The 72,089-nt window shown below is 38.6% G+C and overlaps 1 protein-coding gene across 2 annotated transcripts; it reads right to left on the bottom strand.

The window, feature by feature from the left end:
- Positions 1 to 24,660: 24,660 nt before the first annotated feature.
- Positions 24,661 to 50,877, bottom strand: LOC143887690 (uncharacterized). 2 transcript variants are annotated; one of them, XM_077391835.1, is made up of 7 exons: positions 50,610 to 50,877; positions 47,478 to 49,418; positions 46,944 to 47,106; positions 25,946 to 26,109; positions 25,446 to 25,704; positions 25,216 to 25,350; positions 24,661 to 25,125 (listed from the first exon to the last, which is right to left on the bottom strand). In XM_077391835.1, exons 2-6 carry the CDS (start codon positions 49,334 to 49,336, stop codon positions 25,243 to 25,245), a joined length of 2,553 nt encoding a protein of 850 aa, XP_077247950.1. In that variant the 5' UTR covers positions 49,337 to 49,418; positions 50,610 to 50,877; the 3' UTR covers positions 24,661 to 25,125; positions 25,216 to 25,242. The 2 variants fall into 2 exon arrangements, with proteins under 2 accessions (XP_077247950.1, XP_077247949.1); XM_077391834.1 differs by having other exon boundaries at positions 24,661 to 25,350.
- Positions 50,878 to 72,089: the final 21,212 nt, after the last annotated feature.

Here is a 72,089-nt window from a genome sequence, read left to right on the forward strand (position 1 = left end):
TTTTCATGATTTTAGGATTCTATTTGGTATATTTTTTTATGTTTTCTTTTGAAACAGCAAGATTTTGTGAGGTTTTGTATTAATATCATATCATATTTAAAATCCTTGAAAACTTTACGGTAGTATTATATTACAAATATCATGTTACTGTAAAAGTTTCAATTGATTTGGAATTTTTTTGCTAGGGGATGCTGTGTAAGTCCATAATCTGATTTGAATGTTTAAAAATCTGAAATTGATAGTCAATCATATTCACAATTCATAAAATTTTCACAGTAGCCTATATTCATTCATATCTTGTTACTTTAGAAATATTAATTTATTTGGAGTTCTATTGCTAAGGTTTTCTTTGTAATTTTAACAATCTGGTCTCAATATTGTTAAATCGGAACTTAATAGTAAATTACCATAAGAATTCATGAACTTCTCTGAGTAAACTATATTCGTCCATATCATATTACTGTAAAAATTTCAACTTGTTTGAAATTCGTTTGCAATGGGTTGCTTTCTAAAATCATCCACTTGGTTTGAAATTGATAAAATCTCTTAAAAATCGAAATTAATTACAAACATTATGAAAACTTCCAGGGAACTCTAATTTTTTGTCATGTATTCATTCCTTAAGCTCCTGAAATGGAAATCTTATGAGTCATAGATTTCCTTTGTAAAATGGCCATGCTAGGATAGTGTAGATGTCGAGACTGCATTCATAATCGTATCTCAATTGCAATTGATCCTTGACAATTTGAGTATTTAAATTATAGTATGTTATTGGCTCCGAGGTCCACTGTCTACGGAAATCCTGAGAAACATGCCAGGCAATAACGTACTATAACTTTAGTATTAAATTGCGCAAGGGGAGAGTGCACGATTCCCTTCCATAGATGCAAGTCAAGGCGGAAACTTGCCAATATTAGAGCCATTGGTATTCCTTAGATTTTAGGATTCAAAAATATTTAAGGACCTGAAAATCATTCAACAAATTGAATTAACTTAATCAAAGTCTTAGGAGCCGTTGGATTGTGGTCTCCTATCGTAGGAACCTTTTAGGGCCCCTTAGGAACGCTTACGTCACGTTGTGTCCTGGGTTTTAGGGAGTCCTAGAGTTAGGAGTCCAGCCTCATCACGGTCGTTTGCTATGGATAGCAACCGTGCCATAGATCTAGTTACACTAGTCACCCAATTTTTTCCTAGGACAAACCTAGTTACCTGGGATGTAGGTTAACCTGCATTAGTCTAAGGGACGACTTACACTTAGATAGGACCATGTAGCATCTTAGATGAAGTCCTAAGATAATAAAAGCTATTCAACTTGAACTAAATAATCTCTCTTAAACTGTTGAAACAGTCCATCCAATCTAGATCAGTGTCCTAGATGAGTTAGGCATAAGTAGCTTAGTTTAGGTGCACCGAACTACGTCGACTCTGATCCCAGTGAGGCTTGGGTACGTAGGCAGCTTGGATGCTTGATGGCATACCAATCACGAGTCGGCCTCACACACAAATGGTGGGGTTTTCTATATTAGTTTTTTTCTAAATTCTTAATTAAATTAACTAAATATATAGGATTTCCCCCAAATTAGAATTTTAGGAGAATATTCACTTAGATTGAATCCAAACAAATCAAGATACACATTAGGGAATACATTGAAATTAGATCTTAAGATGCATGTCACGTAGTTCGTACATTAATATAGACTTAAATGAGCCATTTAAAAGAAATTCAAAAGAGTTAACTTTTAGAATTGAAGACCGATTATCGGGCAGGAATTGTGCATGTGGTGGTAACTCCCCATACCTTTCATTCTCGTAACCAGGTAACGCGTCTAGATTTCTGGTCAATTATGTGTCCTAGATCCCTCATCTAGGTGGCAACTCTGTCACTCTCTTTTGCGTGGAATTCGGATTGCCTTAGTGATCCCAAGTTCACGGAAAAGATGAATTAAATCACACCTTGCTAGGCTCAGCAGCTTACCCCTGCCTTTATGGGTACTGGGTTGCACGTTTGTTTGCACCCTATGGCTTGGTTGCTGCCTGCTTGGTTCGGTAATTAAAATCAATAATAAAAAGCACACGCCAATCGCGTGGGTACAAGATACCAAGAGAGAGTATAGCGCCTCGCGCGCTCGCGACCCTCTCGCATGATCGGGTCCCACAACGGTATTCTTGGGCAAGACTTCAATCACGATGCTCCACTCTCATCTCAGGATCTTGAATTTATGCTCAAGATTCTGCAACTCTCATTAGTCTCCAAATGTTGAAGACAATTCACATGCTCAATCTGTCTCATTGACTCTATCATCTGGGTCTTTGATATTTCTAAGAAGTTGTCTTAGCCTCTTAGGGACACATTCCCTTCTCCTTCTTGTCTTTCTCTCATGCTTTCCTTTCTTTTGAACATAAGAACTGCCCCTACTCTCTGAATACAACGATTTAAAATCCCACCAAGAGGTACAACCCAAATATTCTTCTTGGGGATCAAATCTATGACTTCATTTTCTAAAAGTCTTCTCTCAATACCTTCATCAGCTTCACTTAATGCTTGATGTTCATATCTCTCTCGAATTTTGCCTTTTGAGTAAATGTCTAAAGTTGATGGAGTCTTGCTTTTCATCACAACAGGGCATTCCCCTGCTTTATCCTCATAGGATCAAGCAAGACTACCTTGAACCCTCTCTAAATAGGTTTATCAATTCTTCGCGCTCCTCGAGAGATAAAGTTTTGCCAATCCATCTTTTCTGAGTTTCGAATTTTGATACCACCATCGATAGCTTCGATTTTCTCTTTGAATGGCTATGCTCGACGCCCTTCCTCTCGTTTGACCATTTTTCAGATCTCGAGAGAAATTTCATTTGTATTCTCATCCGAGAAGGGTGTCTTTAGTTTTATTTTAAACATTAAATCTAAGAGTGAATCATAGAACATCGAAGATACAAAATGAACAACTTTAATGAATTGAAGACTCTTAAGTACATCGGTAACTCTCTTTTTTTCAACGTGCCTCAATGGGCTCTACATTGGACTTAACAAAGGACGAAAACAATAGACTCTGAATGAACACAACTGACAAACATGACACATATTTTTTTTTGACATCGACACAATAAGACTTACCAACTTTGAGAGAAGAAAGTTGGTATACACTCAACGAAAGACAAACCTAAAACCCATGACACTTCTTCAATGGTAAATGAACTGGCACTGAAAGGCTATGGGTAGCACTCCTTCCTCCATGACGTCAATAACTGGGGGTTCAGCCCTAGTGTAGATCCTGTTGACCTAGCTTCAACTGATCTTCAATAACTTGCATCAGTAACGATCTCGTTGGCATATAACTACCTCCTGACATTTCTAGCTCTGACATTCCCAAACTTGCAGCCGAAGTACCCCCTAGTTCAAATGTGGGACGAATGATGATGGAGGGATCTTCAAAAGGTTCAGTTGGCGAGATAGCTTTAGCAACAGCTGGAGGAATTGTAACACTTCTAGGCAAAGGATTATGTGTAGCATTAAACCTGGGCCAAATGGGACGGTCCCTATCTATGAGGTCCTGGATTACAAATTAAAGGGAGCGGCAATGATTGGTGACGTGACCAAGGCCTTGGTGATATTCACAGTATTCATCTTTGTTATAGAATCTTGGAAGAACCTTGGGTGGTGGCTTCAGAGCCATAAGTTTCAACTGCCCATCTTTAACAATTTTTCGGAGAATAACTGCTAGAGGCCTCGGTAATGGAGTGAACTTCTTCTTAAGCTCTTCTTAAGCTTGCGTGCTGATTTCTCATCTCCTTGACCAGACTTCTGTACGACAGCTTTAGGTGCTTGATGGGACGACTCAATATCACTGATCTTTTTGGGTCCAACAATTAACTTGTTGTCATTCCTTGGATTCTTATTGCTTTGGTGATTAAGGGTCAATTCTTCAATCTCTTTAACACGTTCATTCACCTTTTATACTAAAGTGGGAGATGTGAGACACTTCTCTTCAACATGTTGCTTGCCATTAGAATTATCAATATGTACTACCATAACCGAGACAGGAACAGGGGTCATTGAAGGGTGATTTTGGAGTACAGAGTCCTCAAAAGTTTTGGGTTTCTAATTAGCTTCGTCTTTCATAGGAGTTTTTTCTTTATTCCAAGAATATATTATTTCTCACATTTCAGTCAGGGATTACTGACTTTTCCACAAAGGTTAAGGATATCCAATAGGTTCAGAAATAAAGGCTCTTTTAGTGTCAACTGCAAGCGAATGGCTAAAACTCCTGTCATGGAAATAACAAACACCAGTTTTAGTAGAAGGCAAACGCACGGTAATGTTATACACAAGTTGAAACAAGAGATAATACGAATACATCTCTCCCTTGGGTAAGAACCAGCAGCATAACAATTGTAAGAAGGGTCGTGGGAAGGTAAACACATGACTTATCAACAATCCTAAAGGATAGCAATCACACTAAAAATGTGTAAGCCCAATGGTTTCCACCTTGGCATTCCCATCTTATTTTGATGATTCCAATACACAAGTGATTTATGATCACTAATGTGTTTGATTGTCTAAGTTGTAGATCACATTGGTGCTAAGACAACATTGCTTGGATTAAGGCCAAGAAGCACTCATTGGACCACTTCATGAAGGCCAAAGATATCAAAATCCAAGACAAATGAAGACTTGAAGAATCCATTGAAGATCAAGTTATATTAGATTGTATTAAAGATCCAATCTTAGTTTTAGATTTGAAAGGCATAATTAAGTAAATAAACACACACCCTAAAAATATAAGTGATTGTATTTGTGGAGTTCCAACACCTTGGAACCCTCATAGCAATCCCATCTTGGTGTTAAGTTGGAAGCCCAAAAACAGAAATGAAAATCTGCTCAGACATAGGCTTCTCGGAACTCCGAGAGTTTTTCTCGGAACTCCGAGAAATGGTCCAGTGACATTTTTTCATCTTCTGTTTGAATTCCCGGAACTCCGAGATTTTTTCTCGGAACTCCGAGAACACTACAACGGTCGGAAAAATGGCCGTTGGGAATTTTGCTGGAATTACCACAATGCCATTGAACGATCATATTTTGGTTTTCCTATATATATGGGCATTCCAAACATTACAATCATCAATCCTAACACTCTAAAAACCTACTTGAACATCCTTAGAGTGAATCAAACTTGTTTATGCCTCTCATCATCTAAGAGTAGGATTCGGATCTATAGGCTATATTTGCACATCTTCTGCAAAGTTGTAAACCCTTGTGAGGGATTTTTGTTCTTTCTTTCTTATTCAAGAAATTATATTCGGGCGAGTGTTCGGAGAAGCGTAGCCCACTCTCCGTGGTGAGGATTGCCACCAAGGTTAAAGGTGATCGGAATTTGTAATCGGCACCGATCTTCGCCGAAGTTAAGAAGATCTCTTAGTGAAGCCATCAACGGGTCTTTGTTGGTGGAGTGGAGTAGGCCTCGCGTTTTGAGGACCGAACCACTTTAAATCTCGGGTGCACTCTCTCTTGAACTCTAGCTCTTTACTTTGCATTGCATCTCTAGATTTAACTTGTGTGCTTGAATTTTATTTTGATCTCTTAATTTCCAATTTAGGTTTGAGTTTTCAAAAGATTAAAACTTGTTAGAAACCTAATTAATTCTCACTCCTCATAGTTGCCGTACTAGGGACCACCCTTGGAATTTCAAAATGTGTTGGGTAAAATTTGGCAGCATGACGGCCCCTCAAAAGGATCGTGATAAGATAAACTCATGGTTTATCAACTAACCTAAAAGGATAGCAATCACACTGAAAATGTGTTAGGTAAAATTTGGCAGCATGACGGCTATATAAAGAGATCCCCACAAGTCATCATAAGGGTATGTCAATAAACTCTGTAGTATAAGGCCCCCAGCAAGGATATTTGTACTCAAATGATGGTGGCAAGATGGGCTCACAATCGATAAAGGGAATATGGTCACTGAAGAAAGGTAATCAAATGAAGAATTGACCATAGATGATAACATTTGGCAATGGGTCGGATTTGCAACCAAAAGACCGAATGATAGATCGTGGCTATGATAATGATGACCTGACAACCCATCGATCTTATCATAATTTTAAAAAAATAAATAGATTTATTGAATTGAATTAGATAAAGAACCCTAACTAAGAGGAGAACCCTAATCTAATATTCAAATAATCTGGTGCTAATCCACAGAATGGATAGATATGAATAATTTATTAGATTAGGAGAGAAAACCTAACTAAGAAGTAGGCCCTAATCTAATAGTGTGGATCCGTGATGAGAAATACGAATCAATCTTATGAACAATAGGTCAAGAAATAGATTATGGATAAAGAGCCAATAATCTAATTAGAATCCATAGAATGGATAAATAGAAAGAATTAATTAGATTAAGAGGGAGAACCTAACTAAGAGGTAAACCCTAATCTAATAATGAATATATAGTATAGGAAACAATGACGTATGATATACTCAGATTTACAATCAACGGATCAGATAATTGATGATGGCCATAAGGGTAGTAAGTAAAAGCCACTGACTAGATCTATATCGGAAAGATGAGTTGATATACTTGATAGATTTAGACAATGAAGCGTCACTGAAAGTAGGTCCTAGTCTAATAATCAATGGACATAAAGAACAAACGTATCATCAATAACTCAAAAGATAGACCATGGCCATGAGGGTGGCAAGTAGAAGCCACTGGCCAGGTCTGAATCTGAAAGATGAACCGACATAACTGATTAGATTAGATAGGGAATCCTCACTAGATAAGAAGGTCCTAATCTAATAATCAATAAATATATATACATATATATATATATGCTAACCAGGGGTACCAGCCCAAATATAACCTAGCGGAGTCAAGACACTTGACTCAAGACTGATATGAGTGTACTAGACAGCGCAGCAGGTAACCACAGCGTGACTTACCCTTCTACACTACATGGGTAGGCCGACTTCTATCCTAGGCTCACATGTGTTTTCATCACACATGTACGTCCTATATGAATACGATATATATATATATATAAACACATGCACCTCCTAATTGGGTTTCACTAAGTTAGCAAATATATTTATGTACATAGTATATATGATGAAAGTATGGCTTCGGACTCAATCTATAGGGCACTATGCATATGACCATACTCTTGCTGTATAACTCAAGTACGCCTATCGTTATTCAGAGTATGTTCATTGCTCACTGACTGCAGTAGACTCAAGTATACCTATCGTCTACGGCTACAGCATTGGTGCATAGCTTAGAATAGATTCAACAATTCCATCAGGGTAATGACATCCCATCTGATACGCGGTGTATCTATCCCGTGGAGCCAATAATAATGAAAATCAATGAAAGAAATAAAAAATATGATGAAATAAAAAATATGATAATGTATGTTATGCAGTGTATGAGTTCCTTGTTTTACGCACATATTTGGTGCCCTTGGATTTCTAACGATTAAGTTCCCATTTAACTTGATTTTGGCCCAAATTTCTTCAAAATTAGTAAAAATTGCAATTTTTATCAGAGTTAGGCAATGTTCAAAGAACTCCCCAGCAGAGTCGCCAGCCTGTGGACTCCGATCCCGAGATCGGAGAGGGGACGAGCCCCCTGCCGGCCTCTGAGATCTCCACACATGAAGGAGAGCTCTACCAAGGAACTCTTGAAATAGTACCCCCACAGCATGGGTGGCGATGTAAAATGAGATACCTCTTGATCCGGAGATAAAAGCCTCAAAACCAAGATGTACTGAAAACAAGGAAGAGTCGTCATCCAGGAAAGTCGGCCCTAGACCCATAATATACTCTGTTGCAACGGATAACCACAGATACAAAAGTCTGTGCCTGGTGACGGATGAGGAAGGTCTGAAGAGCACCTCATCCGCCCAAGTGCAAGTGAAATACACGTGTGACAACCCAAGAGGGGGGTGAATTGGTTAATTAGAAATTTTAGGTTTAATTAGGTGGGAGATTAAAACCTAATCCACTAATTAAGCACTAATTTATTTAACTCATGTTCAAATACAAATATTAATGAAAGCTAGGGTTTAGACATTCTAATCTTGCACATTTGCTAATCCTTGTTCAAATAGATATATAAATGCAATTAGGGTTGATACATTTAATTCAAGTGCATTTACTAACCCTTGTTCCATTAAAATAATAAACAAATTAGGGTTAGAGATTACCAATCACCACACGTGCAAGATAAGGAAAGGAAGAGAGAGAGAGACAATGAACATAAGATTTATAGTGGTTCAGTCTATCACAAGACTTACTCCACTCTTAACGTCCGCGCGTGAGTTCTACTATCTCGATCCTCCTTCAAGGCCAGATTAATGAGCCATTACATGACCAAGCTTTTCCATTCTCAAGGGCCAAAGCGAAGCCCATCTGCACGAAGCCTTCGGCAAGGGGACACACCCTCATATGCCATCTTCACCTTTCTTAACGGGCCGAGGAGGAGATCATCGTCTTCACGATTCTTAACAAGCCGAAGAGAAGACCCTCAATGAAGAACAAAGAAAATAAAAACTCTCATGCCTCTTGATAGGTGGATTACAACTTTGAAAGCTCACAATCACTCCAAGAAAATACAAATGTAAAGCCCTATGGAGTGTCTCTTGATAAGATGTAGAAATGAAAGATCAAATAGGTTTTTAGCTTTTGATTTGAAAAGTTTAAGTTCAAGGAAATGAGATTTGATCTTTCTCAAATGTTCAAAAGCTTGTAGAGATAGGTTTGAATGATGTATATATAGTGTATTTGAAAATATGACCGTTTGGGGTAAAACTGTAAATAACTGGTTTGAAAAAGTCAACCTGAAAACGCCCCAACGGCTAGTTTGCCTGACCGTCGCGGTCGATCCAGCCACTGCAGTCGCCCACCCCTATCGGGCGCCCTTTTTTATTTTCAAATTTCTTACCGTCGGGGTCGACCGGCTCTATGGCGGTCGCCCGACGAGGGCTATCTGTTTGCTTAAAAATTCGGCTCATAAAACCTATCTGCGGTCAACCAACCCACGGCGGTCGCCCGCCCAAACCCATGATGGATTGCTCTGTCTCAAACAGAACATATTCTGCGGTCGCCCGGCTTGACCCAGTCGACTTGCCTGATAAATTTCGAGATGTCTTGGAATTCCAGGTACCATCCCGCGGTTGCCCGGCATAGCCCGGTCGACCAGCCCTGTGTAAAATTCCATTTTTAACGTTAAAATTCAGGGCTTTGGGCCATGGTCTTTGGCCTTTAGTCCTAGGTTTTCAAACACATTTTTGGGTGTGTGTATGGTTTTCAAAGATGTAAAAAGTTAAGTATGAAAACTATTTGAAAACCTTTTGAAAGTGCATTTAACATAAAATCAAAAGAACTCTAAATACATTATAAAAATAAGAACCTTAAGTCTTCTTGAAATGTATCAGCTCCTTTGCACTTCTTTGGACTTCTTTGGCTTGAGAGAACATCTTGAACTCTGTCTTGGCTCTTGTGACTTGTCCTCCAATCTTCAATGCATGTTGAGGTACATGAGGTGTCACCATGTCATGTTCAACTTCAAGCTCCTTCTTGACACTTGATAGGCAACTTGTAGAATCTTCATGATGAGCTTCTTGATTTGAACATCTTCAAATGAGGATGTCATCACTGTAGGTGCAAGCTCTTGGGTCCTTTGCTTCTTGATCCACAAGTTGTGTGTTGTGAAGAGTTGTGTAGTGGCGATAATGACATAAAATTCATGTACACAACACAACACCTCAAAGCAACACATTAGTCGATAAATGTTAATCAATTTAGTTTGCTAGCATCAAAACAAGATGGTAAGGTGAATGATTAACCCATGGGAACCCTTGGGCTTACAACAAGCACTCGGTCTCTTATGCCATTTTTATTAACTTGGAAGAATTTTAGGTGAAAATCACGAGAAATGGGAACAAATATCCGCAAGAAGATGTCTACATAAGCATGCATGTCTCGGGGATGAATAATAAGCACATACAAAGTAAATGAAAGAAGTGTCTCCTAAGTATAGCTAGGTTATAAGTGTCATGCCTAATTGATGTCTGGTGGACACATGCATGCTGCAGCTAAAGGTATAAGATCTGTACAGAAAAGTAAGAAAACACAAACGACTCGACACCACACAAGAAACAACAAACCCTAGACTCTAATGTGAAGTTTGACTCAGACCAGGATGGCCATCCCGGCTGCTCTACGTATCCTGGCCTCGGAAAGAATCAGAGTCAGTTCGGTGACCTATTCTAAACTACGATGCCTAACCATCTAGGACTGCTATCCTAGACTCGATCAACTATACTCGACTAGTTTTAAAGCTTCTTGCGCGATTGCTTAAGTTCACATGAATTGTAACTTTTAGGACTCCCTATATGCCCTAACTAATGCAAGTTAGCCCTAAACTAATGTAGGTGGGCCCTATATCCTTTGTGTAACTAGGTTGTATATCCTTAGGAAAACAACGGTCTAATTAAGTCCATCCTAATCTAGCCATCGGCTCGACTAATTGTCTAACCGACCACGACTCGAGGCATCCTAACTCTAGGGACACTCACACGAGAAGACACACAAAGTATCAACCTATCCAGGACTGACTCCAAACTCTAAGACACCCCAAACATCTAGGACAGACTCCTAACTCTAGGGGAAGATCTTTTCGAAAACAGTTTTTTTTTCTTTTTGAACGCTTGAAATGTTTATTTTGAAAGTTTTGACTAGACTTATTTTTTTGAAAGTTTGATTGGACTTGGGATAAAGATCCCAAGCTGCCTACATACCCCGTGGAAGAGGATCAAGTCAACGTAGTTCGGAACTGACTTTCCTAACTACTCTCCAGTGACTCATGACTTTTCAGATGTTTTAAAAGTTTTTTGGTGTCTTTTATGTTTTTGATGTTTTTGACTCAAGATGACAGATTCCTATCATCATAAGGGTAGGACAGACTCCTGTATCTTGCAAAGGTTGGACAGAATCCTATGATTTGGTGAAATGCAGGATAAAATCCTAACTCTGCAAGGGTTGGACAGAATCCTATACCTTGCAGGGGCTGGACAGAATCCCATGACTTTATGAAAGGTTGGACAGAATCCTAGTTCCCTATGACGGTAGGACAGACTCTTGAAAGACTGACTCTCTAACTAAGGACAGACTCCTATGCTAATTAAAATTGCAAGGGTGGTCCCTAGTACGACAACTAATGAGGAGTGAATGTTAATTAGGTTTCTAACAAGTTTTAGTCTTTTAAAAACTTCAACCTAAATTTAGAAGATTAAGAGATCAAGATAAAATTCAAGCACACAAGTTAAATCTAAAGGTGCAATGCAAAATAAAGAGCTAGAGTTCAAGAGAGAGTGCACCCGAGATTTAAAGTGGTTCGGTCCTCAAAATGCGAGGCCTACTCCACTCCACCAACCAAACCCGTTGATGGCTTCACTAGTGATCTTCTTAACTTCGGCGAAGATCAATGCCGATTACAATTCCAAGCGCCTTTAACCTTGGTGGCGATCTTCACCACGGAGAGTGGGCTACGCTTCTCCGAACACTCGCCCAATACAAAGTTCTTGAAAATCCGATATAGGGGGTCCCAAGTTATAATAGAAATGGCAACTATGAGGAGGGAGAATACGGTTGTTTAAGAAAACTAGAATTTACCAATTTGAAAAACTTAAACCGATTAAGAGATCAAAAACAATATTTTAAGCATACAAGTTAAATCTAATGGTGCAATGCAAATGAAAGAGCAAAGAGATAGAAAGAGTGCACCCGAGATTTAAAGTGGTTCGGTCCTCAAACTCGAGGCCTACTCCACTCCACCAACCAAACCCGTTGATGGCTTCACTATTTGATCTTCTTAACCTTGGCGAAGATCGGTGCCAATTACAAGTGCTTTAACCTTGGTGGCAATCCTCACCACGGAGAAAAAGGGCTCCGCTTCTCCGAATACTCGCCCGAATACAAATCTTGAAAGATGAAAGAAAGAACTAAAAGATCCCTTCACAAGGGTTACAAAAGATGTACAATTGAGAGCCTATGATCCAAATCCTAGAGTTGGTGATGAGAGGCACAATTGAAGCTTGATTCACTCTTGGGTATTCAAATGAAGTTTAAGAGTGTTAGGATTGATTGTTTGTATTTTTAGAACACTCATATTTATAGGAAAACCAAAATATGACCGTTCAATGGCATTGAGGTAATTACAGCAAAATTCCAAACGGCTCTTTTTCAGACCGTTGGAGTGTTCTCGGAGTTCCGAGAATAATTCTCGGAGTTCCGAGAATTCTCGGAGTTCCGAGAAAAAATCTCGGAGTTCCGAGAAGCCTCACAGAAATTGGAAAAAGTCTACTGGACCATTTCTCGGAGTTCCGAGAATAATTCTCGGAGTTCCGAGAAAACCTCTCGGAGTTCCGAGAAGCCTATGCAGAGCAGATTTTCAATTCTGTTTTTTTGGGCTTCCAGTTCTCAACCAAGATGGGATTGCTATGAGGGTTCCAAGGTGTTGGAACTCCACAAGTACAATCACTTGTTTATTTAGGGTGTGTGAGATTACTTTAATTATGCCTCTAAAAACCTAATCTAGGTTTGGATCAATTACATTAAAAAAATGGTCTTCAATATTAATTTCTTCATGTCTTCAAGTCTTCATGACTTCTTGCTTGATGACTTTGGCCTTCCAATTAGTGGTCCAATGTGGGCTTCTTGGCCTTCAATCCAAGCATCCTTGATCTTACTTTATCAAGATCTACAACTTAGATAAACAAACACATTAGTAATAAATGATCACTTGTGTATTGGAATCATCAAAACAAGATGGGAATGCCAAGGTAAAAACCATTGGGCTTACAATCTCCCCATTTTTGATGATGACAAGCACAAGAGATTTACAAATCAAAGCATATACTCTTTTCACATTTTTCTTACACTAGAGACTTTACTCTAGATTCTTCTCCCCCTTTGTCATCAACAAAAAGAAGGGGTAAGAAAAACAAGGGTTTAAAATTTACAATTTTAAAGCTCCCCCTTTTTCAAAGAAAAATTCAATTTTAACTCCCCCTAGTTAAAATAATTTTACAATACAAGAGGGGTTATCAAACAAAACATACAAATGAAATATATTCAATTTTAAGTTCAAAAACCCCTAATCTACACAATATGAATATCATCATATGGGGGTTTTGGGAACCCAAGATTTCTTGGTCCCACATCTAGCCCTACTCTTGGATGCACATTGGAATTGGTAATGACCATTCATTCCACAAAAATGGCATCTAACAAGAGGGTTAGATATACTAGTCCTATCATGATAAGCATGTTGAGGTCTAAGACTAGTTTTACTTAGGATTATGTCAATTATTTTATTTCCATTTAGAAATCCATGTAAACATAATCTAAGTCTTTCATTTTCATTATGAAGATGGGATGTTTGAACTAAAAGCTCATTTCTTTCATCTTCATAAGAGTTGGAGGAGCTTGCCATATTTTGAAATTTTAAAAGTTGGCAAGTTTTCTCATCCAAGCTACCCTTAAGGGTATTAATCTCAAGTTTATGATTTTCAAGTGTAACTTGTTCTTGAGATATGGAAGAAGATAAATCATTTTTCAAAAATTCAAGTTCTTTTTCTAACTTTAAAGTGGATTTTTTAAGAACTTTGTTTTTGGAAATTTGGGTATGCAAGGTTTCACATAATTCATCATAAGGTATACTATCACTTTTACTACTAGATGAAGAATATGAGGGGTTAGAGTTTACCTCAACTTCATGGGTGATTGTCATGAAGCAAAGATCATCTTTTTTATTTTCTTCCCCTTCACTTGAGCTTTTGCCCGATGTGCTTAACGCATCCCAACCGGCGGCAAGAGCCTTATGCTTCTTCCAATCCTTCTTACCCTTGTACTTAGAGGAAGTTGATTTTAGAAGTGGACAATCCGGTCTTTTGTGTCCAATCTTCTTGCAATTGAAGCATCTTAAGGCTCTTTCAACATCACTTTCTTCTTTCTTCTTCTTATCTTTCTTATGCTTCTTTCTCCACAAGCTCTTGAATCTTCGTAAAGCTTCTTCTTCGTCACTATCCGCTTCACTTGATGAGTCTTCCTTGGAAGCCTTGAGTGCTAGGGATCTAAATTCCCTCTCCTTCTCCTTTGGCTTCTTTTCCTCTTGTCGGCTAGTAAGGAGCATCTCATGGGTGATGAGAGATCCTACAAGCTCCTCTATGGTTAGCGTCTTGAGATTTTTTGACTCTTGAATCGCGGTCACCTTTGGATCCCAATGGGGAGGAAGAGACCTAAGTAACTTACTCACAAGCTCATCGTTAGGATAAGATTTACCAAGATTAGCTAGTTCGTTAGAAATAATAGAAAAACGAGTATACATTTCCGAAATACTTTCGTTTGGACTCATTCTAAACATTTCATACTTGCTCTTTAACAAGTTTATTTTGGAATCCTTGACTTGTGATGTTCCCTCATGGGTAGTTGCAAGGGTATCCCAAATAGTCTTGGCGGAATCAAAAAGAGCAACTCTATTAAACTCCTCGGTAGCTAAGGCACAAAACAAGGAATTTATTGCTTTGTAGTTCAAATTTGCTTGCCTTTTTTCTACCACATTCCATTCTTCAAAAGGTATGGAAGGTACATTGTATCCATTTTCAACAATGTACCAAAGTTCCACATCTATCGAAAGAAGATAGATGCGCATCCTTGTTTTCCAATGTCCATAGTTTGACCCATTGAAGAAAGGAGGTCTAGTTGTGGAATGGCCTTCCGGAAGTCCGGTTCCAATTTGATGTGCCATTTCACAATTAGAAGTTGCCAAATAAAATCTTTCCCTAGTTAGATTTTGAAATAACTTTCACAAAAATTTTTAAAATCTTTTAAGAGCCAAGGCTCTGATACCAAGTGAAAATCCGATATAGGGGGTCCCAAGTTATAATAGAAATGGCAACTATGAGGAGGGAGAATACGGTTGTTTAAGAAAACTAGAATTTACCAATTTGAAAAACTTAAACCGATTAAGAGATCAAAAACAATATTTTAAGCATACAAGTTAAATCTAATGGTGCAATGCAAATGAAAGAGCAAAGAGATAGAAAGAGTGCACCCGAGATTTAAAGTGGTTCGGTCCTCAAACTCGAGGCCTACTCCACTCCACCAACCAAACCCGTTGATGGCTTCACTATTTGATCTTCTTAACCTTGGCGAAGATCGGTGCCAATTACAAGTGCTTTAACCTTGGTGGCAATCCTCACCACGGAGAAAAAGGGCTCCGCTTCTCCGAATACTCGCCCGAATACAAATCTTGAAAGATGAAAGAAAGAACTAAAAGATCCCTTCACAAGGGTTACAAAAGATGTACAATTGAGAGCCTATGATCCAAATCCTAGAGTTGGTGATGAGAGGCACAATTGAAGCTTGATTCACTCTTGGGTATTCAAATGAAGTTTAAGAGTGTTAGGATTGATTGTTTGTATTTTTAGAACACTCATATTTATAGGAAAACCAAAATATGACCGTTCAATGGCATTGAGGTAATTACAGCAAAATTCCAAACGGCTCTTTTTCAGACCGTTGGAGTGTTCTCGGAGTTCCGAGAATAATTCTCGGAGTTCCGAGAATTCTCGGAGTTCCGAGAAAAAATCTCGGAGTTCCGAGAAGCCTCACAGAAATTGGAAAAAGTCTACTGGACCATTTCTCGGAGTTCCGAGAATAATTCTCGGAGTTCCGAGAATTCTCGGAGTTCCGAGAAAACCTCTCGGAGTTCCGAGAAGCCTATGCAGAGCAGATTTTCAATTCTGTTTTTTTGGGCTTCCAGTTCTCAACCAAGATGGGATTGCTATGAGGGTTCCAAGGTGTTGGAACTCCACAAGTACAATCACTTGTTTATTTAGGGTGTGTGAGATTACTTTAATTATGCCTCTAAAAACCTAATCTAGGTTTGGATCAATTACATTAAAAAAATGGTCTTCAATATTAATTTCTTCATGTCTTCAAGTCTTCATGACTTCTTGCTTGATGACTTTGGCCTTCCAATTAGTGGTCCAATGTGGGCTTCTTGGCCTTCAATCCAAGCATCCTTGATCTTACTTTATCAAGATCTACAACTTAGATAAACAAACACATTAGTGATAAATGATCACTTGTGTATTGGAATCATCAAAACAAGATGGGAATGCCAAGGTAAAAACCATTGGGCTTACAGTTCTTGAATAAGAAAGAAAGAACAAAAAAAATCCCTCACAAGGGTTTACAAAATGTAGAAGATGTACAAATTGAGCCTATGATCCAAATCCTAATCTTTAGAGGATGAGAGGCATAAGCAAGCTTTGATTCACTCTTTGAATGTTCAAGTGGAGTTTAAGAGTGTTAGGATTGATTGTCTTGAAGTTTAGAATGCCCATATATATAGGAAAACCAAAATATGACCGTTCAGTGGTATTGTGGTAATTCTTGGAAAATTCCCAACGGCTAAAAATCTTACCGTTATAGTGTTCTCGGAGTTTCGAGAAATTCTCGGAGTTCCGAGAAGCCTATGTCAAGCAGTTTTTCAATTCTTGTTTTTTGGCTTCCAACTTTACATCAAGTTTGTATTGTTATGAGGGTTCCACATTGTTGGAACACCACAAGGACAATCTTTTATACATTTAGGGTGTGTGTTTATTTACTTAGTTATGCCTTTCAAAATCCTAAACTAGGATTGGATCTTAATACAATCTAATATAACTTTGATCTTCAATGGATTCTTCAAGTCTTCATTTGTCTTGGACTTCGATGTCTTTGGCCTTCATGATGTGGTCCAATGAGATCTTCTAAGCCTCAATCCAAGCAATGTTGTCTTAGCACCAATGTGATCTACAACTTAGACAATCAAACACATTAGTGATCATAAAACACTTGTGTATTGGAATCATCAAAACAAGATGGGAATGCCAAGGTGGAAACCATTGGGCTTACACTAATGGACTAACTCCTAAACTGGTAATTCTAAGAAGGGTGCTAATGAAACTGGGCAAGTCTCCTAGATAATGAGGAAACAACTAGGGCAAATAAGACAAAGCCTGTCTCCTATGAGGGAAACAACTAACTCTGGTGAGACACTGAATGTCTCCTATGGAGGGTTCCAAGTAACCTTATCACTACCCTTGCAATGATAAATAGGAATAGACAACTAAAAGACTAAGTTAGTCTTTAACTTAGATGGGATGCAATTACTTGTGAGACTTGGATAGTCTCCAATATGTGACTCGCTAATGAGATAAAAGTGTGTCTCCAAAGGTGCGACTTTTTCTACATGAGACATAGCTTGTCTCTCTAAACGGCTCTAAATGATTCTTTCATCACCCTTGTAATGAAAAAGGGGACCCAAGGTTCAAGGGTACCTATAAGGCTTAGCACTCTCTACCTAAAGAAAGGGGAAGAAGAAAAGAGGGTATTACCATGATCCGGTATGTCCCTCTAAGGATGGGCTTGGGCTAATGCCTTCATCGCCCTTTCGCAATGAGAAAGGGCTACTAATGTCAAAAGGCCTAAGCAAATCTCTACCTAAAGAGGAGGGAGGAAAAACAAATAGGGTACTACCATGACATGGTAAGTCCCTCCAAGGATGGGCTTGGGCTAACACCTTTATCGCTCTTTGCAATGAATGAAGGATTCTATGGTTTAAACACGTCTTAAAGACTTAACAAGTCTTCTAAATGAGAGAGGGGAGAGCTAAACAAGTCCCCTAAGGATGACTTGGGCTAATGCCTTCAAAACCTACTATGCTAAACATGAATCAAGCATCAAAAGCACGCATTTGCATTCTACATGCAAGCTGAAAATTTGTATTTAACATTACAATATCCAAATGGCAAAACTAGGAAACGTGATACACATCAAAGTTGTAGAGAACACATTAGGGAACATTTGATTAGTTATGCACTTCGGCCAGTCCTCACAGTAAGTGGCCGGACAACGGCCATCTTTGGGCTGATTTCATATTTTATTTATGCAGTTTTGTTTTGAAATGTTCCAATTTTATTTTGCAAAACAGAGCAACCAAAACACATTTTTAGGAAAATTTTTCAAGACCAAAGGTTCCGAAAATTCATTGAAAAAAACTTTCCGAGTTGACAACTCCAGTTGGATCAGGCCGGAAGTGTCCGAAAAACGGCCATCTCCGATCAAGTCGCAAGCTGGAAATAAGGTGTTTTTTCTGAAATCTTAAAAATGTCATAACTTTTTCATTTCTTGGCCAAATTAGGTTCGTGATATGTCAAATTGAAGGTATTGATAAGATATACAACTTTTATGTCTATCCCTTTTGTGAATTCTAATTGAAATTTAGCACAAAAGCATAAATACAAATTTGGACAACATGTATTTTTGAAGTTTTCAACATCTTACAAGAGCATTTCATATCAGAATCCTAGATCTATCATGGATTTTACTAGATATTTACATCACATATTAACATCAGATCTAAAGATTTTCACAAAAATCATCCAAGAATCCACCATTTTAACCTAAATTTTCAACTGAATCTTAAAATTGGCATAACTTTTTCGTTTCTTTGCTCATTTTTTGCCATTATATGCCAAATCGAATATCTCAACGAGCTCTACACCTCTAGGCAAGAAATTTTTGAGAATTCCAATAAAAAATTGATGAAAATGGTAAAAATGAGGCTGGACAACACCTAGTTTTGCTATTTTCACATCGAAATTCAACTAGAACTCAAAATCTGAGGTGAATTGCTTTAGATCTTCATATGAGACATGTTTTTAAACATATTTTGGTAGATTTTAGCCCTAGTTTGCTAGATCTAACCATTTTTAAGCAATTTCCACATAGATTTCTCATTTTAGGTTAGATTTTCAAAGAAAACTCAAAATCCACCAACCTTGTGTGAGAAACTTCAAATTCTAGCATCTCTTGAACTATTCTCTTGGATCCTATTTGAAAGCTTCTTCTCCTCCTTCTTTCTCTCTCTAGATCTCCTTTCTCTAGAATTCTCTCTCTCTAGAAAGCTTTCTCTCTCTAGAATCTTCTCTCTTAGAAAGCTTTCTCTCTCTAGAATCTTCTCTCTTAGAAAGCTCTCTTTCTAGAATCTCCTCTCTCTCTAGAATCTCCTCTCTCTCTCTCTAGAATCTTCTCTCTCTCTCAAAAGCTCTCTCTCTTCCTCTCTCTAAAATTAGATTAAGAACCCTAATTTTTTTTAAATGAGAGCCAAGACCCTCTATTTATGGATTTTATGAAGAATTTTTTACCCCTTTAAGTTTACAAAACACACCCTTTTATACATATTTTGTATTTTAACTAAAAAAATAGGTAATTTCAAGTAAAACTTTTCATGGGCGACATTACAGGGATAATGCACCCCCCTTTCTGCTCTAGTGTAAAAACTAGCTGGCTTATAGGATATTTCATTCTCCTTTCTATTTACACTACCATTCTAACTCAGCTCGTCTATTTGGCTATTCTTATCGGATTTCGACAAAATTTTGCAGGGACCTAGCTGGGACCCTAACCTATCCTAGGGTAAAATGTGGGGCCCTAGATCACTGATTTGGTGGGGTCTTGCTCAAACTAGGTATAAAAGGGGTTCGGTCAAAATGGAGTGCCTACATAGGGAGAAAATGATGTCTGGTCCAGGATACTAAAGTCATGGCTAGGCATTAGGGAAGAAAATGTCTGTTCGAGAATTTTTTAACCGTCGGCCTGTATACCCCCTGTCGGGCTTGGATAACTTTGCAGACCTTTGCGTTTGTGGTTCCAGCCTTGACTGGGTCGCCCCAACCTTTCTAGATCTTGTAGAAAGTGGATATTCAGCTCAGGAGGCTTTTTATACTGTAGGAATCTTTTAAAGTTGTTGCCGGAGATCCTTGATCTTCATAAGCCAAGGGGGAGTAGAGAGAGATCATCATGGTTTGCCCCCACATCCTTTCATCTGTCACTAAGAAGCCAGGAGGACTTGGGCATGATGACAAGGAGGTTATATTTCAGAAATGGTATGGCTCGGGGAAGGAGGATTGTTCCAAACCAGAGTGAAAGCGACTGGAAATGTTTGAAGTGTAACTACAACAATTTTGGCTCATGAAGTAGCTGTAGAAAATGTTTGGGGCAGAAGAACAACAAAAAGGTAGACGTGGTTGAAATGTAGGTTCCTAAGGCGGACCCCAAGGAGAATGTTACACTTAGAGTGGATGAGACCCTTTTGATCACTATCCCAATAGACTTGATTAACTACAGGAAGAAAACTCTAAAAAGCTGCTTGATATACACTTTGAGAAACAGGTCCCTGCTAGAAGAAGTTTGGACTTGGGTGAGGAGACAATGGGCCCTTCCGCTTCTTAGCAAACCGTTTTGTATTAGCCCCTCAATGGGGCTTTTCTGTTTTGAATCTCAGGATGAGGCTACATCCATTCTACGGCGGGGTGGTGATGTTTTGGGAGGTTATCTTGTTTCCCTTCAATCGTGGTCTCTTGCTCTAGATACTGGTGCAAGAACAGTGAGGCTTAGGTTCTTTAATATTCCACTTCATGCCTAGTCTCTTTCCACGGTGGAGGTTTTGGGTCAGCACTTTGGATAAGTTTTAGAATCACAATGTCTGGTAGTCGTAACCATTGTCTGGAATATGCATCTGTTAAGGTATTAACATCGATGTGGAACTATCTACCATCCTTTATAAACCTTATGGTAGATTCCACTATTTATTCAGTTGGAGTTAAGATGGTGGATGAGGCATTTATGTCATTTAAGGATCGTTCGGCGAAGGGGGCCTCCTCCCCTTGAGCCCCTGTCTTAGAAGCCTCTGTTGACACATCGCCGATGGTTGACCCCCCTGTGGATGGGCCTCTCCCGGTAGTTTCTGGGGGTAAATCTATCATTTCTACGGTAAAAGAGCCGTTGGACAAGTCTGCCCCAGCTTTTGAATTATCCTCTTCATCGGGAATGGAAAAACCGTCAGATAAATCAAAAAGGTTAGCCCCATCATTGAAAGGAAAATTTGTCAGGGTTGGGAAAGGGGCATGTCAGCAACCTTTAAAAGCTAAATCTTGTATCAGCTCCGGAAAAGCTTTTAGAAAAGATATCTCCGACTGTCTCAATCTACAACCGATGTCACTAGAAAAGGCGGTAAAAATTAAAAAATGCTTTTTTTAGAAGCAAAAAGAATAAGAGAGGTTCAAGAATTATGAATGATAGCATCAGTCACATCAAAGGGTTTCGTGTCAACTCTTCCTGAAAAGGTACACCGATTCAAAGAGAAAAAGTAGGACAGAAGGGTCGAGGTGCGCGTCTCGAAAATCATATATTAGCTACTAAAGAGGGACTCCCTCTCTCTCTAAAAGAAATCTCTTGGGCTTTCGGAGAAAAGAAGAACCAAGTAAGAATTATTTAGCCTCCAAGTTTAGCCTCCTCCTGAAGGATTTTGATAAACCTTTCTTCCCTATAATGTCGTTTGGTTCTGGTCCCTCCTCTAGGAAGAGGAAGGCGGTTTCTTTTGAGGTAGATGACCTTCAGTTCCTTAAAGACCTGGAATACGATGAAAAAATGGCGGCAGAAGAGTACCCTACACCAAGGAAAATTTCCATGGAAATCTGGAAGAGGCAATGGAAACAATTCAAGAGGGATGCCATGGCTAACAATGATTGTCTTCTAAAAGTCTCGGGGAAGACCGACCTAAAGAGGCTTTCGTCCGAATCTATAAACTTCCTTACTTTAAGGAAGCCTTGGAAGAGGAGCGAATGGGTCGCCGTCTCAAGGCAACGGAGATCGAGAGATTGGAAAAATTGGTGGCTATCTCAATAAATAAAACCCAAGAGTTAAGGGATTCTTTAGACGGGGAAGTCAGTATGGAGGTTCGGGTCCGGATGGGTTTGGAGGTGGAAGATCAAAGTGAGGGTGCAAGGTCTGAGGATCTTCTGGAGTCAGGAGAAAGTAATATTCTTCCTTCTGAGGAAATGAATGAACGAGTTGCTAGCTATAGGAGATGTCTTTGTGATAGGTTTTGACGATGATCTAGAAGCCACTAAGAATCTGTTTCGATCAACGGCAATCAGAGATTTAAAAGAAATAAGGGAGGTCTGTTCGGAGAAGGACGTTGAAGAGAAGGGGGACGAGGGTTGAAACCCTAAATGAAAGGCCTTCCGGCCCCGGCAGCTGGTTGGTTAAAAAAAGAGAAGAAGGAAGAAAAAGAAAAAAGAAAAAGAAATTTTACACACAAAGAGAAAAAACGAAAGAAGAAAAATGAAGAATGGCTTATAGAGTTGTGAGGAACAGGGTAGGAGATGGTTGTTTTGGGGTTGTTTCATTGAAAGTGTCTTCATTGGTGGGAAGTTGATTCCCCTAGGCTTGAGAATCCTCAGTGTTTCTCGTTTACAATTGACTCCTTCGTCCTGCGCCAGATGGTGGTAGTGTTTTTCTTAATTAATCTGGAGGTTTTAGTCGTTCATATGGAGTTTCAGGATTTTGGTTGTAGGTTGTTAGATGGCAAATTTTCTTGATGATCATCCAAGATAACTATCGTTTGAATAGCATTGTGAATTACATGTTGATATCCAGAAATACTCAATCATCATCAATCTTGGCTTGAAAGACTCTGTCTTTCTCTTAGGCTTTCCTTTTTTTATACTCTAGCTTTGCTATATCTTCTTAGAGTATTACGTTAGATCCAGAGTATTAGAGTTTCAGAGTGCAAGTTTGGTATTTTCAGAAGAATCAGTCTATCCGCAGTTTCAGAGGTATTTGTTAGGTGAACCAGTATTATCTGCAATTTCAGAAGGGTACAGATGAAAGATTTGAAAGAATGCAATGGAATTTGTAAAGAAGGCATGTGTTTGAATATAAGAAAGGAGTAGTTTATCCTTTTACTTCTACTTATTTTGGTTCATTTTAAATTGGTTTCGGGTCTGCCCAGGCCAGTAGTACTTAATATTTTGTATTGCAGGCTGAGACTCCTAGTCCCGAATGATATCTTAGTATTAATGAAATATGTCAACTTTAAAAAAATAAAAAACCAAGCCCCATTAGGGAACTTGGAAGTCCCCAAGATAAACATGGTAACCGACTCCTTAGGGAAGTCGACCAATAAGGAAAGACTCCAAAACACGTAGGTATTCTAAACTGCCTAGGACTCCCATTCTATGAAAGGACCCCCTACGCTCAAAGGTACGTACCTAATTTCTGAGATCTCTGGTTCTGCTATTCGGATTTCTCCTGTTGTACCGATTTCTGACTTGAGCGTCCGAGGGTCTTCTCAGAGTCCAAATTCTGGGACCTCTAACGTGTGTTCTTTAGCATAGGAAGCGCCAAGATCAAGGTTCAACTCAAGCTTGTCCTACCGGTGCTGATTTCAGCACCAACACTGTTGTCATATTTTCTAGCATCCAAGCCATAGGGTGATTAGATCAACGGTTAATACAGTAGCCACGTTTCACTCAAGTCCATGACTTTAGACCAGAAAGTCACTTGGCATCTAATATCTTGGGTATTGGGTTGAAGTTGGTCATTTTGATCTACACATGCAAATAGAAGCTATGAGCTATATTCCTCTCCTCATAATGCATCGATACTTATATTAACTGTTGGATTTGGGTTTTTAATCTACTATGGCCTGTCCATAAATTGTCAGATTCTAGAGAACCCTCTACCCATATAGATTTAAGAGATTTGTAGGCAAACATATCTCTAATCAGCATAGAAGGCCTTCTCGTTATCGTTTTAGCATCACCTCTTTCCTTGACGAGAGTGGTAGATACTACCAGTCATTTTATGATTTAACACATGTCGAACCATATCTTGTTGGATATGTTCTAATATAAGCCCAATAGATAATGGACCATGTGTAGTGGGCCCATACGGGTTGGAGCCTATTAACCTCATTTTAAAACCCTTTAATATTTAACTCGTTAAATAGGGGCTGGGGGCAGCGATCTTGGTATTCCAAACTAGATACCTTAGGTGTAATGCTTCGAGCAGCCTCTTGCTTCACCTAATTCCTCAACCAATCTTTAGTTTTATGGTTTCATCTCTTGGTAGCCTCCTCAACTCCCACAACAAGGATACGTCTGCCTCTCACGAAAGGAAAAACGTCCGTTCCTCTCTTTACACGTATCCCAACTTGCAGCCCTCTCTCCTCGAATAGATTTGGGCGTCGGCTGAATTGCATCGTTCTCTTTGGGTTTGGGTTGCCTCTGTCGGAACTTATGCAGCAAGCTTTCCTTGCCCACGATTACTACTCGTTGGGTTTTGTCTCTCATCTCATGCTCTGTTTTTATGCAAAGCTTTTCACATCTCAGAAAAGAAATCCCAATCGGATTACACACACACAGGAATTCTGAGAAAATCTTGGGCGTGGGTATAATCCCAATTGGAGTACACCACAAAGACTTTTGCCTCTTTGTTGGGTTGTCAATTTTTTTTTTTAAACGTGGGTTCAAGATGCAGCTAAGGAGAAGGAATTTGTTCATTGTATTTGACCCACATGTTCTGAACCGTTCTAACATATCTAACATTATTGCCTCCAATTAAACCATGTCTAACATGGTTTGATCGCCATGTTCACTTCATTAAGTGAGGGCAATTATCTTGAAAGCATACATGTCTTGTGAAGATAAATATCACCTTTTGGCACGTCTGAGAGAGAGTACAAACACTATAAATTAAGAGAGATAAAGAAAGTGGACAGTACAAACACTATAAATTAAACAAAAGTTGTAAGAATCAGAGAATACCGGATGATATAAACATTACAAATCCAACACCAAAGGGACTTTGGGGTGAAAACCAGAAAACCAAAGACCATTTATCATGCTGCACTGATCAATCTAGAGCCTCATAATAGGTAGGAATTTACATTTCCATAGAATCTCAAGCCCTCTACATCATCAACCCGTTTATTTTATTAGTCCTAAATAACTATAAGGCCTACTCGCAAGTGGATCAGACCTTGTGCAATAATGTTTTCCAAGCAAAGGAAAAATAGATACAAAATTCGCCTTGATATTGCCAACAAGAAGGCTGTACAGTGCAGCTGGGATTTTCTTATGTTCCACCTCCTGAACTCAAAAGTCCAACTCTCCATTGCTGTAAGTTATGCTTTTCTACTTATTACAAAGTTTACATGATACCTCTGAACTGCCAAAATCAAGTGTTAAAAACCTTTAGCTGCACTGGGAAAGAAATTTTTCAAACACCCAAGCAATTGTTCAGGAAAAAAGTGGTTACCAATTTGCAAAGCTCTAGTGTTTTAAGCTACTTCTTTAGACTGTTGCTGGAAAGGACTTTCTTCCCATAAGGGCTGCTCCGAAGCACTGGAATATGGGGTCTGATAGCCTCAACAAAAGCATTATGAAGAGCTCCCTGCTCAACAGGAATATGAAGGGAATTTACCATCAGAGAAAAAATCCACAAAGGTCGAACATTAGAATATTATCGAAATGGTGTTGGAACTGAACCTTGGATTGAGTGAGTGCGCATTGAATAACATAATTGCCAAATGGGTCCTGTAAAATTTGTTCGAATCGAGAATTGTTCATCAGGTCTTGAATGATAGGAACCCGCTGATGCTCCTCAACAGTTTTCAGGCATCTTTCGACCACATTGCTGCCATATTTCTGAACAGATAGGTACCCATAGTTACCCTTTAGTTGGTCCAATACATTTTCTGTAGCCCATGGAACCTGTAGCTCAATCACATACTGCACAACGTAATTCCTGCATGATGAAGTGGATTTCAGTTCAGCACTCAAATTGCAAATGTGTCGAAAGGAGAAAAAATTCAACAGTAGTGCTCATTCTATGTTTCGACAAACAGGACATACAAAGGAGATTATAAACAGATGCACATGTGTGAGTTCAGGACTATCTCCACACAAGTACACCTGGGAGTTTGAAAAAATAAAATAAAATAGAAAATCTAACTAGAAAATGTCGAACCAAGGCAAGATGGATGTACCCGAATGGATCTTGAGATAGGATAAGAACATTAGAAATGATCTCAGACATCAAGCGGTGCTTCCAGTCACCATCTGAATTTCGAAGGCACTTTTGCATCACACAGCAGCCATGACGGTCTGTTGCGAGCTCAACACAGTGAGCAGTTGCAGCATCAAAAAGAAACTGCAAAAGAATATGATGTCACTCTCAATATCGATAAAAAAACACCGAACTTTTTTGAAGTTGAACTCTAAAACAAGTTATATTCATTAATAGCAGCTCTATCTGATATTTCCTTCAAAGAGGTAAGGAAAATGGTGGGGTTGTGTTTAAGCATCTTCGTAATCTGAGTCACATTGGATATACCGTAAAGCCCAATTTATCCGCCAATCGTAGTGTCTGAGTGTCACTCACAAGGGTTCTCCAAACGCAAACATAATTTCAGGATGGCAATAATTATAAGTAGTTAATGATATTTGCACACTGGGGATGAATGTGATTTAGTGGTTATTCTGGATAGAACTGACTAGTAAAAAAATGTGAAGAAAATTGTTTCGTGGTCAAGATGACCATCGCAATTTGGCTTGATGAGCATTGAAAGTTTAAAACTCTTGATCTAACATAATAACATGATGCATACAGTAAGAGGAATTAGAAACAAGGTCACGTTAAGAGATCATGAAGAGTATTATTATTACAAAATAGTAAATCTGAACAAAATTTTTAGAATGCACAAGATTTTGTATAATTATTCAACAAGCATTTATTACATATGTTTACCTCAGCCATTCACATTACATCCAGCAACGATGGAAACCCACTAGAGCCCTGATAGCATTCAATTCTTGCAAATCATTCATATCTTGTCTAATTCATAGACATGAAATGTGGAAAAGGTTGTATCCACCGCACTAACAATCATGGTTAACATTTAGTTTTTTGTTTCACCCATTTTTTTAAAAAAAATCCCAATCATAGTAATACATTTTGTCACCCAAGACTTGGTTTTGGCAGTGTAGATAGTAGTGCTCCAAAATTTACTGACCCCATGCTTACAGAAGTAAAAGTTAATAAATTTTAAATTTTACTAATCTATTTTAAATTTTAAATTTTACAGAAGAAAATATTCACTATTGAGTTTTCAGATTTCACATATTGTACATACTGACAGAAGTAAAGCAAATAAAATAGTAACACTGTAAATGCATTTATACTCATAAACTCCAACTCCACTGTCTGACTACTTCATGTAAATCTGAATTTGTTTAGGTCTCTTTTATCACTTGCCCAACTGTCAATATGACAAATAGGACAAGACGATTTCATCTTTCGTTTTCCTTGCTGGTACTTTTTAAATACTTTTTACAAAGATTTAGTTCACTACTATTTTTCTGGATAAGCTTTTGTATCTTTTGTAGTTATATGAGATAAAAATAATTCTATTATACTATAAAAACATACCACTGTGATGGATTTTCCAGGATTGCCACTCTTGGCACCTCAAATCAGTGTGTGAGACACCGGCACACATGCCGTCACGAATTCATAGGAATCATGCACACATGAGTGTGACTGTATGCTCAGCTGATAGGAACCAAATGAGACTGCAGCCCAAATCATAACTCTCAATGCAACATTGTACAAAACGTTACCTAGTACACATAAATACATGCCACAAGCATTCTGTGAAGCATAACAGCATATGGGCATTATACCTCTACTGTTAGAACTAATCGATTATGTAAAAGGGTATCTTAGTCATTTCCCACGATGTACACTCACACATGTATCAGCCCTGGTGTATATCATTTGTATTGTCAAATCAAACGAATGAAACTGAGTTCATATTCCTTCCGATGAATTACATTCTCTCTCTTTTTCTTCTATTCTAATCTCATTTTTAACATGTTATCAAAGCCCCAAGATCAAGGACACAAAGCAAGGATCTAATCCTCATCTAGAAAAAGGTACAATTAAGCTCTCATGTCCTTTCATCTCCACCCCTGTTTTCTATTTCATCAAAAGCCTTTTTCAAAACAAAATCTAAAATCTCACTCTACCTTTTCTCTCTTCCAGAGTAGAGTATCTAGGGTTTTTAATCCCAAAAACCTCCTGATTCAAGACAACCCGGAGAGAGGGGGGTGATTGGATAAGCAAAGGGAATGGGACTGGTGTAAGGCTGATCCATAGTCACAAATATTTGTCCTGGGAATTTCCCAAGAAGGGTGTACTAGGGATATTTAATGTTTTTTTTTTGTTATTTTAGGGTTTATATCGAGAAAAAATAGAAAAATAAAATATTTAAAATTTATCAAAATATAAATATAAGAACAAATTGGGAGAGCAAATAATATTTATGAATTTCTTGTTATATTTTCATGATATTTTTGCAGTAAAAAATAAAATATGAAGATATCTTGAAAAACTTTCAGAATCTCAGAAAATTTTTGGAATTTTGTCATTTTATCCAAAAATTGCAAAATATCGTGATATTTTCGAAAATATCTGAGATAATTGTGACTATGGGCAGATCTATGGTTCAAAATTCTTTAGGGATCAATACCAACAGTGTTGAAACTAGAATGGTAGAACTTGATCCAAAATTAGAATTTCAACCCCCAAATTCAAGAAGAAGAAAAATGGGGTTTGAGAATAGAAGTAGAAGAAAAAACAGATGATAAAAAACGGATAATAAAGAGACAAATATGATCCTGCCTTAGATAAGGACAGACACCATCACACCATTAGTTGTCAGGAAATCAATCTAAAGTTGGATCGAGAGCATCACACTCACGATCAAGAGGGGAGGAAATCACTTCCAGCCACACAGTTTTAGTTTTTTTTTTTTAATTAGTTAAAGTGGGCATATAGGAAGAGATTTTTTTTGTTGTTGTTGTTGTTGTTTTGTAGGAACTTGAACTTGACACGCCTTCAAAGGGGGAAATTCCAAAGACATTACTTCCTCGGATGGAAAACCGATTCATGTTGAGACTAAGGATACTGTCATTTCCATATGCGCTTGTGGCAAATTTAGGGATAGTACTCGCATTTGTTATATGTAAACCATCAAGAAAGAAGCTTGTGAAGAAACCATCATTACGCTGACGTGGATTCAAAAAAAAACTGCCTGGGGTGCAGAATACCCAACTCCCATCAAAGGGGGAGTAAGATGGATGTTGTCTAATGGGAAGAGGATGAAGATGGGTTCTTCCAATGGAGGTCCCTAGGGAGCCAAACCCTAGGGCTCTAATACCATGTTAGAAATAGAAAAGAGAATGAGTAAGTCGGAGTCTAGCCCCCCTCACTTATGTATTTATATTTAGACAGCGAAAGTAAAAAGACCATAATGCCCTTAGGCATGTACACGCCTTCTGACACAAGTCTTGAGAGTTAAGTCAGTAAGGCTAGTCCTTGATTTTTATTTGTTAAATCATCCAACAGTTCTGGTTTTCCTGTGAGTTCTTGGTTTTTCTCTATAGAGTTTTGCGTCGAGATTGAGTAGGAACAAGTTTCTTCAGTTTTTGTTTTGGAAGTTCTATTAGAATTCAGTTTCCTAATTTGATTGTAACAATCAGTCAACCCATTCTATAAAATATGGCTGCTGTTTTGAATGAAATGTGTTTAGATTTGGAATCAATCTCTTCTCAGTTTGCACAAGATTGTGCGTGATATTTTTCTGTTGAATTACACGGAGAAACAGAACAAAGTTTCTGTTTTCTGTTTCTCATTCTTCTTTCCATCACTTGTCTTGCGCAAGGTGACACAGTGGATTGATCATCATCAATAGCCACCCTACAAGGATCTAAGTCGATATTCCCGGCCTGCCAATCCACAATCACAGCAACCAGGTGTAATTTCTGAAATTTTCAAGTCGTTTGATGAACAACTGGGACAAACTCCAAGAACTTACGGTTTTCCCTCAATGCTTGCTGATATCAACAAACATTGCGGGTTTTTCTTCAGACCTTGCGGAATCCAATCATTCTTCCACTCATAGCAATTTTGGAATTCGAGCAGGTGCTGAATCTTCGACTCCAGTGGAACTCAGGTTCAACGCATTTTTAGCTGCACGTCGCTCACTGAACTGGCTCCTAGCATGAACCGTCAACCTTTCCACCTCCATCCCAGCAAACCGTCCAGTTCATCCCAGTGCTAATTTCCATCAACAGCAGTCCCACATGCAACCCTCACAAGTCGCACCTGCAATTTGTCACAGTCCCATCAGCAACCTTGCAACATCCATACCCACAACCTCTTTAGTGCGTTCGACCTTCCAACCTCACTACCAGTCCTAATTGTCACCATAACCACCATCTCCCCCCCCCCCCCCCCTCCCCCCTACCACCACCACTACCACACACACACCTTTTCCCTTCCTGATAATCTTCTCAACCTAGCTACGTTCCCGAACCTCCCTCCCTTGAGAATTCCTCATCGAAACCCATTCCTCTCGCCAACCAAAACTCTTTTCTATTTACCCGACGGTTTCCTCACCACCGTCACCTCAACTTCGCCCCAGATTCCATCTTCCCAGTGTCACCAATACCAACCCCTTCTACCCTTGGCTTCCGTGCATCAGAGATTACATGTGTTCAAAATAATGAAACTCTATTTATGTTTCGGCGATAACTTTTGAGCTTTAATTTATAGAGATGTTTTCGGCGATAACTTTTGAGCTTTAATTCATAGAGATGTGTCACTCTTTTCTTGCTTGGTACTGTGACTCCATTGAGAACCAATCTAGATGAAATACTATTCTAGTTGCTATTTGACATAAGCTAGGTTACGACGATTATGCAAGACAGAAGGATCTCTGAGGAAAAAATGAATCATTGTTCGAAGATACATAGAAGATGAATTAGATTTCCCGATTCGAAGTGGTTTTTATTTTTATTTAATTTATTGTATTTAATTAAGTCTTTATAAGCTTGTATTAATGTGTTCTCAGTGTCAATTCTCATTAAAGGGGAGCAACCAAATAGCTATACCCATCTCTCCTCTTCTCATGCCATGTGTCACCCACACATCTCTCTCTTTCCCTTAAAAGAGGATTCTTTGCATATATTTTGGCAATGAACAAATGATGCATGAAAAAATCTTTTGAAAACTATTTTCTGCAATAACTTGCAGCTCCTTCTCAAGTGTGATGCCTTGTTTGTAGGTGTGAAGACTAGAACATACTAGAGTGATTCTAGTATATTTATCTCTTGTGATTCTTTGATTAAGGTATATTTTTACTACAACTTTTTGTGAGATTCATTGATCAACCGCGCTTTTCTTCTCGCGATTCTTGTTTTAAGAAAAGCCCCCTCCCCAATCCGAAACCAACCATAATCCCTCATACAAGTCTCTTCCCTTTGTTCCTTATTTTTTTCCCCAAGCCATCCTACATCACCTCCCAAGTCCTCACTTCAATCTCAACCATGGCAACCACCAACAGTTTTCTTTCCTATATACTCCATCGTAGAATGTAGTTTCCAATCGAAAGAATCAACATCTCACTTAGGCAGGCTTATCCATGTTTCCTCTGCGGCATGGAAGCATCTGTGGACTGAGGCTTTCCTCACAATCGTACATATTTTGTTCCACCATGATTGGTTAGGCCTCTCCTACTCAAGTATTCACTAGCACAGACCCAGTAATTAGTTCAGTCAATCATGAGGATGTATTCTGTTATATGCATGTTCCTCTACTCAGAAGAAATTCTTTCCCAGAGCAAGACAGTGATAACCACAAGGGTCGTCGGTGTTACTATCATCTCACAAAATTCCAATTTTACATCATGTTTCTATGATGAGTCCCAATGGACATGAGATAAAGGAGGAGATATCTCTTGATGTGGCATTTGTGTCAGATTCTACAGTTACTAAAACCAAATTATCCCAGCCTCATAAGTTTGTTTCTTTATTTCTTTACTTTATTTCAATTTCACTCAAATGGTGAGTTCGCCAGATTTCACAAAATGAATCTGATTGACGAGTCATAAGACAATTAAGAAGTATTTTATTCGCCAAAAGCACAAGCTCTTACAAATCAAGTTCTTGAGCTTATAAATGAGCTACTGATGTTCAGTGTACCAGCATCTAATGAAAGGCAGATAGATGATATGTAAGAAGAAATGGGGGAGGGGGGCTTTACGGCAGCAACATGTGGGAAGTAGTAGCTAACCTGCAAGAAAAATGTGGTACGCTACAAGTGGGTTTTCAAGAAAAAGCAAAATTTTGACGGTGGGTTGGTAACTAAGGGATTTAAAAGACATACATGAATATGATGAGACATTCAGTTAAGTGATCAAGAGCATGACAATGACTTATGTTTCCTAGTCTAGCCAATATTCTTGGCTGGAAACTTAGCCAAATGGATGTGAACGCTTTTCCTCATGGATCTCAGAAAGAGGAAGCCTATATAGTGCAACCAAAATTATTTGACACTATGTACAGAGATCATTTTGTTTAATAACCTAAAAAGATGATACAAGGGTTGAAACAGGGTATTAGGGCATGGTTCAGCCAATTACATCAGCTCTTATTTACAATGGCTTTAAAAAAAAAAGTCCAAACTTATTTTGACTATACAGACAGATATCATTTTGACACTATGTACAGTGGCTATAGAAAAAGGGGAAGCCTTTATAGAGCAACCAAACTATATGACCAATTACATCAGGCCTTAAGTTCAGAATGATATATGTACAGAGTTTTCGGACTTAGGGAGAGAGATCAAAAGAAGAGATGTATCAATCTCAAAAGAAATACGTGTGACACACATTAAAGTTGTCACTTGTCATTGCAGTTTGCACTGTATAACAAAAAGAACAATGGTAAAGGGGAAATGGACAGAGATCCTCATACTTAGGAAAAATGGTAGGGGCACACGAGTGCCTCACATACACTAGGCGTAACGACAACGAAGCACCACGAGCGGGAACACCAGCTAAGCAGCACAGCGCCAATAGAAGAGAACCACCGATGGGGAAACCATCGGAGACATGGTCGACAGGGAAACCGTCACCTAGAGATAAGAAGAAAAGGAGAAAGATAACCAACAACAATAGGAAACCATCGTCTGGAGACAAGGTCGACGGAATGAACATCGTCGCCTGAAGAGAAGTCGACGAGGAAACTGTCGCCTGAAGAGAGCCAACCAACGATGGAGACACCATCGTATGGAAAGAAGGCCGACGGCATGAACATCGTCGCCTGAATATGGAAAAGAATAACCAACGAATGATGGGGACACCATCGTCTGGAGACAAGGTTGACGGCATGAACATCGTCGCCTGAAAGGGAACCGACTAATGATGGAGACATCATCGCCCTGAAAATGAGGTCGACGGGAAAAGACCATCACCTGTAAGAGAGCCAATCAACGATGGATATGGAAGCTATCGCCCGGAAAAGAGGGGATAAGGCATAAAGCCGAGAAGACAAAGACCGACTAGGGAGCACAACAACACTCCCCCTCAGGCGAGACTACATGAGCCCAGACAAAACAAGAAAAGACAACAGGAAGACGATAACAATCACAAAGGGGACAGGCAAATAACATAAAGAGAAGACGATAACACTCTCCCTCGAGAAAAGACAACATAACAACACTCCCCCAAGAAGACAAGACTAAGAAAAAGACAACACTCACCCTAAAGAAAAGACACCAAGATCTACATGATAACATTCCCTCGTAAGTTGCAGGTCAAATACCTTTAACTTGCAACGAAGAACAAGACAAGCAAGCCACCACACCTCTCTCGGACATTTCATCGAACACTTAGTGTGCGCCTTGAAGAAGACAAAGAAATGAAGAGAAACAAGGCACTACATAAAAGACATAAAAAACAATACATAGAAGACAATGTAAAGAAAGAGATGTAAAGAAAGAGATGATGTCAACAAAAAACAATAAGTGAACCACAGGAAACAATACAAGACAACAAAAAAAACAATACAAGGCAACACTCCCCCTCAAGTTGAGGCCGAAAGCCTTCAACTTGAAATGAAAAGAAGACTTTCAAGGCATGAAACCCCTTTGAGACATTTTATCAAACACTTTGTGGGCGTATTGGAGAGGAAGACAAAAGACATGAAACACAACAAATATAGATGGAGAAAAACAAAGATGAGGATGAAGGACAAGAAGACAACAATCCATACAACAACCCAAACGAGAGAAATAGAGAATAAATACGGCCAAGGAAAATGGGTTTGCCGAAAGATAAACGACGACACAGAAAATACCGAGAGAGATTTTTGGGGTTTGAAACAAAAACGGAGAAACACGAGAGAGCGAGTAGGGGAGAGAGATCTTAGGGAAGATTTGAGGAGAAACTATAGGGAAATAAAGAGAGGAAAACGGGATATGAGAGACATACGAGAGAGAGATGATGGCGTGGAGGGAGATAGACTCTTCTTCTTTCCTTCTTGAAGGATCAGCCCATTGGCTTTGATCCCATGTTAGAAATGAGATTAGGGTCAGATGAGAGGAAGAAGAAGAGTGAAGGATGGAGAGTCTCCACTGGGGAGCTCCTCATGGATATGTTGTATATATAGGCCCGTATATGGCAAGTGATGTGCAATGACAATAATACCCTCTAACATACACCTAATGACTAAACTATCTAATACATTACTCAACAGATACGAATCAACATTTTCAAAATTCTATAACATGGATAAGGATACAGGGGTCCCACATACCATGAGATACGACAAGACATAAATAAAATATCATAAAACATCAATAGATTTATCGTAGAAGATGGAAATAATAGGAAATTTAAAATATACAAGACTCTAATAATCAAAATTATTATTTCAAACATGTGACACTAACAAACAAAAAGCATAGTTAATTCGAAGAGCGGCATGTTTCATACATTGCAATTATATTGACCAATAGAAATATCCATGAAATATATGAGTATGAGTGTCGCAGTGTGTCGGACATGGTATGTTGGGCTTACGCAAGTATTCGAGTATCATAGTACATATATCTTCAGAGATTGATTATGAGCACAGTCCTGCTCGAGTTGGGTAGAAGTCATCATCAATTTTTCATCGGTAAATTCATCAAAAATATGGACATTAATTCTTCGAAGTTCATCTTCCATCACCCGAAGATTATCAATAGGAGGTTGTCCCTTCCATTGGAATGACAATAGCTTGTCCTCTAAACCTTGTAACCTTCTTGTCAAGCACATGTGAAATTTTCTCTTCCGGCCACTTAAGAATGGGGACCTGCACCTTGGCACGATTGGTTAGAATCTTCACCTTGGAATTTGTAAAGATCGACAATGTAAAATATCAGGGATATGTCTAGCAGCAGCACCATATTAGATTTTTAATTCGTTGGAATGTGACAATGAACAATCTTCATTTCTTGAGTTTATGTGAGGTACCTAACGAAAATCTCTCTTGTCAAATGTACACCCTAACTAGATCTCTAACATTGACCAATAATCTCAAAATTCTGTACAGCCGATGCTGGGCAGAATTTTATAAATCTGTAATAAGTCTGTAATTAACCATCAGTCTGAAAACTGAATCTTCAGCAGAGAAAATCTGTGACGATCTTTGAAAGACTATAGATGAAGATCCAACCCAATCCTGGATCTCATCAAAGTAGCAGTCGAATCTCCAAGGATGATGATTGGAACCATTAATCCAACGGATAACATTAAGGGGCCGTTTGGATACGCGGATTTCAGAATCCAGGATTTCTTCAAAATTGTAGCTAAGAGACAAGACATGAAGCGGACCAACCGTCGTTTTTGACTCATTTTTTACTTCTCGCCCTTCTTTCCGTCAGCAAGCGATTAGCAGATCCTCCCATATTTCCAGGTTTTAGAAATCTTAGGATGCATGAGAGATTTTTAAAACCTGAATTTCTCACTTAAAATCCAAAAAGCGCTGCCAGGACAGTGGCAGCAGCTTGATCATGAACCCTCTTTTTACACTGTTTTCAAACTAAAAACTTGGATTCTAAAATCCGTGTACCCAAACGGCCCTTTGTAAGCCCAAGGGTTCCCATGGGTTCAATCATTCACCTTACCTTCTTGTTTTGATGCTAGCAAACACAAATTAATTAGCATTGTCAGACTAATGTGTTGCTTTGAAATGTTGTGCTCTACACAGGAATTTGATATGTTATATGGCCTTTACACAACTCAACACAACACATGGCTTGTGGATCCACACTCACATTGATCAACAGCTTGCACCTACAATTGAGATATCCTCATTTGAAGTGTTAAGAAGAAGCTTGGAGATGAACATGCCTTGATGACTCCTCATGCACCTCTCAACATGATTTGAAGATTGGAGGAAGTCACAAGAGCCATGACAAAGTTCAAGATGTTCACTCACGCGGAAAAAGTCCAAGGAAGTGCAAAGGAGCCAAGACATTCCAAGAAGACTCAATGGTATACACTATTAGAATGTATTTGGAGTCCTCTTGATTTTATGTTTAAACGCACTCTCAAAAGGTTTTCAAAATGGTTTTCATACTTAACATTTTACATCTTTGAAAACCATCAACACACACCTAGAAATGTGTTTGAAAACCTTGGACTTAAGCCCAAAGACCATAGCCCAAAAGCCCCTGGTTTTTAAAGTTAAAAATGAAATTTTACTCAGAGCCGGTCGACCGGGCTATGCCGAGCGACCGCGGGATGCTAACTGGAATTCCAGGGCATCTCGAAATTTATCGGGCCAGTCGACAGGGGTAAGCCGGGCGACCGTGGATACGTTTCTGTTTTAGAAAGAAACAATCCAGAATGGTGTGGGCGGTCGACCTCCATGAGTCCGGTCGATCGCGATAGTGTTTTTTAGCCGAATTTTTATTCAAACAGATTGCCCTCGCCGGGCGACCGCCATAAGGCCGGTCGACCACGTCGATATGAAATTTGAAACTGAAATTGAGAGCCCGATAAGGGCGGGCGACAGCCGTGCCTCGGTCGACCGCCGCGACAACGAAATAGATCCGTTGGGGCTTTCGCAGGTTGACTTTTTCAACCCTATAATTTACAGATTTATCCCCAAACGGTTATATTTCCTTGTGGTCTATATATACACTATCTAAACCTTTCTAAACAAATTTTTGCAAGATCAAATCACATCTTCTTGAATATAAACTTTTATATGAAAGGTTAAACCTCTTTGAACTTATATTTTTACATTTTATCAAGAGGATCTCCATAGGCTTTACATTTGTATCTATTCCTTTGAGAGTTGTGAGCTTTAAAAGTTGTAATCAGCCTATCAAGAGGCATTGAGAGTTCTTTCTTTTTATTTCTTCATTCTATAATTGAGGGTCTCCGATTTAGCCCGAAAAGAAAGGTAAATCATTTGTAAGAGGAAGGTGTCATCGGAAAGGCTTCGTGCGAAAGGGTGTGATCCCTTGGAAGTTGAAGGAGTTGGTGTACGGCTTTACGATTCGCCCGTTGAAGAATCTTATTGATCCCAAGGAGAAAAACTTGGTAGAGTGGAGTAGGTCAAGTCGTAACCGAACCACTATAAATCTTGTGCCTTGTGGATGCTTTCTCTTCTCCTTCTCTTTGCACTTGGGTGTTTGGTAATCTTTCCCTTTACTTATGTTTATGCTTGATTGAACAAGGGTTAAAGTATATATGCAGAAAGTAAAATATAATCTCTAGCATACATTATTTTTATTGATTAATTAACGGTTAGACTTGTTTAGGTTTAATTGGTAAATCGATTTTAATAATCCACTCAATTAAGCCCCAAAATTTTAATTAGCCAATTCACCCCCCTCTTGGGTTGTCACCTTGTATTTCATTTGGTATCAGAGCATAGGCTCCTAAAGAGATTTTTAAATTTAAAATCTACAAGAGATAAAGATCTGTGACAATCCAATGGATTTTGAGCTAGGCCAATCCGCTATAATTCCTCCATTTTTTTATGGAACAAATTATAGAACTTGGAAAGTAAAAATGTTTGCCTATCTCAAATCCATAGACATTGACATCTTAGATGTCATTGAAAGGGAATTTTTTATTCCAAGGAAATGCATCAAAAATGATGCAAAATTATTTTCATTAAATTCAAAAGCTATTATTATAATATGTTGTGGACTATGGCCTAATGCTTTTGATAAAATATCATCATGTACAAATGCAAAAGATATTTGGACTAATCTTGAAAAACAAATTGAGAAAAATGATAATCTCTCTTCAAAAGATAAAAATATTATTTTTGAACAGAAAAAGACTTTACAAAAATCTTTCTTTCAAACATTCAAGTTTCGATTTAGAAAAACAAATTGAAATTTTGAAATCAAAAGTTAATGAATGTTTGACAAGAAATGAAAAATTAAGTCATTTGAGCAAAATCTTAATAAACAAAAATGATGACTTAATTAAACAATGCACTATCCTTGGAAAAGAAAAGGAAAGCCTTGATAACACAAACAATGATTTAAATGAAAAATATAAACTTGTTTGTGAGAATGAAGAAAAACTAAAAGCTAATTTATCTCAACAAACAAATTGCTTTGAAAGTCAATTAAATGAGATTAAATTAGTTAATAAAGAACTCTCTATAAAGAACCAAAGAATACAAGAAGAAAAAGACAAATATGTTTGTCATCGGATGTATTCTTGTGGTTCTAGTTGCTCTTCATCTACCTATGCTTATTCATGTTCATATTGTGGTAGATTAGATCATCACCAATCTATGTGTAAGCTTAGATTTGTGAAATCAAGCAAGTTTGTTTGGGTAAAGAAAAAATACACTCCCGCAAACAAACTTGGTTGGAACCAAAGTAATTTGGGTTCCAGGATTCCCCATTAAAGTTATTTATTGAAAATATGAGTATAATGGGTTGTGCTTAATTGCCATATCATTTGATTTCTCTCTAGATAATATATTTCAAACATTGAACCTCTTGTATCTAGATAACATGGACTTAAATAATATATCATTTCGATTCATGAACTTGGATACCTATACTTGTACTAGTTTACTAAAGGTTGTATCCATGCTCTTATGTGCTTAATGATAACATCATATACATGCTATAGTCTAAAAGCAAATAACTTTTGTATTCATATTAGACTATATTTTGTGCTATATTGAAAATCTTTTGAAAATCCATCTAAGTGCAAGAACACACACACATATGCACTTAACATCCACATTGAGCTTCACTGAAAACATAAATCCATTTATTCTAGTTGAGCTAAAATGTTAGAAAAATAGAAATGAATTTTAGATGTCCTCATAACCCCTATGGATCAAGTTTACATGTTTATTAAAATCCCATAAGTGCGAGAAAATTGATTTGTCCACAAAATCCCTTGAAAAATATCAAGAAATTGAAAACAGGGGTGTCTCGGTCGACCGAGCCTTTGCGGGCGACTGCAATTGGCAAATAGGGGAAAAATAAATTAAAACAGGTTAGTCGCAGCGGACGACCGCATGAACCCGGTCGACCGCGGATGGTCGAAATGACAAAAATAAAAAGAGTCAGTCGTGTCACGGCGGGCGACCGCGATGATCGAAAACTGCTTTTTAAAGGACTTTCGCGACTCATTTTCTACTTCCACCATTTCGTTCTTCTCCTAGGGTTTTCTCTCCCCTTTGCTCCCAAGCATTTTTGGTTCAAGATTTTGAAGATTAAGGGCTATTAGGTAGGCTTAATCCATCCCTCTTCCTCCATTTCCAATTTTCTCTCTTCCTTCTACATTTCTCTCCATTAAAACACCCCATTGCTCATTCTCTCCACATTTCTCCTCATATCTTCCACAACTCCCTTGTTTTCTTTTTGTTTCCATTCTCTTCTTACATCCTCCATCATCCTTTACCTAATCCCTCATCCTTCAACTCGTTTTCTCTCAAAACCCTAGAATCTAAAATGTCAAGGAAAACCATCGCACATAAAGGCAAGCGAGCGAGAACCGAACCCGAAGAAGAAGTGTTCCCCACCGAGCGCTTCTTCAATAAAAAGGTAATGGACCGCTACGAAGAATACTCAAAGCGTGTCCTCATCTCGGGTAGAAAAGTGATGTTCAAGGACTTCGAAAAATTCGAACTTAGGCCGCTTTTCGCACATCAAGGTTGGCCATTCTTCCTCGAATATGATGCTATAATTTATTCTGAATTGATCAAATACTTCTATGCTAATCTTGATATTTCACAAAACGGTGTTGTGATGAACACATATCTTCAAAAAGAGGTTGGGCTAAACATAGCTTAATTCTGTAGAATTATTGAGGTGCCCAATGATGGTAAAAGAATTTTCTTCTGGTGTAAGAATGAGATCGACAAGCACTTCACTATGATGGATGTCTATAAAACCTTAGGAACTGTTCCTCCTCCTGGAGAAAAGCTAAACATCACTGCCAGCTCCATGAATGATACTGCTAGATTGATTCACAAAATAATATCCTACAATATCGCTCCCAGGGCTGGAAATTTTGATGCCGTGAAGCCTTTTGAAGCCCTAGTAATCCACTGAATCATGAACAAAATTAAATTGAATTTGGGGTATATTATTTTTGGATACATGGATGAGGCTGTCAAGAGAGGACAGGGAGGTCTACCCTTTGGGATGCTCATTACTAAGCTTGTAAGGCATTGGAAAATTAATATAACAAATGAGCCCTACAAGAACCCTGATCCCGTGCTCAACCATACCGCCATTACACTTATGAAAATTCCTATCCCTGGTGGAGCTGGTCCTAGTGGGGTTGCAGACGATGAGGTTGATGAGGCTATGAGAGAAGCAGAAGAGGTGGCTCAAATGCAGGGCGTAGAGCACATGAGTAGGGACAGGCTCAGCAACGTCAACCTCCCACCACTAGCTCGTATGAGGATTTTTTGCAGGGACATTGCCTCATTGAAGACTGGGCTAGGCACTGTCACCTCCAGACTTGACACCCTCACGACTGGATTTGATACCCTTTCTACTGCTCTTACGACTGCAGAGAGTCAGAGAGCCTCTGATCATGAGAAACTTATGGAGCTTATGGCAAGGCAGCATAGGGAGATGATGCAAACTTATCAGATGAGTCAGTCCACCAGTTATTACATCTCCCGATCCCCATCTCGTGAGCATCAGCCTCCTCCTTCTCAGGGCTGATAGATAGACAGCACCTTCTTCACAGCAGACACAAACGATCACATTTTGCTGCTAATTATCATGTTTTGTTTAGCTTTCTTCTCGCCCAGTTTGCGTTTTTGGACATTGTATTTTCATTTTCTTCATGGATGATGTTTATGCCCGATGTGGGCTTTTATTTTGGTCTGTACGTGCCCTGTATGTGCTCTTATGACAGTGTGGATCTTGCCCTAGATGGGCTTGTGGATATTATGGCTAGATGCCCAGTGTGGGCTTGATATGTTGGTTGATAGATGGTTGTATATAGATGTGGATGGATATGCCTTGTTTGGCATGATTATGGATGTACAGAATGGTTGCCCAGAGGGTCATTATGCTTTATGGTTTATTTTGTTTTTCATGTTCAGAGATTATGTGATTTTACCCATTGTAGTGGTGATGAGCTCTTGTTCCTCACACCCATTATTTGTGTATCTTTGTCATGTAGTTTCGATGTGAAGAGGGTATGTCTCTTCCATCATTTATTCATGTATGTGGGATCTCTTCTTGTCTCATCTTTATATATACATGAGTTCTTCTTTTTTGCCATGGATGTGCACTTCTGTTGACTACCAGTGTTTTCTATAATCCTATGTCTAATAATCATCCATTCTAATTCAAAGTGTACTTCTCAATTGAATAGAACAAAAATTGGAATAGTTAAGATAATTAAAATCAAGGACTTGTGTGCTTGAACTACTACAGTTAGACTAGATGCCAATAGTTAAGTGGAGCTTTCACTTGTAAATGTATAATTACTTAGGGTCAAACAACTTAAACTCAAAAGTTATTTTATAGCTCTGAGCATGTTCAAGCTCAGGAAGAGACTTGTCTGCTTCATGATTGAAAATGTAACTCAAGTATTAAAATCACTCACCCTTCCACCATTATACCTTGTCATGCCCTACAACATAGGTTTCACCTAGGGCCAATGACAAATTCATAGGGGGAGCGCTCAATGGTTATATATTCATGATTATCTAGACCAATATGATATGCTCATATGGTTTATTACCCCTATTCTTATGCTTAACTTGCGAATCATTCGATCAAATATTTAAAAAAAAAAAAAAAAAACTGCTTATAATGCATTATACTTAATTTTTCTTATTATTTCTTTTTTATAAGCATTCTAAGAGCTTAAATGTATTATCATGTACAAGGCACATAGCTTAGCAAAGCTATTATTCAACTTGACACCCCACTTGCACTTTCACTTATTTATCTCTACCTTTTTGCTGTGGCCAAAAGGGGGAGAATTTTGGGAATTGATTAGGTAGTCCAATTGTATATGCACCATATGTTTTACGGTCATTAATTATATTTGTGCATATAATGAGGAGAAGCTATGCTCTATTGTGTATATCATATCATATTTATTCATCTATTGGTTGATATCTCCTTCCTCCCTAATCAATTTGTTTGCCATCATCAAAAAGGAGGAGAATGTAAGCCCAAGGGTTCCCATGGGTTCAATCATTCACCTTACTTTCTTGTTTTGATGCTAGCAAACACAAATTGATTAGCATTGTCAGACTAATGTGTTGCTTTGAGATGTTGTGCTCTACACAGGAATTTGATATGTTATATCGCCATTACACAACACATGGCTTGTGGATCCACACTCACATTGATCAAGAGCTTGCACCTACAATTGAGACATCCTTATTTGAAGATGTTCAAGTCATGAAGCTCATTATGAAAATCCTACAAGTTCCCAACAAGTGTTAAGAAGAAGCTTGGAGATGAATATGCCTTTGATGACTCCTCATGCACCTCTCAACATGATTTGAAGATTGGAGAAAGTCACAAGAGCCATGACAAAGTTCAAGATATTCACTCAAGCGGAAGAAGTCCAAGGAAGTGCAAAGGAGCCAAGACATTCCAAGAAGACTCAATGGTATACACTATTAGAATGTATTTGGAGTCCTCTTGATTTTATGTTTAAATGCACTCTCAAAAGGTTTTCAAAATGGTTTTCATACTTAACATTTTACATCTTTGAAGACCATCAACACACACCTAGAAATGTGAAAACCTTGGACTTAAGCCCAAAAGCCCCTGGTTTTTAAAGTTAAAAATTAAATTTTACTCAGGGCCGGTCGACCGGGCTATGCCGGGCTACCGCGGGATGCTAACTGGAATTCCAGGGCATCTCAAAATTTATCGGGCCGGTCGACCGGGGTAAGCCTGGCGACCGCGGATACGTTTCTATTTTAGAAAGAAACAATCAAATATGGTGTGGGCGGTCAACCTCCATAGGTCCGGTTGAACGCTATAGTGTTTTTTAGCCGAATTTTTATTCAAACAGATTGCCCTCGTCGGGTAACCGCCATAGGGCCGGTCGACCGCGTCGGTATGAAATTTAAAATTCAAATTGAGAGCCCGATAAGGGCGGGCGACCGTCGTGCCTCGGTCGACCGCCACGACAACGAAATAGATTCGTTGGGGCTTTCGCAAGTTGACTTTTTCAACCCTGTAATTTATAGTTTTACCCCCAAACGGTCATATTCCTTGTGGGCTATATATACACTATCTAAACCTTTCTAAACAACCTTTTGCAAGATCAAATCACATCTTCTTGAATATAAACTTTTATATGAAAAGTTAAACCTCTTCGAACTCGTATTTTTACATTTTATCAAGAGGATCTCCATAGGCTTTACATTTGTATCTATTCCTTGGAGAGTTTGTGAGCTTTAAAAGTTGTAATCAGCCTATCAAGAAGCATTGAGAGTTCTTTCTTTTTATTTCTTCATTCTATAATTGAGGGTCTCCGATTTAGCCCGGAAAGAAAGGTAAATCATTTGTAAGAGAAAGGTGTCATCGGAAAGGCTTCGTGCGGAAGGGTGTGATCCCTTGGAAGTTGAAGGAGTTGGTGTACGGCTTTAAGATTCGCCCGTTGAAGAATCTTATTGGTTAGTGAAGTATCCCAAGGAGGAAAACTTAGAAGAGTGGAGTAGGTCAAGTCGTAACCGAACCACTATAAATCTTGTGCCTTGTGGATGCTTTCTCTTCTCCTTCTCTTTGAACTTGGGTGTTTGGTAATCTTTCCCTTTACTTATGTTTATGCTTGATTGAACAAGGGTTAAAGTATATATGCATAAAGTAAAATCTAATCTCTAGCATATATTATTTTTATTGATTGATTAAGGGTTAGACTTGTTTAGGCTTAATTGGTAAATTGATTTTAATAATCCACTCAATTAAGCCCCAAATTTTTAATTAGCCAATTCACCCCCCCCCCCCCCCCCCCCCCCCCTCTTGGGTTGTCTCCTTGTATTTCACCCCTAAAGGAATCCCCTTCAACCACAACTTTATCCATCCTTTCTTTATCAAGCATCTTTATACCTTGATGCACTAAACGCACCTCCGCCTCACTCGCGTTGGCAATGCCAATTGGGCCTGTAAACACCCAATCCGAGCCCTGGGAGATAATAACCATTCATTGGCTATGGATGGATGGAAAAACCATACAACTGCTTACATCAATCATAAGATCAGAAGAAGAAACTCAATATCCCAAGGAGTCTTAGTCTTCGCTCTAATTTCAAGTTGAAAGAATAGCTCAAGGAAAGGGATATGGTAGAGAAGAGAAGAAGAGAGAAAGCGAATGAACAACAAGAGAGTTGGGGCGAAAGAAAAATGTGAGAGAGAGAGAGTTCCCCATGATCCCTAATGATGCATTTGCTATAATAAGACATAAAAAAATTCCTTAATAAATTGGGCTTATTAAATCTCAAACATTTCTTTGTACCAGTAATTTTCGCTTTTTCCCCCTTCAACTTCCCAAAGTACGTTCTACCTTTTTCATCCCAATAACAATGGCTGATGGAGAACCAATCTCTTCTAAGCACTCAGTTGGATGCAATGATTATTTACACCAACTGCACCTAGACACACGTAAGCTACCTCCTTTAGCCAGTAGAATTTCTCTCGTGCCCACCTGCCAAACCATATTAAACACTTTTTTCTACCCGACCATGCACCTTCCACATCATCCCTTCTAGCCCCTAGACACACTGAAGCTACCTCCATTACCCAACTGCCACTAGGACCCATGGAAGCAACCTCCTCTAACCTCTAACCAGCTGACTTTCTCTTACAAGCCACTTATCAAACCTTATCGCACCATTTATCTCCCCACCATCCAACTTCCACATCATCCCCAATACTTTCTTCTGAAATAATCCCATCCTCTGTCAACTTTATTTTCACACACACACACACAAACACACGTGCCCTTTGAAGCTCTAATTCAAAAGCCTTTGTCTTCAATACTTCTTTCAAAGTGATAGTTCACCTCTAAACTCTTTTGAGTTTCACTTTAACAACATGGGAGAAGCTATAATTCATCACATCTTATTTTACAAAGTGATTTTCCCTAATGTCCACCTCATAAATAGACCTTCACTATCATCTCTATCATTTACAGAATTTTTCATTTGACTAATAGTGACCTAAACTCATAATCATGGCAATCACAATAGAGGCTTAATGCCCACTTACAAGGGAGATTCAATATAGGATCCAATGGATAAAATTGTAGCACTATGTTAGGCACGCAGCAAAATATTGAAGATTCAATACCACACTATCATACAACCTGAAGGGTAGACTAGATCCAGAGAGTGAGTGATAATAGTGATCCTCACAGGTAATCCGGGCCAAGCTGGGGTTGGGAGTGTTCAGAGATGGCAATGAAAACGCCTTGTAATTCTCCAGACCTATTGACAGGGAGATAGAGTGGACTCCAACAAGGCAGAAATCAGGGCTCTCCTAACTGGGATAAGGATATTTAAGGACCGGTTTAACATCCCGCTCATATTAGAAGGTGAATCATTGAATGCTATCTTATGGACGGAAATCGAGGCTCTCCAGCCCTATTGATGGGATGGTGGATTGTTCTAAGGGTATTGGGGTTTAGATTTCTTCTGTTCCTTGACCGGCCAATGAAGTTGTTGATCTGCTAGAAAAATCAAGCATTCAAAGAGATGCAATGTACGAGGGGCAACCCCTGTCCCTTTGTAGCTCTTTTTTATTTTCATATATGCCTATCTTTTTAGAAAAAAAAAATAGTAATCCTCCAAGAAATGTTTTACTACTAATTATATGTTGGATGTCTCCAAAATGCCTGATTAAGAACAGCAAAATTATTTTGCAATATCTATTTAGCCTTGCTGATAGATACAAGGAAAAAATCGCCCCACAAGAGATGACTTTAGAAATGCTATACTTACCATCGCAACCACCATACAGGTACCACAATCACCAAGCATGTCTTACGTTCTTCAGACCATCAATTCACCCTATCTACTTTAATCATTAACTACTAACACTCACAATCACTTTTTACTGTTAAACCTCCTTTCTCTGCTCCACAATTGCCACGCTACCTGACCATTTCAAGCAATATTTGATTTTGCATCCACATTCAAAACCCCTTCGCCCCCTGAATCATATTGAGACCTGCCTCCTACCTCTTCACACTTACCAGTTCTGTTCTTCTTGCCCACAAGGATCTGCTACTAATCAGTTTGCTTTCCCTCCTTGCCCGACTCAACTACTACAGTCCTTCAGGACTCAATTGAGAAAGATGGGGGAGAATTTCTCTCGTAAGGCCTCCATTTAGGAATTAACAATGGAAACAAAACTTCTGAATATCGACAATCATTTTCTCGACTCTGATTCTCGACTTGTGAGGTGCCATACAATGCCCAACATGCGTGCGTGCGTGATTAATGAGGCAAGGGATATTTCTCAATTCTGTTTTTGTATGTCCACACAGAAAAAATTTTCAAGAAATACAATCTCTATTTGAATAATTGACAGATATGTAACAAATATAGATTAAAAATTCTGATTCACAGTCAAGTAAATCACAAAGAGTAATTATCCCTTACCTCACTGTATTCAGGCAGTAGGTATTGCAAGCAACATTGTGCAACATGATTGCCATTAATGTCTTTAATCAGCATCAATATATCCATCTTCAGAGAGGAAACAACAATGAAAATTTGCTCGGGAGTTTTAAGAGTTTCAATCACCTTCTGTATAGCTCGAGTCCTGTGTTTGAAACGCCGAACAGCAAAGAAGAAGAGTGAGTAGCATACAATGTGTTACAGCATAAAAGATTAAATAATGCCATCTCCAATGGCTTAAGCTTTTGGAGTAATTGGTTGTTTCACATGGTATTAGGGCAAAGGTCCTTAGTTCAAAACTCCTTTATATTAAAAATCCACATGTAATGGCCAACCCAAAAGAGGGGTCACATGTGCCACGTGTAGGCCAAACCTAAAAAAAGAGGGGCCACATGTGAGGGGGAGTGTTAAAGCATAAAAGATTAAATAACGCCATCTCCAACGGCTTAAGCTTCTGGAGTAAATGGTTGTTTCACACCATGCAATAAAAGCATCAACATTCAAGAAAACACATACCCATGCATATCACATGAGATTCTCAAAAGGTCGCTTTCCTTTTCTGTAACAGCATTTAATATCTGCATTCTCTGATCCTCATTGCATACTTCAAGCAGCTTTTGGACAAGATAGTTACCAAAAGGATCAGTCATGAGTTCGACGATGTGACCAATGATCTCTACAAAGATCTTGTGCACATCTTCTGAAGTACCATCGGCGAATTTCCTTTGCAAGAAACGGCAACCATGCTGGTCCTTCGCCATTAGATAGACTCTTCCCACAATATCATCAACAGAGTTATATTTCTGCTGCTGTGAACTTGAATTATGTCTGAAATCTCCATTATCATGCGAAGAACCCTTGTCAAGAACTAAAGGTTGTTGGAAGTGATCATTTGAAAAAACCCTTCCATTGGAGTTAACACAGTTAAGGGATTCATGACATCCATTTGAGCCAGTTTTGATAGCTTTAAGTGAGTTCAAGCCATGTGATCTAGTCAATATCTTTTCAGGAAAATTTGGTCTCAACTCCTTAGCCAAAGTTTGAACTCCTGGAGAATCTTTAACAGATATAGCATGAGGACATGCTAAATTATGTCCATGTGCAAATGGGCAGCTCTCTCCCCTTCCACAGAACCCCTGAGCATAGTCATGGCAGAAGCCACTTTCCATTATTGTAAGATTTGGCTGGTTAAATCCCCTTGGAACTGCATTGTTATTCCAATATAAGTTTTGATTAGCCAGCTCAAGATTGTGGGAGATAGGCATCTCGAAATATGGTTCTCTAGAGTTCCTAGTCAGAGACCCAATGGCTGCATTGGCACTTGCTTGAATTGGATAAATTTCGGATCCCTGATTATGTAACTGCTGCAAGTAAAAGAAATTCTGACGCATGCAAAAATTCCTTTCTTCCTCCATACGCTTCCAGGCCATGTGGGACCGGCTCAAGTGTTGTGCTTGCATGTAAGGAGAAGATTGTGCGTCCAAATAGTACTGCTGCTGAAATGCCGCAAGGGAGAAATCTACTCCCGGGACGGGAACATTTGAAAGCACCTGAAAAGTTCGCAATTCGGGTGCTAAAGGCATAGCTCCGGAGTACATAGGAGGGCCCCCTTGTTGCTGCACAAAATCACCAGGAAAATGTTCAAGTGGCTGCAAAGATACCGGTTTCGGCTTCTTTAGCTCGCGAACATTGAATCTCCGAAACTTCATGCTTTCTTGACCATTAATTTGCCCATTCAATTTATCAAGCTCATTTATGCTTCTTAGAGATGAATATGGTTCTGACGAGGGGTTCACTAAATTCATGCCATTTAGGGTATTGGTTGATGGAGGAATAATGGTGCCCACTGACTCTAAACTAGGAAGAGATTTCTCTAAAAATGTGCAATTAGGTAAAGGTTTATACTTGGTTGGTTCCATTGCCACGGCCTCCTTGAAGCTCAATTCGGCAAATGCAGATGTCAAGGATTGATCATCTGGCAAGTTCGAGTCCTCTCGATTGACACTTGGAACAGATGTTTGACAGTCGCTCTTCGTGATGATCTTTCCTCCATCCAAATTCCTGCCACTTTGAAGTGTTTGGCTGAAAGGTCCTCTAGAAGAATTCATGGAAACTGATCTTTCAAAGGTAACACCACCATATAAGGTTGCTTTGCTACTGTGCTTTGATGCTTGTGAAGAATGATATAAATTAGTAAAAGCACCAGAAAGAGAGGACTTTCTGTTTTCCCCTTCTAGAGAGATCACTCCCATATCCGGCGAGGAGACTACAGGGAGAGATTCTCCGGGACGAGGGTTCCCAGAAGTCGCATTTGGGATCTCACCTAGAAGCATCTCAAATTCATCGTAGTCCTGCTCAGTTGCTCCTTGTTCCATTTCCCAAATGGCAAGTTTGGAACTGTCCAAGACTGCCGAATAGAGCCTGCCCAACTCGGCAATGCAGATCAGTAGAGAAGCCCTGCAATGAAACCAGACTATACCTAGGTGAGGAATAGTGTCGCGGAGTGAAAATTCAGTACATAAATAAAAAAAATATAAATTTTAATATGAGTAATGCTAGCAACAGCGAGAGTAAGACCAAGTAGGGGACCAAACAAATGGGTTCTCGCCACAACAGCACAATTGATGTAATCCTGCCCTTAGGTTTGGGAAAATCAACAAAAAGTAGATTTTTTTAACACATGATTCACATTGTTGGGCTCTCCCATCGGTCTTCCTCTCGGTTACGATATCATTTTCCTTTGAATAATGATGAAAGCACAACCATCCAAACAAATCATCAAATTCTTGCAAATCGCATACTACATTACTTCTATGAGAATTGATATTTTCTGATAGATCAAGCCACACAATTTCTTCTTTTTTTTTTAGGAAAAAAAGTAATCTAAATGAAGCCCATTAGTCCAAACCTACCCAATGCTTGCTAGCTTACATCCTATTGCCCTGATAAAGAGCAACAATTGTTGAATGGATGAAAATATATATAGCATTTAATTCATGATTTAACCTAATGAAATCCCATAAATCGAAACCCACAATACAATGTTGCTAAATTACAAGATCCATTGCTTTGATGACAACTCATATTGTAGAAGACTAAAAAAATTGCTTTTTGCCATGACATACAATCTACATAAAATCCAACTATCCAAACCCATCATCAAATCTTCCAAAACTACGTCATCATCACAAACACCAATGTAGTCCTCCAGTTATGAGTTATGACCAAGAAATTCTACTCGAGAAAAAGAGGAAAAAGCAATCACTCCTCAACAATCAGTTCTCACAGAAAAACACAACAAAACTTCCTAACCACGATCATCATCAGATCATTTCCAAGAGATTAAAATTCAATTTCTATCCGCGAAAAAAGAAGGACGAAAAAGACAAATCAGTTCAGCCCAATAACCCAAAAAATACAACTCAATTTCAATCCCCCCCATCAAATGTAACCAAACTGCAAAACCCCTAAAACCCTGATCATCAAATACAAACCCCCCAAAAATAACAATAAATAAATAAACCCAAAAAAAAAAAAAAAACACATTTTAATCACATAAATGACACAAAAAAAAACCCATAAAATAAAGAAAACAAAGGGAAAAAGTCCAAGTAAAATCGAAAAGTACGTAAAAGGAAAGAGACATACCAAAGAGAGAAGAAACAGAGGCAGCATTAGAAATAAGAGTCCATGTTCTTGTTAATGGTATGCTTTATAGGAGAGAAGATTGAGGGGCGTTTTGGTAAATTGAACGAAATGCGAAGAGGATGAACGAATGAGAGTGATGTTGGTAAGGTCATGAAGAGAGAAGGTGAAGGAGAGGTTTTCAAAGGTCAGAAGGAGCATACAACAAAGAGCACATACCATGTAACATATAGCATGCATGGATTCTTCTCTTTCTTGGCTTTTTGGTATGTTTTGGTTTTTGTTTCGGTTGTTTCTAATATTATTTCTACATTTTTATATCCGGGGTCTATTGTTTTAGTAATGGCACTCCTTGCTTTATTTAGTTTATTACTTTTTTTTTAATAGGCTATTAGATGCAATTACGAGTTAGAGATAAAGACGGACTATACATAACTCACTTCCTGATCAATCGGAGATTTATATGGTGTAAGTCCTTATAGTCCCGTATTTTTCAAAAAAGTAATGTACGAATTACACTACAGGATGATCTAAACCGTCCATGTGATGGGGTCATATCTTAAATAGGTTGTGCACAAAAAATCATTTCCATATGATGATCTCCACCCTCGATCTATAGAGGAACTGCATATTATGGAAAACTTTGAAGATCGGAGGGCTAGGATCACCCTATGGAAATGATTTTGGGGGAACAACCTATTTACGTTGTGTTGCATCGTATGGACGGTTTAGATCATCCTATGATGTTCCGTACAGTACTTTATGAAAAATACGGGACTGTAAGGGCTTACACCATATAATTTCTCGTGAAATCAAGACCGTTGATCTTGTTGAACATCATGAGGTAATCCGCATGGTCCTTATCGAATCCCGAAAACAGATATCACATGAACAAGATAAATGACTATGAAAATCAACGGTTTTAGATTTTCTTGATGGAACCCTAAATAAATAGATCAAGGGCCTAGATCATCTGACCAAGGTGTTTTGTACCGTATTTGGCTAGAATTATGGTTCCGCCAACAGATCCAATTACATACACGAGGCAAAACTGGGAGAGGAGTTGGGCCCACAAATGGGTGAACGAAGAAAGTCGGTCAAATAAAAAAACAAAAAAAGTAGTGCCATTATCAAAATAAACAAAGTAGTGCAGATAACAAAATAAGACTCATCGTATAGTGCAACTTCTTTTTAAGGATGCACATTTTACATAGTGGCCACAAATTTGGATAATCTGGACCATCCATCTCATTAGCCCTAAGTTTGATCTCCAGTTAAACAAAAAGCACGCCAATCGGGCAATCCTAGCATCCAATTAATTGTATTTTTGGTCATCCGATATTTATGATTGTCGGATTGGCATTCCTAGTTAAGGCTTCTTAGATGGACGGTCCAGATCAGGGGCAGAGGCACATATAGCATGACGGGGCCATGCCCCCCCCCCCCCCCCCCCCCCCCCCCCAAATGACCATTGCAAGTAAGTGTAAATTAGTCTGGCCCTCCTAAGTATAAATTCCTGGCTCTGCCCCTGGTCCAGATCAACCATGGGTGGTACCAAATATCTAGTAGTGAATGGGACTCGTTTTGTTACAATGCGGTCATGCCTATTACAGCATTACAATGCATACAAAAAGTCCCTTGTTACAACTTTATACATCTAAAGAGTTCGGATTGGCATTTTGGGGTCAAACACCAGATGTGTGTGTAAGCAGGACTGTTGATCTTGTAGAACATCAAGAGCGATCCAGATGGTCACATCCCATGCTGCATGGGCATCCAATCGATCAGATAAAGGGCTAAAAATCAATCTTTTCACCTCCTTGATGCATCTTGAGGCTAGGATCATCCTATCAATGTGATTTCGATGGCAATGGGCTAGATCTCCGGTCACCAGCCAGTTCAACGGACCGGATCGCATCCACGTAGGTGGGACCAAAAGGTGGCTAGTGGCAGTGGGAAAGAGTATAACAGAAGGTGTATTTAAAGCAGTTTTCATACGTAAAATGTTGTTATAATTGGTAAGTTATGATGTCCATAAGTATGCCATAATTTTCTTTTATTAAAATTTTAGCCATCTTTATGCCATAACAGTGCCTGTTACATTGTTTTGGTCGTTTTAGACTAATCTGTCACTCGTTTGGCAACGGCTTAAATAAAAAGGTCCCCATGTATCAGTTATGGGGACCTTTGTTTTGTCAACAACCCATTACAAACAATTATAACTAATACAGGATGTCTATATTGAAGGGTGCCCTTGCATAAATAAGGTGAAAGGGTGTTTAAATGCACTTTCAACCAATGGGGGCGCTCTTTCACCTTATTTATGCAAGGGCGCCCTTCAGTTTAGACTACCTCATACAAATAATAAGAAATTTAATTATATTACTAAGGTGTTTTTGTTAAAGAAGTCTTGTTCTTCTTTTGCAAAAAACAATCTTGAGTCTTTTTCTAGTTTGACAATTTGCAGACAGAGTCATCACGTTTGGATGAATTTTGCAAACCAGGTCATGCCATCAATTTGTGACCTAACTACCTATGGTGGACCTTTTTGACTGGTTAAGGACGAAAATGTCCTTACGTGTGAAAAGATCCTAAAACGACCAAAATACCCATTATGCTCCCTGATATGTTTTGACAGGGTGAGTCCCACCAATTCAATACCCATGCATCTGTTGAGGCCCACCATTTTACCTCTTGTTTTGATAGGGTAGGTCCCATGACGTCCATGTATATCGTGGGGTCATGACTTTACGCTTTTGATAGGGTGGACCCATTTTTTACACCCATGCATAAGAATGCTAGACCCATTCAAAACTTATATTTGACCGTCATGAGTCTTTTGGTCTATTAACAAGGTAATTTTTGTCTTCTCACTTATAGACATTTTGGAGTTTTTCAACGAGTATTTGGGTCACAAATTGATGCCATGACCTGATTTGCAAAATCAATCAAAGGTGATGACTCAATTTGCAAATGGTCAAAGTAGAAGTGATGCAAGACCGAACTCTCAATCACAAAATTGAGTTTCTTGCAGCTTTCCTTGTCTTAAAGAGAAAAATTCTAAAAAGGGCACAAGGGAAGGAGCATAAAGTTTTCTTTTTCACATTTTCCAATTGATATTCTTGTACTGTAGGTTTCTTTTTTAAGGAAAATCCTTACTATACTAAAAGCGGGAATCCTTTCTTTCCAGCTATTGCCTTATGAGTCCTGCCTTAATTCCCCTCAAACACCCACGTATGTCCTTTTTCATTGCTTCTTTTTCGTCATTTCCGCTTCTCATATGCCCTTGCACATAAGTTAAAAAAAAAGGCCAGCTGTCTCTTTTTTATGCCTTTTTATCCATAGTTGTCATAATTCTTGAATTTTGTTTTGTACTTTTTCCCGTAATTGTCATATTTTACTACATTCTTTTCATTTTTTTTTTGGTAATTTCTCTACTCTGCTTCCATTTTCCGGTAATTTTTCATTTCAAACTTAGTACCCGCATGATTATTTTTTATTGCTATTGCTAGCCACCTTTCCACAAATCGTACTTCTGCCCGATCTTTGCACAAAGGATGTGCAACAAGCCGAGAAGTAGCCTCGTAGAAGGTGGCTAGCAAATCTCTGCACACAAAAAAATCTTAACAAAAACCATGGTTTTAAATTTTGACCAAAATCCGAAATTTCGGATTTCAGTGGAGACCGACACCGATATGAGTAAAAACCGAAACGGTCATTTATTTCGACCGAATTTCGGAATTTCGGTCGAAATTTCGCTTTTTCCGAAATTTGACCCAAAAAATCTTTTTTTTTAATATTAATTTAATATTTCACCGAAATTTCGGTAATTTCGGCCGAAATTTAATATTGAATAAAATATTAGTTTCGGGTTTTGTACCAGATTTCGAAATTTCGAAATTTCAAGGTCCGAAACCGGTACTGAAACCAAAATTTTAAACCTTGACAAAAACGTCAAAAATCCTAGTGACCCGCGGGTCGACCCAGTCCGCACGGGCAGGGTGTGCATCCAAGCCCAATGACCCGTGAAATTTCACGGGTCATTTGCACCCCGCCCGTTTGACCCGGACCCGTCTTCTCTTTTATATTTAAAGGGAAATGACATTAGCACCACACTAATTTAATCATTATGGAATTTGTACAGACCGGACGGTTGGAATGATCCTAGGGAAATGATTTTTGCGGCACAACCTATGTACATGGTGGCCCATGCAGCCCCACAAAAACAGTGGCGCCTACATTGTTTGGGTGATCTAAACCGTTCATTTGTTGGGCCCTGGAGTAAATAGGTTGTGCCTTGAAAATCTTCTCCATAGGCTGATCCTCACCCTCCGATCTGCTAACGTGTAATTCCTCTTATAAAAAATGCCACGTACATTTCTATCTTATTGAATACATTTGCAGGGAAGAGTGGTTGACATTTTATCTTTTAGGATAATATAAGATCGTGGGCAGAGATATTCCCCCCCCCCCCCCTTCTCAGCATTACCAACCCCTTTTATTTGTTTTTTTCCTGGGTGCGGGTCCAAGCCCGATGACCCATAAAATTTCTCGGGTGATTTTGACCCGGCCCGTTTGACCCGTTTCCCCATGATTTAAGGGGGAAATGATGTGATTATGAGAGTTTTTATATAGTGTAAGTCATGATAGTGAGTATTTTTTTTCAAAAACTACTGTATGGCTTACATCGTAGGATGATCCAAGCCGTCCATTTCATGGGCCACAATGTAAGTAGGTTGTGTGCCAAAATTCATTTCCATAGGATAATTACAACCCTCCAACCAATAAATATTTCCTAAATATGTCGTTCCTCTATAGACTGCAGGGCTAGGATCATCTCATGGAAATGTGTATTTTGGGAACACCCTATGTACGATGTGGCCCATCAATTGGACAGTTTGGATAATCCTATGGTGTAAGTTATACAGTACTGTTTTTTTTTTTTTAATAGGGAGAGTAAGAAATATGTTTTTGGTTTGAAGGCTTTGTCACAAAATTCTTCTTAGAACATATATGGTGTAAGCCCATGTACTGAACTATTTTTTAATAAGCCGGTAGGGGTCCCCACAAAACCCCAACTTACATATAAAAAAGAAAATATTGTACTGAATATTTTACGGCCTACACCATAGGATGATCCAAACCGTCCATTTAATGGTCCAAACCGTCCATTTTCGGGTGATTTTTAGGCCCGTTTGACCCATTTCCCCATGATTTAGAGGGAAATGATGTGATTATGAGAGTTTTTATATAGTGTAAGTCCTGATAGTGAGTATTTTTTTTTGAAAAAGTATTGTATGGCTTACATCGTAGAATGATCCAAACCATCCATTTCATGGGCCACAATGTAAGTAGGTTGTGTGCCAAAATTCATTTCCATAGCATAATTACAACCCTCCAACCAATAAATGTTTCCTAAATATGTCGTTCCTCTATAGACTGCAGGGCTAGGATCATTGCATGGAAATGTTTTTTTTTGGAACACCCTATTTACGGTGTGGCCCATCAATTGGACGGTTTGGATCATCATATGGTGTAAGTTGTACAGTACTGTTTTTTTTAATAGAGAGTGTAAGAAATATGTTTTTCATTTACAGGCTTTGTTCACGCACGTGCAATGCACGTGCGTTTTTACTAGTGTTTAAAAAAAAGGAATGTTTACAGTCCTTCCTAAAGAAGATTTTATACTGTGAGTGCGTGTGTACTTTGCCAAAAGTACAGTGGGCCCACGTCAAAATAAGATCCAAACGGTTCATTTGTTGGGTTACAATGTAAATAGGCTGTACTCCTTAAATCATCTCCATTGGATGATCCTAGCCCTCCGATCTACTGAGGGACTGCACATTATAGAAACCTCTATAGAACGGAAGGTTAGGATCATCTTATGGAGATGATTAAGGATACAGCCTATTTACGGTGTGGCCCACCAAATGAACGGTTTGGGTCATCCTTTGAAGTGGAGTACTTTTGAAACAATATAATTTATAGGGAAGTGATATATCTGCCCCTTTTGATCACCAAGAACACCCCCTATCACAATATAATTTATAGGGAACTGATATATCTGCCCCTTTTGATCACCAAGAACACCCCTGTTAGTGTATCAATGACTAAAGAGGGGTTGTTGTACTTATGTCAGAAGAATTCAATGCCCCTGATTGCGACAAACACTGACAGGGGGTGTTCCTGGTGATCAAAAGGGGCGGATATATCACTTCCCAATTTATATCCTAAATTATACTTAATTGGGCCCCACTTCTACCTATGAATGTAATCAGAACTTTTGACCCGAGAAGGCTTTGATCAGATGATCTTAGGCCCTAGATCCATCAAGCCTATCGAAACAACACTTGAATGTACTAGTAGTTGTTCCTATCCCAATAGTTAGCAAAGAAAAGTGTAGAGAGACAAAGATATCTCCACATCTACTAGACATCGAAGATGAGTGTACTAAAGATCAAATATAACTGCGAAGTATGTATTGATTGAAAACCAAGTCAATCAAGGAGCTATAAGATCATATGTGACAGTTCAACACTAATTTCTTTGCATCTCATACAAAACAATAATAATTGGGTCGGAAATCCAACCGTTGAACCGTTCAAACAAAAATCCAATCGTGGATTCTCAAAGATCATTTACTTCTATTTTTCTTTGTTTTTGCAAGGAAATAAAAAAGTACCATTAAAACCTAGTCAAGCATTCAAGTACAAAGTAACTGTTGAGAAAATCTGCCGGGCAAATCCAATCCAATCATCCACAAATTAAACAGAAAAGTAAAACAATAAAACAAGCCAATGAACACCAAGATTTTACGTGGCTCGACCAAGCCTATGTCCAAGGGTGAGAAACACAATCTTCTACTATGAGAAAAACAATACACAAGGATTACAACGTATTTAGCCCAAAACCCACAACCAGCAACCCTTTCCTTCCTTCTCAACCCAAGACCGTACAAGAGAGTAGCGCAAGAAAAAACCTCAAAAAATGTCCCAAGAAGAAAACCCACAAGAAGAACCTAAGAAGAAACCCTCTCCTATCTCCTGTCTCATTCTCTCTCTCTCTTCCCTTCTCTCGTTTTGCCGCACGAGAAATCACGTCCCTCCTTTTTATAGCCTATGTGTTTCCTAAAACCCAAAAGGAGACTTTTTTTTGCTTTTTTGCTTTCCCCGACAAGCTAGGGAAATAAGGCAACTTTCCCAACAGTCTCTACCTTGGCTTATTTCCCAACTACCTGAAGATATTCTGTTGATGGTGTCATCAATCCGCTATCACCGCAAACCACCATTGGCCTTTCGAAGTACCAACTACACACCCTCGAATCATCCTAGTTCTGACTTCTTCCGATTCGATCAACACAGCTAATGCACATGTGCAACTACCAACCCTTTGACTCACCTAGTCAACCCTAGAGAGCAATCTCGATATATCCTCCCTAACGCAGCTACTGTCATCCTCTCACCATTGTCTGCAACTTGAAAATCCGTCTCTGTGCCAACTGCGAAAGAGACATATGCGGGCACGTCATTACCCTGTTTCAACCTAGCCATCGAGATCTTAGGAACACTACTTACCATGTCCCCTAGTAGCCTATAATATCCTTGTATTGTAATATTAGCCCTCCTCAAAGGGCATTATTGTCATGTAAATATTCAGATTAATATAAATAGCAACTAGAGTCATAACTGACTCAGAGTTGTAGATTCATTCAAATCTCAAATCTCTTCATGGTATCAAATTCCGGATAGATCTATCTACTCATATTCTTCCACTTTCTCATACTCTTCTTTTTTCGTTGATTTTTCCTACTGTTTGTTTCAAAATTCCTCATATTATGGCTTCTCCAACAAACAACAATACTCCGACCCTTGATCAAAATCCTCCTCCTTCTCAGACATTCTCTGCATCTTCTTCTCGAGTTTCGTCTCACCCTGTGTTCGAAATTACTAATATCAAGTCACTTGTTAACATCAATCTTGATCAAGAAAATTTCATTCTTTGGCAAACCATTTTTATTCCAATTCGAAACAGTCATGATGCCTTCAACATGTTGATGGCGCTTCTTTGCCTCCTCCTTCTACACTTTCACTGAATCAGGCCAAACAGTTGCTAACCCAGATTTTCTTCTTTGAAAAAAGGATTGATAATCGAATTGTATCTTGGTTGAACGCAAATCTCTCCACTGGTGTGCTTAAACACATCTCGATTCCTTATCAATCCCTTACAACCTGACAAACTTGGACTACAATTGAAAAGCATTTTCATGATCAAGCTAACGCTTGCTACCTCCAATTAAAAATGGAGTTCGATGATCTTAAGAAAGAGAACAAGACTATGGATGTCTTTCTTCAAGAAATAAAAAATATTTCTGATTCTCTGACGGCTAAAGGCCACCTCTTAGACGATGATGATCTCGTTATGCAAGAATTGAGCGGCTTACCCTCAGAGTATGATAGTTTTGCTGAAAGAGTAACTGCTCACCCCCCCTTTTCCAAAATTTGATCAGATACGACCAGTTCTACTTGCCTAAGAAAATCGCAAGATACAACATCATCATTCCTCCCCATTAATTGACGAAGTATTTTTTGCTAATCGTGGTCGTGGAGGATGTGGTGGACGTGGTCGTGGTTGACGAGGTAACCAAAATTCTACTTTATTTTATCGAGAATTCAACCACTCACGGAATTTCACTCGTTCGAATCCTGCAACTTTGACTAATAGTATACTTGGCCGTCCTCATATTCCACCTCCTAATAGAGATATCTGCCAAATCTGTAATAAACCTAACCATGTTGCATTATACTGTAAAAATTGTTACAATCAAGCTTACACAGCACATCAACTACCTAAATCTTTTGCTGCTATGAATTTCAATGACAATTCCAATCAACCTTGGTATCCTGACACAGGAGCGACATCTCATATGACTCCTTCGGAAGGTATCCTTTCAACTAAAACTCCATATAATGGTCCTGACCGAATTTATGTGGGTAATGGTCAACTTCTTCCCATTTCCCCCATATAGGAAATTCGACTTTGAAAACTAATAATTGTCATTTTAAAATGAGGGAAAAAATATAGATACACCTGCTCAACTTTCTAACATTTTCAACGACACCCCTGACTTTTCAAAGTCATCAATGACACCCCTGACCTTTTACCGTCTATGAAGTAGACCCCCTGACTTTTCACCCTATAGTTCAAAATTCATCAAAGACACCTCCTGAGATTTTCTTCGTTCATGTCCACTCCGTCACGTGACAAGCATTATTGAAAACTAAGAGGGTGTCTTTGATGACTTCGAAAAGTCAAGGTTATTGTTGAAAATGTCAGAAAGTTGAGGGGGTGTATTTGTATTTTTCCCTAAAATGAATGATGTGTCAGTTGTTCCAAATCTAAAAAAGAACCTTCTTTCCATTAAAAATTTTGCATCTGATAATAATGTTTCTTTCGAATTCAACTCCTTTGGTTTCTGTGTTAAAGATTTGGCGGCGAAGAAGCCCCTCCTTCATTGTAGTAATCGTGGATCCTTATATCCTCTTTCTCCTCGCTAGCTCATGTCGAACCTGCAAAGGAAGAAGCCCTCTCCGCTACTCGTATTTCAAAGACCATTTGGCATAATCGACTTTGCCATCCTGGCCAACCTTCTCTCCAACATATGTTGTATTCTGTTATTATGGATCATTGTACAAAATGTATGAACAATATTTGTAATGCTTGTGAAATTTGTAAAAGTACACGATTGTCTTTTTCAGTGTCTCTTTCTCGTTCTTCAACTCCTTTAGAAATAATTCACTCAGATGTTTGGATGTCGCATGTACCGTCTTTTTCAGGTTTTAAATATTATGTCTTTATTTTTAGATGATTATTCTCATGGGTTTTTCCTTTAAAAAAATCTAAAATTTTTACAATTTTAAGCTTTTCAAGGCTAAAGTTGAAAATCTTTTCCAATACAAAATCAAATTTTTACAATGTGATGGGGGAGGTGAATATCTGAATTCTAATTTTTAAGAGTTTTTAGATGCAACTGGGATTCAAACACGCATTTCTTCACCATATACTTTGCAACAAAATGGAGCATCGAAACGAAAACATCATATTCTACTCAATATGGTTCGTTCCATGTTATTTCAAGCAAATTTTCCATCATCTTTTTGGGCTGAGGCACTACTCACAGTTGTTCATGTAAACATGTTACCTTCCACAACTTTGGATTTTTAAATTCCATATTTTTTACTCTTTCGAAAACTACCTAATTAATTTTTGGCTGTCTCTATTACCCAAATCAAACTTCTACAGCCGCAAATAAACTTTCTCCTCGTTCCTCTAAATGTATTTTAATTGGATACATCCAAAATTATCAGGCTTATCGTTGCCTTGATCTCCAAACGAATAAAGTCCTAATTTCAAGGAATGTTAAATTTTATGAAAACAAGTTTCCCTGTGTTGAAAATTCACACTGTTGAGCAACAACTCCTTTTCAAATTCTAATTTCAAAAATCCGGTAGAGATTCTGTTGCCTAATTTCACACATTCATTAACGCAAATCCCATTTCTCCTACTTTTTCTCCACAATCTTTATCTATTCCACCCACTTCTACTTCATCTCCAACTTCCAATACCTTTTTGAATTCAAATAGAAGTCGTACAACTGATACACGACCTCTACATGTTTCTAATTCTCCTACTTTATCTCATTTCCAACTGCCAGTTACCGCAAGTCCAATACCAAATTCAAACTCGTTTCAAACTTCCACACGGTTTCCAAAAATTTTGGACTCTTCAAACCAAAACAGTTCACCCATAACCCATCAATATGCCTGTGATTTTCTCCCTACCCCAGTTTTCCAAAGTGGTCCATCAAATGCACAACAAGTTGAAACTGATATCCAGTTACATTCAGCACCTTTTTCTGCCACCAAACTACATGTTCCCTCTAATTCTAATCAATTAACGAATCCACCAAATCCAACTGGTGATCGTTCTTTATCTCCTACTACCCCTTTTTCATATTCACATCTCCAAAATACACGTCCTTCCACCCACCACATGGTAACCCGATCTCAAGATGGAACTCACAAGTTACAGTTTCTTCCTTCCCTCTTTTCAATAAAAAATAATACAACCTCCATGTCAGAACCTACTTGCTTTACTGCTGCCAACAAATATCAGAATTGGAAGGACGCAATGTCTATGGAATACAATGCACTTCTTGAGAATAATACATGGGATTTAATACCCTTACCAACCAATAAAAATGTTATAGGATCTAAATGGGTGTACAAAGTGAAGTTAAACACAGATGTTACTGTTGAACGCTATAAAACACGGTTGGTTGCTGAGGGTTACAATCAAAGAGCAGGCCTTGACTATGACGTAACTTTCACTCTAGTTGTTAAACATGCAAAAATTCGCATTGTTCTATCTCTTGCATTGTCTCAAAATTGGTCACTACGTCAACTTGACATTAAAATGCCTTTTTACATGGTGAATTAAAAGAAGAAGTGTATATGATACAACCACAAGGATTTTTACACCCCGATCACCCCACCCATGTTTCCAAACTCAAAAGAGACATGTACGGATTAAAACGAGCTCCACGTTCTTAGTTTCAATGTTTCAACAGCTTTTTGAAAGAAAATGATTTCAAAAATAGTCAATCAAACAACTCAATGTTCATTCTCGATACACCTACAAGTATGGCTGTCCTTTTACTTTATGTTGATGACATCATCTTAATAGCTTCAAATGATGCTCTTTTAAATTCCATCATTTGCACACTACAAAGTGAGTTTGCAATGACAAATTTAGGTGACTTACATTACTTTCTTGGCATACAAGCAACTAAAACATCAAATGGATTATTCTTATGTCAAGAGAAGTATGCTGGTGAAATTCTTCAAAGGACAAAAATGGATAGTTCCAAAGCTATCTCTACTCCAATTACACCAAAAACTTAATTATCTGATGATTCCAGTAAATTTTTGAATGATCCAACGGAGTATCGAAGAATTCTTGGGGCACTACAATATCTAACGTTCACGAGGCCTGATATATCTTATGTTGTTAATTTGGTTTGTCAATACATTCATGCCCCACGAGAAAGTCACCATCAAGTAGTAAAGAGAATACTATGCTACATAAAGGGAATTATCAATTATGAAATTTGTTTATTTTCCACTCCTATAAATCATCTTCGTGCCTTTTATGATGCAAATTGGGCCAGTTGTCTTGATCCAAGAAGGTCTACAAAGGGATATTGTATTTTCATCGACAAAAACTTAATTTCTTGGTATGCGAGGAAACAACCGACTATTTCTCGTTCAAGCATAGTATCAGAATACCGGACGGTTGCATATACGATAGCTGAAACATATTGGACAAAGTCTTTATTAAGAGAGCTTGATATTTTTCTCTTGAAGCCTGTGGCAATTAATTGTAACAACATATGAGCAACTTTTTTGGTGACCAATCCTGTTATGCATTCACGTACGAAACATGTTGACATTGTTAACACGTTGTTCATGAAAAGGTAGCCAGAGGAGAACTAAATGTCTTTTTTCTTTCCAACAGAATAGCAACTTGCTGATATATTCACTGAAGGACTCTCAACTGCACGCTTTGCATATCTAAGATTCAATTTGACATTTCTTCCAAACCCGTTCAAATTGAGGGAAGGTAATATCCTGTAATATCCTTGTATTGTAGTATTATGCCTCCTCAAAGGGCATTAATGTCATGTGAATATTCAGATTAATATAAATAGCAACCAGAGTCATGACTGACTCAAAGTTGCAGATTCATTCAAATCTCAAATCTCTTCATCCCCAACCAGAAGATACAATCCTTCACACTTCTCTCCTTTCATCAGAACCATACTCTGCGGCTCAATACCTACAACCCCTGGAGTCTAATTGGCCAAGTGATACTAGATTCTTCCGTATCTTTGGGACATACGCCTGTGGACCCCGATCCGAGATAGAGGCGAGGGAACGAGTCCCTAACACCCTACTGAATCATCCACGTGTGAAGGAAAGCTCTGCCAAGGAACTCTAGAAACGAATGTCACCCTCATAGCATAGCACAAGTGGCGATATAAAAAGAAAGAGATATGTCCTGATCCAGAGCCAGGGCTCGAAACCGAGACATACCTAAAATAAACTCAGAGTCGCCATCCATGGATATGCCATGGAACCCTAAAATCAAATCCTCTGTGCAATGTATAACCAGAAATATATATGGGTTCGTGCCTGGTTACGAATGGAGAAGGTCTGAGAGCACCCCCAATTCGTCCGAGTGCAAATACTTGGTCTCTTATGCCATTTTTATTAACTCCAAAGAACTTTGAGTAAAAATCATGTGAAATGGGAATAATCTTCAGGAGTCGTCTACCTAAGCATGCATTTCCTGAGGATAAAGAATATAAACACACATAAAATAAAATGAAAGATGTGTCACCTAAGCATAGCTAGGTTATGAGTGACATGCCTAAAGGATGTCTAAGTTCTGATGTGCAAACATATGCAAGCTATAGCTAAAGGTATAGGATCAGTACAAGAAAGTAAAAAAACACATAAAAAATAATACAATAACTACACAACAAATCCTAAGACTCTAAATGATTAGCCCGAGTCTTCGGATGGTCTGGTATTCATCCAAAGAAGCCTACGTATCCCCGCCTCCACGAGAATCAAGGCAACGTAGTTCTTCGCGCTTATTCTAAGCTAGGATGCCTAAGACACCTAGACCTCTATCCTAGACTCGATCTAAAAGACCGGACCAGTTTTAAAGTTTCTTGTATGATTATTTAAATTCCAGTAAATTGTGAATTTTAAGACACCCTATATGCCCTAACTAAATGCAGATTAGCCCTAAGCTAATGCAGGTGGTTCCTACAACCTATGTGTAACTAGGATGTGTTTCCTAAGGAAAACAAAGGGTGGACTAACGTATCCTGCTCTAGTCATCAGTCGGCGATGTGAATCGCCCACTGATCAGACGGAGGCGCTCCTATAACTCTAGGACAAACCCCTAACTCTAAAACAATCACAAACAAGCACACAACAAAACAAAGGTTAAACCCTAACTCTAAACTCTCTATCTAGGACAAAGTCCTAACTCTAAAGGAAGAGCTTTTCGAAATCAAATGTTGTTTATTCAAAAAGGTTTAAATCGCTATTTACAAAAGTTTGGCTGGACTTGGGATGTGGATCCCAAGTTGCACTACGTACCTCGTGAAAGAGGATCAAGCCAACGTAGTTCGGAACGAACTCTCCTAACTACTACTTCTAAAACACTCAACACTTTAAGCTTTTTTAAGGTTTTTCAAATATTTTTGATGTTTTAAATTTCTAATGTTTTTTTGAGTTTTGAAATATTCAATGTTTTTGGATTTAAAACTGTTTCCAATATTTTTGAAAATACAAAGAGTTTTCACCCTTTTGGTCAAAGACCTAAGGGAATATACAAAGCAAAACCCTAGGGTCAAACCCTAGGGCTAACAGGAGAAACCCCTAAACCGAATAAGCTACCTATCAAAAGTAATGAGATGATCTAAGATCACAACCAAGCAAAGCTCTAATAAGACTGAGTTAGTCACTAATAAAAGAGAAAAGACACCAAAACTAAAGAGAAACTCCTACTTAAAATACTAAAGAATGAGTCAAAGACTCTCTAATACTGCTAGCAAAGGACGAATGAGTCAAAGACTCCCTAATAGAATCCTTAAAAGGATAAATGAGCCAAAGGCTCTCTAATACTACAACTTAAAGGAGGAAATGAGTCAAAGACTCTCTAAAAGGAGCTGTTCTAATATAAGGCTGGGTAAGCCTTCTAAAAAAAAGAAATCCTCTAAATGAGACAAGATTTGTCTCTAAATAGGGGCTCTATAAATGAGGCAAGGCACGCCTCCTATGGGGAAAACATCTAACATTAACGAGGCAAAGCATGCCTCCTATGGGGGACTCTTCTAAAGAGACGAAGGTTGACTCCCTAAAGGGGGAGACTCTAAGCAACGAGGCTTGTCCCCAGAGGAGAGCTGCCTAGCGAGACAAATCATGTCTCCTAAAATGGAGGGATTAAAGAATAAAGGTGTCTAAAAGACTAAGAATGTCTCTATAAAGAGGGGAAGAAGGAAGGGGATATTACAAAGACTAGGTAAGTCCCCCTAAGGATGTCGAGAAGGTTATTGAACTTTCCAAAGGCTCTCACATTCTAAACAAGGGATCAAGATATTATTGCATTCCTGATATGATCTTCTCACAAAAGCATGAAACGATAGGTTTCCCTTTATACCAATAGTAAGGATATTACCATACACAATTTGCTTAAAGAGAGAAAAGAGCGGTCAGATTACATGAGGCCCAAACTTATATGCGGAGCTATTCATTTGAAAGACATATGTACAAGTTTACTAATACATGATCGGTAAACCCGTACATACATAGATGCAATATTAGAAGGTATTCACTTCAACTCCCTGATATGGACTACAACCATAAGACAAAACCAGCGTTTTAAATTGCTGGAGCTGCTCAACTCAAACAAGAAAAGAACTCTGGAAATTTGCGGCGTAAAGAAATAGTTTTCAAACCATAATCTCCCTGCACTTCTTTTCTCCAATCACTTCATAATAAACCTTTCCAATGTATGAGAGATAGCACTTCAAAATACACGCTATAAATTTGCTCAAATTGCAGAGATAACAACCTGTTATCTGCCTATTCCCTTATGGATCTCATCCACCAACAGAACTTTATGTACCCCTAGTTCTTTTCCACTCAGCATTCTCTTCATGCTATTACCCCAACCTAACCAATTGTTATTTCATTCATAAAACCAAACAACCTATAGTCATCTGAAACAATCCTTATGTCATAACCAACACGAAACTCATCTACCCTTGTCCAATTCCCTAAGTCAATAGCTAAGAGTAATTTCAGTGGAAAAACAACACAAACCAAAACACAACATACTCTGAATTTCATAAGTCAATATAACAGATTCCCTGAACAAATGCAACAGAGCATGCCCTAAATCTCCTTAATGTATGCAACTGATTGTGCTTCAGACTTTATGAACAAAATGCAACAAAAAATGCTGAAATCTTGTGTACAGATGCTACACAATACGTTAAGCAATCTTAGCAATAAAAGCAGCAGAATATTCTCTGAGTCTCATCGATGAATGTAACATATAATGATACAATATCTCAACCATAATTACAACAGAATATGCTCTAACATTTCGTTGGAAATCACTATATTTATCATTCTTTGCAGCTAAAGCATGCTATCATGTAACAATGAAGCCTGAAGACTGCTTGGATTTACTATTAAATGAACCCAAGAAAACTGTTCGGATTTTCCAAGAATGAACTGAGATATCTTTCAGATATATAACACTTTAAAAGCTTATAGGACTATGAAATCAAATGACTATGCACAGCTAGATGCTCATCTAATTCACATTTTTCATTTAACACACATAGCTTCACAGTCCATTCATCGCAGAAAATCAAGTATTAGATTGCATTCAGGAAACAAATTAACATCAAACCCATGAATCAATACCAAATTTTGAAAAAATCAAGGCGAACAAATTTACTGGTTTCGGTTATACCAGAGGGTAGAAATGTTACCTGAAGCTTTGTCTAAAGAGAATTCAAGGTAGAGAAATTACTTTTCATATTCATAGCTAGGCAACCGGACCTCCGGCAATTCGACCGGAATGGCTGATCGGAGAAGACAATCGGAGAGAAAAAGAAAAGCAAGATCTCTCGCTCTCTCTTTCTCTCCAGCTCTCTCTCTCTCTCTCTCTCTCTCTCTCTCTCTCTCTCTCTGCTTCTTTGTTTTCTCAGATGGAAAATCCCAAAATCCCCTCTATTCTTCTCCACGAAAAATGAAGAAAAACCAAACCTTAATTTTTGAAAATCTCAGATCTGGATCTGAGATTTCCCCTTCAAATCTCCTCCTCTCTTCTCTCCCTCTCTCTGAGATTGAGCTATGATGGCCGGAACCCAGATCTACCGGAAAATCGATCGGAATTCCACCGGAGAAGAAGACACGAAGGGTTCGGGTTTTGTAATGTAGGATTTTTTTTTCTCTGGATTCACCCAAAAATGAAACTCCCTTTTCTTCTTCTTCAATCCTTCTCTATTTCAGACCTCTTCTCTGAATCTCTCACCCTCTCGATTTCTCGGAATTAACAGGGCTTGCCGGAATCCATGGATCTCGTCAAAATTCCAGAGAGGAAGGATTTGTAACTGAGGTGAGGAAGAAGAAGATGAGTGAAGTGGATGATGGTGTATCTAGGGCAAAAGAAATGGTGGAGCTCGAATCTAATGGAAGTAGGTTTTGATGATCCTATGAAGGGAAAAAATGATTAAAAGGAGGAGATGACCGGGCTATGGCCGGAAAAAATGGAGGAGGTAGTCGGAGATGGAGATGACCGGGCCTCCTTCATCTTCTTCTCCGATTTCTCCCTCTTTCGCCTCTCCCTGTAATTCTAGATCTAGAAAAATCCCCCAAAAATGAGCTCCCTCCTCTCTAATCTCTAATTCGCTGGCTCTTTATAGCTAAAAAAAAAAATTGTGCTAATATTAGCACCCATACCCATCGGTAATTGCACTCCTCCCCTTATGCCCTAATCCCCGTTAGCTTATATAGAGGAAGGACAAATTTGTACCCCCTTCATTTCATCTGGACAGCCCCCTTTAAGCATATTCATGGCTATTTTCAACTATACAAAGGGGGGGGGTCCCGGGTAGAAAACGTATGGGAAAGCATTCTATCTCTTCTTCTTTGCACAATGGGTTAATATTAACACAACCCTCCTTGTTTAAATCACCATTTTACTCTATACCATCCGTCACACCCTACTCGTTTGCTATGTAAACCTTAACGGATTTTACCGGATTTTTGCAGGGACTCTCTTGAGACCTCAACCCATCATATGGCACAAATAGGGATTCTAAAACACTCCTTTGATAAGATTTTTAAACCACATAACACTATTAAGGGTACGATCAAAATGAGGTGTCTACAACGCCACAGCACCTAAAGTACGAACCACTCCATCGAACATCTTGATATTCAAGGTTCCAACTCCCATGATGTCATAAGTAGACCTGTAACCCAAGGACACTACACCAACCCTTATCTCCTGGAGCGTATCAAAATATTCCTTCTAAAGCATACATGAATAGAGCACCTTGAATATATAATCCACTCATCATGAGGAGAAGTGTAATTATTGAGGAAACTATGAAAACGTCTCCAACTTCTTCGCTATGGTCGTCCGTTACCACCAAGGTTTTAAATTTCAGTTTCGGTACCGATTTCGGACCCCACCGAAATCCAAAATTTCGGGCCAAAATTTGGTAAAAATTAAAAAAGATTATTTAATTCATTTCGAAATGTCCGAAATTTTGTAACATTTCTTTTTCTTTTTTTTAATTATATTTTCTCAAAATTTCAAACCGAAATTCTCGAAATTCTGAAATTTAAGCCAAAATTTGGTAAAGTCCGAAATTCCAGATTTCGCCAAATTTCGGTTTCGATCTCCACCGAAATCCGAAATTTCGGTCCGAAATTTAAAACCATGGTTACCACTACCACAGTATTTGTAGCACCATTGTCCACTTGGTCAGCTCGCTTTGGACAATCCCGCTTGATGTAGCCATATTCCTTGCAACCGTAACATTACACACCCTTTCTGGTAACCCTAGATCTTGACCTGCCTTTTTCCCAATCCCCTGTGAGACGACATTCCTCTTTGATTCCCACCATGAACAATCAACCCATGCTATTGACTTCCACCAAGAACATGTTTCTTCCACATCTCATTCGATAAGAGTGACGTCGTGACTTTCTCCAACTTTATCGTATACTTACAAGACAATAAAGTCTTTCCCATGTTGTCATACAAATCAGGAAGTGAAGTAAGAAGCAAAATGACCTTATCTTCTTCCGTCAACTTTTCATCAACCTTGTGGAGCTAATCCACAAGCTCATTGAACATAGTAATGTATTCCAGAAGATCTCTGAGTTCCTGCATCTTCAGCCCGTACAATTGCCGCTTGAGATGCAACCGGTTAGCCAAGCTTTTTGACATGTAAAGCCTTTCCAACTTCTCCCATAACTCAAGTGCTTCATTTTCTTCCATAAGGTTAAACATAACGTTATCCACTAAACATAGTCGAATTGTGCTCACCGCCTTCGACTCCATGTCTTCTCAGTCAGCATCCATCATCTTTTCCAGCTCCCATCCTTTCCCTTCATCCGCTTAGCCAATCCTTGTTGAACTATGATGTCCTTCACCCTCATCTGCCATAGGGTGAAATTGTCCTTTCTGTCAAACTTATCGATTTGAATTAGGTAGAACTCAATTTTACCACCATCTCAAATTACTTCGTACTTCTCGATGTAGCGCTCCACCTCAAATGAGAATCTTTCTTGGACAATCTTTCTGGTCCCAAAGATCAATCCAGCTGCGATCCAACCGCAACACCCATGATCACTCCACCCGGGCCTCGATGATCACTCAAACCACAACTCTTATACCACTTGTTGAGAAAATCTGTCAGGAAAATCCGATCCGATCGCGCACAAATTAAATGAAAAAGTAAAACAATAAAACAAGCCACAAGATGAACACCAATGTTTTACATGGTTCGTCCAAGCCTACGTCCATGGGCGAGAAACACGTTCTTCAACTATGAGAAAAACAATATACAAAGATTATAATGGATTTAACCCAAAACCCACAACCCGTAACCCTTTCCCTGCTTCTCAACCTATGACTGTACAATAGAGTAACCCAAGAGAAAACCCTAAGAAGAAAACCCACAAGAAGAAACCCTCTCCTTGTCTCTCTCTCTCTCTCTCTCTCTCTCTCTCTCTCTCTCTCTCTCTCTCTCTCTCTCTTCCCTTCTCATGTTTTGCCGAACAATAGAAACCACGTCCCTCCTTTTTATAACATAGGTGTTTCCTAAAACCCAAAAGGAGACTTCCTATTTTTTCTTTTCTGCCTTCCCATCCAAGCTAGGGAAATAAGACAACTTTCCCAACAATCTCTACAATCAATACCATACGGCGCATTTAACTGCAATTGAGATTTCAAAATTCCAAACAGTACTCATAGCAATTATAGACACTCAGCACAAGGAGAAACAATTGAGGAAGAATTTGACCTTTCCAAGTTCATAAGAGAGTATCGTTTGAGGAAATGTTGTCCAAAGTACATACAAGTGAACATTAAGGATGTTCAAAGTACACATTGTATGTTACCGTTCAAAAAAAGTACACACCGTATGTTAATTTACATTATATATTGCATAAGAAACAATCTTCAATCTCTTCAGTGGAATCACGTCAGTCTCTTCAGTGGAATCACCTTGATGATCATAGCAAACATGGGCTCTCGTGTCGCAATAGTAACGGCACCAATGCAAACAAGGAGGGACCCTAGTCTGGCTGTGGTAGTGCAAGATTTCTTGATTTTCTTCTTGCTAGACATAGGTATAAAACCTAGTTCACTAGAAATGTTGGCATGCAAGGACAAAGAGTCATATGGAGGATGAAAAGCCCGACCCCACCAAGGGTCAGTAATATAAATAAAGATCTAAATAAAAAGATAATAATGGAATTTCGGGGACGAAATTCCTTTTAAGGGGTAGAATGTAATGACCGACCCAACAAAGGACTAGAGAAGTGGTTATCTTAATTAAATTCTGGACGTAGATCACCTGATCGATGATCAACGGTCTATATCGTTGATCCAACATCTTTCGGACCGTTGGATCAATCATTGGATCCCTCTAATCGTGGATCAAGCTCGAGAGGATGGCAGATCATGTCACTCGAGTGTCGATATCCCATGATCTTCAAAAGATCAAGAAGATTGAAAGTCAGATCATTTCAGATCGTCAGATCAGCCATTCCCTCATATCATCGATCGAACTCAAGATGGTGATAGATCAAGTCACTCGAGTATTGATCCCCCTTGATCTTCCAAAGATCGAGAGGTTTGGGGAATCGAAGGCTCTCATTTATTCCATCTTAAAAAAGAATAAATTGATAATAAGATTTTTCATGAAACTAATTTTCGATGAAAAACATTTTGCAAATCCCCATGATTGGACGAATTTTCCCCTTTGGGAAAGTGTGTCAACCATATGATTTATCTTATTTGCAATCTCAATAATTGTTGACTTTGTTCTTTCTTTTTAGCAAGCTAAAGCTAGCACATTTTTCTTTTGGAAGGAAATTTAACTTTCAATTTTTAAATCAAGTGAAGGGATAACTAAGTAGGAAACTCCACTATTAGCCTTTTATCAATTAATCAATTAAAGACAATTAAGAAAGTAAATAAGAACAAATCTTAGGGTGGGAAAAAATCGTCCAACTACTAGAGAAGAGAAAATCGTGGAGAGAGAGAGAGGCAAAAAAGAGAGGGAAAGAGAGAAATAAAGAGAAATAGAGA

This window comes from Tasmannia lanceolata, unplaced genomic scaffold, assembly GCF_043159265.1.
Source record: "Tasmannia lanceolata isolate RefF3 unplaced genomic scaffold, GAP_Taslan_0.1 ptg000012l, whole genome shotgun sequence".
NCBI classification, from domain to species: Eukaryota; Viridiplantae; Streptophyta; class Magnoliopsida; order Canellales; family Winteraceae; genus Tasmannia; species Tasmannia lanceolata.

What these genes read in the sequence shown, in the direction of transcription:
- LOC143887690 (XM_077391835.1), bottom strand. Translation starts at nt 49,336, where the DNA reads ATGGAACAAGGAGCAACTGAGCAGGACTACGATGAATTTGAGATGCTT. An exon ending in ATCTCATGTGATATGCATGG is followed by an intron (nt 47,107 to 47,477) that starts GTATGTGTTTTC and finishes TTTCAAACACAG; the next exon opens with GACTCGAGCTATACAGAAGG. An exon ending in TACTGCCTGAATACAGTGAG is followed by an intron (nt 26,110 to 46,943) that starts GTAAGGGATAAT and finishes ATTCTTTTGCAG; the next exon opens with TTTCTTTTTGATGCTGCAAC.